This window comes from Magnolia sinica, chromosome 4, assembly GCF_029962835.1.
Source record: "Magnolia sinica isolate HGM2019 chromosome 4, MsV1, whole genome shotgun sequence".
Classification (NCBI taxonomy): Eukaryota; Viridiplantae; Streptophyta; class Magnoliopsida; order Magnoliales; family Magnoliaceae; genus Magnolia; species Magnolia sinica.
The window spans coordinates 35201756-35263068 of NC_080576.1; the positions used below are offsets into that span (position 1 = coordinate 35201756).

The window sequence follows — 61313 nt, forward strand, 5'->3', positions numbered from 1 at the left end:
CGACCCATTTATATACTTTTAGACTTGTACAAATATTTGAATTCTATTATTTCAGTAGACTAGATGTGATTGTGTTTCATATTCCAAGAAATTCCACGCTGCGCAATTAAACCTGCTTAAACGCAAATTAATAAAAATCAGTTATAAGTGATACCCGGGAACTTGGGAGTCGAGTGTTTGCATGACCCCAAATTTTCAGGGCATTATAAGATGGTATCAGAGCAATGGTTTGGAATTAATTGGACCGTGGACCATGAACTCACTAACGCGCCCGCTGATTTGAGAGGAAACGCAATAAAAAACACAAAAATGATAAGAACCACCCCAGTCCCTTAACCGACAGTATTAGATAGAAGGGAGACTTCCAAGGTGTTAGGGTTGGGTAGCGAGAGAGAGTAGCGACGCTAGGAAACAGGTCCAAGATACTTACAAACCTTAGCCCGATGATAGGAACGAATCGGAACTGAATGATTAGACGGTCAAGACCACCGTCTAAGTACAAATGAGCTTATACCAGACAAAAATTGATAGTTCTAACCCATTTGGAGATGAAGACATAGAGGTGAATGAAAATTTATCGAAATTAGTAAAACTATAGAAAAATTATATTTTGACTACTAACTGGAGGGAATCTCGCAAAACCAGTAGACTCATTGCGTAGATCGGCTTCTCCTACCCCAAATTCATATATGGTACCTCTAATAACTCATTCCAGTTGGCGAGATATGTGTGTCGAAAGAACTCAACAGCTCGGGGAGCCAGAGACCCGTGTGGCCCCCGCCGGCCCGCGTTGCCCCCGTCGAAATTTCTTACGAAATTAGGTCGACTTCAAAAATTCATATCTCCTTCGTTACAACTCCAATTTAGGTGATTCAAAATCCAGATTGAAGCTTTATGAGTCTAGTTTTATATAAAAATAAGAAAAAAATAGAAAATTTAATATAGTTAAAATTAAGATATTCTATCAACTATCTGAAATTTTTTAATTTCAGACAGCTGTTGCTCCTAGAATTTTAATAAATTATTTACAACTCCAATTGATATGAAATTTTGTGGGATGAATTGAAACTTAATGATAAATCATTGTAAAAATTTTAAAAATAATTTAGTTACTAAAAGTATAAGAAACGTTACAAGAATTAGATACGTTTTAGTATCTTATAGGAAATTGTTAGTTTCGAATAACTTATGCTTCTAAAATTTTTTATAATTTTTATGAAACTTGAAATAAATTGAAATTTTGTATAAAAAGGGTCAACTTAATGATAAATTACTAAAAAAATTATAAATTATAAATTATAAAAATTATCTAGTAATTAAAAGTGATAAATACTTTATGAACAAACGATGTGTTGAAACCGAAGACTCCTACAACTAAAAGTTGCCGATGGACCAGATGTATCTCTTTCATCGTAGCATTTTAGGATTCGAAGTTAAATTAGGAATTACTTTCAAAGATCCTAGGAATCATCCTGAGTGATTAAATTAAACCCTTATTCTTCCCCTCTCACTCCCCTCCATTGCTTTTAAACCCCTAGAGAGAGAGACCTCTCCCTCTCCCATCCTCAAACCCAAATCCCAAAAGTACATTCTTCTTCACATTTTCCATCTCTCTCACCCATCTCATCTTCCTCGTCTCCAAACCATATTCCCAAACCCTTTCTTAACCATTTTCTTTTTCTCGATCCCATTCTCAAGTTCACCCACAAAACCCATTTCAAACCCATCATCTTCTCCTTTACAAAACCATCACATCTCAACAACCACCCTTAAAATCTCACTCCATTCACTCATTCACTTCCACTTCCATTCACAAAACCCATTCACCAAAACTCACTCATAAAACCCAACATCATCCCTCTTTCTCAAATCCATTCCCACACCCATCCTTCCACATTCATTTCCAACCCATTTCCCCACGACTCATCCTTAACAAACCTTCCTCAAATACATTCCTAAACTCATTCTCTAGTCTTCTCAAAACCACCCCTAAAATCTTCCCTCCAACGACTCACCTACATTTCTCACAGCCAATTCATCCTAATCGAGGGATATGGTGTTCTTGGCAACTGTTACCTCTTTCTTCTCCATTCCAGTGATTCTTTCCCTCAAGGGGAAGAAGCACCCCCGTCCGCGTACGACCCAGAGGAATAGTAGCTTAACCTAACGAACAATTAGTAGTTTGTTCGAGTCAGTTAGAATTGCTTTCATGTGTTGAAGGATAGTTGTAACCTTTCCTGCTTTGATTAGGCTGTATTTCCCTTAAGTTTGCGGTATCTAGTGATACATGTAAATCCATACTGTATGATGTAACTGGCCATGCCAATGGCATTTTGAAATTCGACATGAATGTATGGTTTGAAATTCTCTTGTCACTTTGTGAATACTTACATGTATTGTTGCTAATAGACTAGTCATGTCTTTTCATATTAAAGTTTAACATTGGGTGTCTATTTAGGAATTATGTATAATCGTACTAGGAATCATCCCGTGATTAAGTTTGATATATATATATATATATATATTTGTTTAAGTTGTTTTGGTGCAATTAAGTTAGGATCCTTAAGTAGGATTGAGTTTCATAATTTAATACTCTGTAAGCTCATGTTAGAGGTGGACTACAGTAAAATATATTGAGTTTTCCCATTCTCTTATGGACTCAAGGTTCCAACAAAATCGAGAAGATGATATCCTTCATCTTTGCCTTCATGTGCCCTTACTAGCATTATTAGCACTCCAAACCTCCCAAATACCTTAGAACCTTGACTATTCATTTATTCTCGAAATTTATGAAACCAAAGTGTAGTTTGCGATTAACCCACTAGCCATAAGATTGAAATAGTAATTCATATAAAAATTTATGTCTTTAAAAACTTTTTAGTATAATCGTTGCCCATAGGCATGTTGAGAAAATTATTAAACCCTAAATTGGATATAAATTAAAACGAGAACTCTCGTAGACTAAGACCTAAAGGACAACCTTATAAATAGGAGATTTAAACTTTCTAACGATAGTCGTTCCCTAAACATTTAGATTGATCAAACTACGGAATTACGGAAGTATACGCCTGTGAAGCATTTGCGGCTTGACCCAATTCTCAATACTGGGCGACTACCAATGGACTCACTACTTTGACCAAGTAGAAGACCAGGATCCACCAGGATGAAGAAGGGCTACGATGAGCCTTCTACCCTAGTCAGGTAAATGATCGACGTATCGGGTTCAAGCCCACTACAAACGTCTCTCTGTATTGGTTTAACATTGAAAACAAATATTTTTACTCTAGATAGAGGAAAATCGTCATCATGAATCCAAATCTTGAAAAATAAATAGATAATTAAATAAATTGTAGTAAACCATCAGGGTGAAAAAGTTTTAAGAGGAGTAAACTAAAATGAGCCAAATTAGTATAGATAGTATACACCTTACCATACATATAAACTTGAAATCAATAAAACTTAGGCAAATGAAATAATAAAATCTTTGCTTATTACCCTTAGGTAATTTCGGGGATGAAATTGTTTTTAAGGGGGCTAGATTGTTACATCCTGGATTTTCATTGTTTTGAATTTTCAAAAAAATCCTTGAAATTTTTTCATGTAACTAACTTATAATATTACTTAATGACCATTAGCACTCAATGTTAGTATCTACAGGGGTGAAACCAGTAAAGAACTGCACAAGTTAAATTAATCAACCGTAGGAAGCCAACGAATCAGCCTAATCACTTGAACATCAGGTATAGCCTCATGATTTACTCACATAGGACCCAAATCTAACCAACCCATCACTAACTAATCAAGACAATCGTGACTAAATTAAAAGATCTAACCGGGGCTAAATCAGATAAGGCCCGGATCTTGACTAATAGACTAAATCAACCCTGTTACTCTTTTAGCCTAAAACCGACGGTTTACAGTAATTATGACTAAATCTCCACTTTCACTAATTATAAATAGGTCACACTATGAACATAGTTAATCCAAACTTTAATCATCGCCCACGAGAAATCTTAATACCTAATTCATTACAGAAATGTCCCGATTTTCTGAACAAACTCTAGACCGTTCGTTGGTGGGCCACTAGTTACAAAATTATAGCGTAATGTCCGTCTTACTGGGCTTGATGTCCAACGCGGGAGTCGGACTTGGGAACGGTCCAGAATCGCTCAACTTGAGCCAAAGCATGAGTGCATGAGAAGTGCAAATACCCTAAAAGAAGAAGATAAAACTTAAGTAAATTGGGTCGTCCACTCTTATGCAAACTTGAGAGTTTTAGACCATCATTTTGCGACCAAACTTCACACGTGGAGTAAGGATATTTTCCTGCTCATATCCGTATAGTCGCGGCCCCGATTGACCATCGGTGACCGTTAAATAGACTTTCAATCATATCCGTTGATTGACACATTCAAATGGCGGGCCAATCGTATCCATACATAGATCATCATTAGGGCTAACTATCCTATGGTGTATATCAACTTGTGCACCCCATAGTGGGCCCTAGAGGTTAGAAAAATCTTCCCATAGGGCTAGTATAGTAAAGACCCAACACTTGGGGCCATTTGCACCAAATCTGGCATTATAAACGGGGCTTCTTTTGGGCACCCCTCTCCACATACGATTTTGCCCTAGAAAAAGGAAAGAGAGAAGAGAGAAAATGGAGAAAGAAGAAAGGAAGAAGAGAGGAAGGGAGAGTGAAGAAGAGGGAAGGTAGGCCATAGTTCTAATGGGGCCCAAAGGAGACCGATTCTTGCAACTCCTTACCTCTTCCTCAACAAATCCTTTACCCATAACCGAAAGAGCCCCTCTCCACCGATTGAGTAGGTAAAACCCTCATCTCTAGAAACTCCTCATGTTGAGGGTGGATTCACATGAGATTCTAACATGCAAGTACATTGTCTTAGGATTCCGGCCAATCGACACCGAGTTCGGCATTCCTAAGTCGTTTTCCAAGTCTTCAACGATCCATAGGCGTGGACTATTATCCTTAGGTGGCCCAGCACCAATTTTATTATGAATCTAATGATTTTGATCGCTTGGATGATGTATTTGGAGAATCTAGAGAAAACCTAAGATTTGGATGTTTGTTTGGGGATTGTATGTTTTGTTTAGTTCTCATATGATGTTGTTCGTGCTTCTCACATGATTAGGTTACAATGAATGATTATATGTTCATGTCTTGTATGATTTTCTCATATGGTATTGCTTTGTAACATGTATGATTCATTAACCCTTGTGCATTTAATCTATGAGATGTAGGAAGTGCTTAACTTCCCCACTAACCCACACAACGCACATGCACCTTTGTTGATCATGATAATGTTAGCTTTGCTTGTTAAAGATTTGAATCATACGAGATGTAGGAAGTGCTTAACTTCCCCACTAACCCACACAACACACATGCACCTTTGTTGATCATGATAATGTTAGCTTTGCTTGTTAAAGATTTGAATCATATGTTTAGAAGTATGAAAACATGATATGGTTTATACTAGTTGATATGTTGATAGTTGACATATTATGGATCACCATCAAAACCCTTGAGTTGGTCAGGAATATGAGAAGAGCAAAGGTGGTCCCGTTGGTAGGACTATCCTGAGGCTAAACCCATGGATTTGGGTGGGTGCGTGTAGGCGGCAGTAGTTAGACTACATGGGTCGCTCATACCCAATGTCGTCTGTCACGTACTTGCCTGGACTCGTGCGGTCTAGCCTAGTGGCTGACCAACCTTGTTTGCTCACATATGTATGAAACCTGTAATACCCTACAACCACTGGGGCTGAACAATAACCAATTAAAGCTGATCCACCGACTCGTGAGCTGGGCATGATGGAATGGGATGCTGTGTCCGAGCTATCGGCCTATGCTAGGGCGACGAGCCTCCCCATAGTGACTGCAAGCGATCCCTTTTCTCAGCACTCCCCATATGCTTAAAGTCGGGGATGGAGAACCCGACGAGATCAAGGCTCATAGTGCACTGGCCTCGCACGTTGAGGGGCCCTGACATCGCAACTAGTTGAGAGCATTAATACGTAGGGTGTATCAGTTTCCCCAACCTGCTGGATGAATAGATTTAACTAAGAACTCGGCTAATTTTTCATCGCATCGCACTAGCTAAGTTGGCGACTCGACAGTTGAGGTCGCAATGAGGGAGTGTTGTTCATACGTGATCGTTAAATGGAGTCGCTTGAGAGAGTGTCGTGGCGAGGGCATGCATCATATCAGCTATCATGCATACGCATTAATAAGACTAGTTAGGTGTCTATGAATACTTACCTTTCATTAAATGCATAATATAATTGATGCATGTATAACTTAAGACTAATAGCACCCACTGAGTTGATCACTCACTCCCACTCTGGGACAGTATTTTAAAACACCAACCAGACTCTCCCGTAGTTACAGGTGACGAAGAGTACGAAGAGCTTGGCGACGCGAGCCTTAAGGAGGAGGACTAGCTATCCTACTTTCAGCTGATAAACGGTTCCCCATCGGCCTAGTAGATGGGATTTGGATCGCTGAGTAGTGGGCTCAGCTCTATTCTTTTGGACATGATTTTTGTGATTTTGGTCGGGCAACACCTTATGCGACCCATTTATATTCTTTTACACTTGTACAAATATTTGAATTCTGTCATTTCAGTAGACTAGATGTGATTGTGTTTCATGTTCCAAGGAATTCCATGCTGCGCAATTAAACCTGATTAAACGTAAATTAATAAAAAACAATTATAAGTGATACCCGGGAACTTGGGAGTCGAGTGTCTGCACGATCCCCAATTTCCAGGGCATTACAACTGTGGAGGCTATGGCCCTGATGTTGCTAAGGCACACAATGCAAGATGCATGAGTCATACAATCCAGTCATGCTTCAATCCTGCGCATACCGTGCGCTTATGTGAGACAATCTCCGCCTATTAGGGAGTCTCATAACAATCTGCCCAAATGACATATGCAATGGTCAACCACATCTCATAACAAACATGCAGATGATGCGTATGGGCATTTATCATGATGCTATGTTATCACATACTCATAATCGATATCAATAACCAGCATCAACAATTGACCTCGATAATGTGGACATTTAACCAACATTGCCCCCAATGAATGGCCTACATAGATCCTAACATATAGTGGACCCATGGCCTCACACAAGGGCCAAATATACAACACCATGGGCCTCACTCAAGAGCTTAATACACATCACGATGGGCCTTTCACATGAGCCTAACATACATCACAATGGGCTCCATCGCCTGGCCCTCAAATGCATTACAATAGGCCTCATCACATAGGCTTCATATATATCACATTGGGCCTTAAACACAGGCTGAATACACATCACAACTGGCCTCAAATATGGGCCGCATATACATTACATTAGGCCTCGACAATCAACCTCGACAATCAGAATCAAAATCGGCCTCAACAATCGGCCTTAACAATCAGAATCGGTAATCAATCTCGACGCAAGGCGGGGTCCATAAATGGACAACCGATGATGGACCAAGTAATATCAATGGGGCCCATTCGTTTAGGTTAACCCACTAGAGAAAGATGAAAATAGGACTAACTAGACCTAAGGAAATGTCACAATGTGGACATTTAACCATCACTGCCCATCAATGTGGACATTTAACCATCATTGCTCCCAAGGAGTGGCCCACATAGGGCCAAACATATAATGGGTCCATGGCCTCACACAAGAGCCTAATGTACATTACGATGGGCCTCACTTATGAGCCTCATATACACAACAGGCGGGCCCTACACATGGGCCTCAGATACATCATACGGGCCACAACCCATGGGCCTAATGCACATCATAATGGACCTCATTAAATGGGCTGGAAAATAAATCACAATGGGCCAAATGGGCTGGAAATACGTCACAATGGGCCACGACATATGCGCTGAGTATACATCTCATTGGGCTACGACCCATGGGCCGAGTATACATCAGAAGGGCTATGCGTCATGGGCCTAATACATATCACAATGGGCCTTGCCCATAGGCCTCAGATTCAAGCAGGTGGGCCCTATCATATGGCCGCACCAATGGGCTAATATGCATCAAGTGGGCTACATCAATGGGCTGCACAAGTGGGCCATATACACATCAAGTGGGCTGTACCAATGGGCCGCACAAGTGGACCATATACACATCAAGTGGCTATACCAATGGGCCGCACAAGTGGGCCATATACACATCAAGTGGGCTATACCAATGGGCCGCACAAGTGGGCCATATACACATTAAGTGGGCTATACCAATGGGCCGCACAAGTGGGCCATATACACATCAAGTGGCTATACCAATGGGTCGCACAAGTGGGCCATATACACATTAAGTGGGCTATACCAATGGGCCACACAAGTGGGCCATATACACATCAAGTGGGTTATACCAATGGGCCGCATAAGTGGGCCATATACACATCAAGTGGTCTACACCAATGGGCCGCACTACTTGGGCTGCACCATCTACACCGTTCATCTATTTTTAGAGATCATTATAGAGTATTAACCAAAAATGAATCATATCTAAGGATCATCTGGACCATACTATAAATAATAGTGGAGATAATGCTTTGCACCACTTAAAATTTCTAGGGCCCACCATAACGTTTATTTTCCACCCAATCTATTTCATAAGGTCACAAGGACCTAGATTAAGAGGAAAACAAATTTCATAATGATCCAGAACTCCTGTGACCCAAATGGGTTTCAATGGTGGACGTTCAATCCTTCACTGATCTACAGTGTGGTCCACTTGATAGATGGCGTAGGTAAAATACTCATACCATGGTGGGGTCCACTGCACAGACAGTGCAGATAAAATACTTATACCATGGTGGGGTCCACTACACAGATGGTGTAGATAAAATAGTTATACCATGGTGGGGTCCACTGCACAGATGGTGCAAATAAAATACTTATGCCATGGTGGGGTCCACTGCATGGATGTATGGCTTGGAATAAACCACAAATATCATGGTAGGCCCCACATAGCACCATAGATGCACTGAGTGGATACAACACTACATCCAGGTGGGCTTCACGCGCCCTGTGCAGATGGATAGCATGGATACAAGACGCATACATTAGAGGGGGGTCCCACATGGACAGTGTGTATAAGACACATACACTGCAGTGGAGTTCACATAATGTTATATGGACACTGTGGATATAAAATAAATGCATCAAGGTGGGTCCTATCTGCCAACACGTGTCACACGTGTGGGGCAGGTCCCATGTCCACAACAGGTGTACGGGGTGGCTATAAAACACATTCATTAAGGTGGATCCCACCCGTTCAAAATGTTGGACAGTCTAGATCAGACCCATACATCAAGTGCATCCCACTATTGGACGAACAATTGAGATATATACACATGCCTCATGTTTGGACCCACGGAACTTACTGACGTCAGTGGCAGCAATGGGTCCCACCATCTCCAAATGGGCAGACGGTGTGGATGCAAATGGATGAACGGTTGGATATCACGCATACCACATGTGGGTCCCATAGACCCTGTTGACTTCAATACAGGTGGGACCCATAGAACTTGTTGACCTCATGACAGCAGCTATATTACTGCTGTCAGCGCACCCCAACCAACCCGTTTCTAAACAAGGTGGGGTCCCACGTTGGGCCCACCTTATATATATAATATATAATATTATTATAATAGATTATTATTATTATACTATGTCCAGTCCAGCGTCCAGACGCTGGATGTTGGATGGATGGCGCTGATATAAACACATACATCATGCTGGATAGGCCCCACCGTTTGGACGGTCTGGAGAAAACATGTACATCACGTGGGGCCCGTGTACAAACGGTCTAGATAGACCACAAACATCATGGTGACTATTCAAAGCTCCTGCTTGTCCCAGCTAAGTGGAGGGACGGTGTGGTTAAATATATACAAAAGGTGGGTCCCTTGCTGCTATGACCCAAAAGGGGTTTCAATGGCAGACGTTCAATCAACACTGTTTCCTGCCGTATGGGCCACCTGAGTTATGTACACGGTTGATTTTTGGGGTGGCCCGCTACCTTAAGGGGGCCCACCAAATGCAAGGTGTTAATGTTCCACACAGATCACGGTGGGGCCCATGGTTAGGACCCATGTCCCTGGCCCCCTTTCACGTCCAGTGCAGCTAGTAGGACGCTGCGCGTCCTTTGGACAACAGTAGCGCCTGCTGCATCCCATCTATATTTTTAAAAAAAATTTGAATTTCCGTGGTTTTTCCCCAATAGGGCCCGCATCAGAAGAATCTATCCCGCCCATTGGATTCTACAGTTCATAACAGATCCATCAAGCCCAATATTGAGCATGTTTCGGTGTATAGAAACATCATAGTGGGTTTCAACGTTAGAAAACATTATTTTCTAAGAAATGGCCCGCCAGATAATCGAATTGGCTCCATTTTTTGGCTCAACGCCTAAAATGAGCTGGGGAATGGAATGGACGGCATGGATTAAATCCATACATCAAGGTGGGGCCTGCATGAGCGATCCACCCAAAATTTTGAACCAAGCCTGTTTCACTTTCCAACCTCCAGCATCCAGGGAGGTTAGACATTATCACCTCCAACGAGGTAGGCCCCACATGGCGCTGTGTAATTCACATTGAGGTGGGTCCACACACGTGGGACTCACCATCCTTAGGTAAAGCGGATATTTATGTATTTCCTCTAATTAGGTCCGCCTAAACGAACTGCTAGGTGGGCCCACTAGGTGGACGGCATGGATGTGAATCATATCACAAGGTGGGCCATAACATATGGGAAAGAGTGAGAGAGAGAGAGAGATGTAGCGGAGGGACCCCGCCACTATGGGCCCCTCTTTGATCATACATATACATCAAAATGGGTCCCATCATAAATGGGCCCTCAATTCATCGAATTCAAATAAAAATCACCCACCTTTGATCTTCTTGGACTTCTTCCGCCAACACGATCTAGAGCTCTAAGGAAATGATTCCGACGGTTGAGATGGACTCTAGAAAGTGGAGATGGGAAGTAGGAAGGTGAGCCACACATGGCATCTCATATGGAGGCTTGGACGTTGGAGTCTCATGGTTACTTGAAAAATGAAGAAAATGAGAGAGAGAGAGAGAGAGGATGGGATGGGTAAGTGAGGTGATGGGTGTACTTGTGTAAGGGAGAGAGTTGAATTTTAAGAGGGGTGGTTGTACTTGGGGATGGGTGTGAGTGATGGGAGTGATGTGTACTTGATTGATGTGATTGATGTGATATTTTCTAGGGATTACAACGTGCGGCATTCATCCTCGAACTGAACGCGGGCCCACATCTCCTGGTTTGGGTATCGCCTCGACGCGTAAAACCCGGCATCAGAACTACGGCGACGGCGCTGTCGCTAGGGTACAAGTCTCGGGTTGAGCCGACTCTGGAATACGGGACACGATTTAGGTTGCATGCAACTGCCAATAACAGATAGCGGGTCACCGAAATGACCACGGAAGTATACGAAATAGTACGGGCTAGGATACGGGTCTTACATCCATTGTCTGGCCCTCAAATGCACTACAATGGGCCTCATCATATAGGCCTCACATACATTACATAGGCCTCAAATGCATCAAGTCGAGGCTGAATACTCATCAGAATGGGCCTCAAATACGGGTCGCATATACATAACAATGGGCCTCGACAATTGCCTCGACAATCGGAGTCGGCCTCGATAATTAGAATCGACCTCAATAATCGGAATCGGTAATCGGTAATCGGAATCGGCCTCGACCCTTGATAATCAGAATCGGTAATCTACAATCGGAATCGGCCTCGACCCTCAATAATCAGCAATCGGAATCGGCCTTGACCCTCAATAATCAAAGTCGGTAATCGGCAATTGGAATCCACCTCGACCCCGATAATCGAAATCGGTAATCGACAATCAGAATCGGCCTTGACCCTGATAATCGAAATCGGTAATCGACAATCGGAATCGGCCTCAGCCCCGATAATCGAAATCGGTAATTGACAATCGGAATCGGTCTCGACCCCGATAATCGAAATCGGTAATTGGCAATCGAAATCAGCCTCGACCCTGATAATCGAAATCGGTAATCAGCCTCGACCCCGATAATCAAAATCTGCAATCGATATCAGCCTCGATAATCAGAATCTATGATCAGCATCGACAATCGGCACTGATAATTAGCATATAAACAGGGCGGGATCCATAAATGAACATTCGATCAACCATAATATAAAGATCGGCCCTCGGCCGTGGTTATATCAAATCCGATAGCGCAAAACCGTCCGTTTATGGCTAATGGGGCCCACTTATCTGGGTTAACTCACAAGAGAATTATGAGAATAGGCCTAACAAGGCCTAAGGAAAGGTTAAAATGTGGACATCCAACCAACATTGCTCCCAAGGAGTGGCCTACATATAGAGCCAAAACATATAATGAGGTCGTGGCCTCACGTAAGGGCCATATACACATCAAGTGGGCCTCATCACATGGGCCTCGAATACATCACAATGGGCCTCACTCATGGGCCTCGAATACATTACATTGGGCCTCACCCACGAGCCTTGAATACATCACGTTGTGCCTCGCCCACGGGCCTCGAATACATCACATTGTGCCTCGCCCACGGGCCTCGAATACATCACATTGGGCCTCGCCCACGAGCCTTGAATACATCACATTTAGCCCTATACAAAGACCCCACATATGTCTCATTGGGCCTCACTCGTGGTCCTTATATCCATCACATTGGACCTCAACCCATGGGCCATCAAATACATCAAGTGGATCACATCCACGAGCCGCACCAATGGGCCTCATATATATATCGAGTCGGCCATATCACATGGGTTGCACCAGTGGGCTTCATATACATCAATTGGGCTGCATCAATGGGCCGCACTAATGGGCCTAATATATATCACAATGGGCCTTGCCCATAGGCCATGAATACATCGCAATGGGCCTTTCCCATGGGCCTCAGATTCAAGCAGGTGGGCCTTATTATATGGGCCTTGTATACATCACATCGGGCCTCTCCATTTGGGCCGCAATTCCATCATAATGGGCCCTATCCTGTGGGCATCAAATACATTACAATGGGCCTCTCCATCTGGGCTGCAATTCCATCATAATGAGCCCTACCCCGTGGGCATCAAATACATCACAATGGGCTTCTCCATCTAGGCCTCATATACATCATGCTGAGTCACACAGCAAGTGGGCCCTACACAACCAACAGGTGGGCCTGCACCTCCCAAATGGGCCCACCAGATGAACAACATGGATGTACAACACATACATCAAGGTGGACCCCACCATAAGGTTTATTTTCCATCCAATCTGTTCACAAGGTCACAAAGACCTGAATAAAGAGGAAAACAAATTTCATACTTATCCATAACTTCTGTACTCCCAAAAGGGGGTTTCAATGGTAGGCATTCATTCCCCACTGTTTCTCCAGTGTGGTCCACCTGATATTTGGATCTGCCTCTTTGCCTCAAGCCTTAGATCGAGCTCACCAAGTGAATGGACGGTTTAGATATGACCAATACCTCATAGTGGGGTCCACACGTGGCCCACCAGAAAAAGACGAACGGTTTGGATCACAGAACTTGCTGATGGCTTTTCAGCAACTACATAGTTGGGCTGCTGGCCCCAACGAATGGATGGACAGTTAGGATGGATGCACCGCCCAGATGGCGGATGGCCTGGACATACAATGCATGCAAGGTGGGCCCTACGTCCTGGGGTGGACGGACGGCATGAATATAGGATACATGCGTCAAAAGGGGCCCACCGTCCCAGCCTACGGACGGTGTGAATATAAAATGCATCCAGGTGGGTCTCACCCACACGTGTGGGCTGGACGGACAGACAGTATAACACATACCTCATGATAAGACCCGCAGAACTTGCTGATGTTAATGGGCAGCAAAGGCTGCTGGACCCACCATCCTACACAAAGGACGGACAGTGTGGATCAAAAATGCATCAGAGGTGGGGGCCCCATGTCTCATACATCACGGTGGAGTCCACACGTGCATGGGTCCCACTGATCATGCGGATGCACAGTGTGGATAAAACACGTACCACATGATCAGACCCACTGATCATGCGGTCGTCAAAACAACAGCTATATAGCTACTGTAAGGTGCATTGGCCACGGTGGTGGGTCCCATGTAGAGCCACCAGATGTACATATATATATAATATATAGTATAATAAAATATATTATAATATAATATATACATATCTAAAGTGCCCACCGTCCAGACCCTCTGGATGGTAGGGATCTAGCGCATATATCATGGTGGGTCCACACGTGTGGCCCACCTCAACTTGTATAAGGCTGATATTTGTGTTATCTCTTCATCCGGGCCTGTCCAGACGGACGGGCAGCAATCTTGTCCGCTGGACAGTCCAATAAGGTGAACCCAATGCATGGACGACATGGATATGATATATACTTCAAGGTGGAGTCCATTCGGGTGGGTCACACGGCTTCATCATTACCACAAAAAAATGAAAGAGAGATGGAGAGAGAGAGAAAGAAAGATAGGAAGACATGAGTAGCGGAGGGACCCCGCCACTATGGGTCCCTTTTTAAACAATGCATACATCAAGATGGGTCCCACCAATGTGGGCCCTTAAATCACAAAAAGATAAATACAAGATCACCCAACTTTGATCTCATCTTCCTTCTTCCGCCAACGCGATCTAGAGCTCCAAAGGACAAACTTCAACGGTTGAGATTTTTTTAGAGGGTGGGGATGGGAGATAAGAAGTGGGCCACACAAAGCCTCTCATGGAGCTTACTTAGATGTAGGTTGTTCCCATGAGAGTCACTTGGAATGAGAGAGAAATGCGAGAGAGAGAGAGAGAGAGAAGTGGTGAGGTGGAGTGATGGGATGAGATGGCATGATGCTTGTTAACTTAGGATAAGAAATGAATGGGATGAGTATGGGTTGTGTAAGAGAGAGTTGACTTGGGGAATGGGAGAGGGATGGGCTAGGTAAGGTTGTGTACTTGACATTGATTGGTGGATTGATGTGATGTTTCCTAAAGATTCTCTCAGAATTGCAACGCGTAGTATTTTCCTCAAACTGAACGCGGGCCCACATCTCTTGGCCAGGGTATCGCTTTGGTGCGTAATACGCAGCGTCGGAACATTGACGACGGCGTAGTCGCAGGGGTACAAGTCTCGGGTCGAGCTGACTCTAGAATATAGGATGCAACTCAGGGTCGGGCGCAAATACCGATAACAGATCGTGGGTTGCCGAAATTCGACCGGGAGGATTGTGGAAGCCTACGAAACGGTACGGGCTAGGATATGGGTCTCACAATGTTCATCCCCATTATCGTTATCTCCTATAATAACCAATCAAGGAGAGTTACGTATGATCTGTACGGATACGCATGGTGTATTTAAAGATTTACAGATATGTACAGAGAAGATTTCTTAATAACCACAGCTGAAACGTATCAAACAATGTCGTGTAACACTGAAGCGGCCAATGAAGGAGCAATCGTATACGATCGGTTATAGGACACGTTACAAGAGGAGAAGTAGAAGTTCAAGTACTGTTGAATGGTTATGGGAATCGTCAGAACGTGAGAAGGATCCAGATAAACGAATTAAGGTTATAAATAGAGAATGAATGCAAAAAGGAAAATTGTCTTATACTAACCCAAACAAACTAAAATTTTCTTTTAATTTACCAGTCAATTTACATTCCATAGTGTAATCCTTTACTTTTTCTATCAAGCAAGTTACATTTCTTAGTGTAATCCTTATTTTCCAGCATGCTGTTTACATTCCGTAATGTAATTCGTAACAGTAATCAAGTAGTTAGTAATCTTTAGTTGTAATTCGGGTTTACGCTCATGCGCTGGATTCAATTTCTCAATCAGAAAGGTGTTTTGCAACTATTCTTTGTGACTGACTGTAAGAATCCCTTCCTCATTTTCCATTTCTGTATTGAAAAGTCCTTTCGTACAGAAGGCAATGGTGCAACCTATCATCAGAGGATGAACCCCACCCTCTGAACATCGCCTGATCCGATTTTACAAGATAAGTGAGTGGTTAAATAGGTGACGATGTCATCAGATCTCGGTCATACACTACATGTTTGCCTATCTTAACACTCGGGGTCATTGTTGTTCGGTTCAAATTGAAACCGCAATTTTAATTCTAGCATGCCCGCACACCCAATGTCGAAAATAGTAGCTAACAACTCCCATGTGAACTCAATTCAGACGACCCACATCAAGTACTACACAAACATGACCTATTAGAGGCGGATGCTTTTGGCAGGGGCTCTGGGAAGCCCACATTGATGTATGTGTTTTATCCATGCCATCTAGCCCTTTTAACATATTATTTTAGGGCTCTAGCACAAAAAGAGGCAAATTTAAGGTTAAGTTGACGGGAAAAAGTGGGGATGGAACACCTATGTTGTTGAAAACCTCATGAGCCATGGACGTCTTAGATCAACCCGATATTTATGTTTTTTGTTCATCTAGGTTTGTCTGACACTAAATAGATTGATGGCAAATAAATGAAGTGACGGCCCTAGGAAGGTTTCACGATGGGTGTCATTATTGTTATACTCGATATTTCATCTTCTTCTTTTATGAGCTCATTCACTAAAATGATCTGTCAAAATAGATGGATAATATAAATAAAATACATACATCACGATGGGCCCCATAAATTCCCTGTTAGGACCGTTGCCTCAATCAAGAGGTTGAATGGCATACACACAAGATGGTGGCCCTACACATCTAATAATAATAATAACATTTTATATGCTTTTATAGAATTGTGCATGGAAGTAATTCAAATTAAACGTCTAAATTATGGTCCTAGTTTGGATGTATTATGTGTTGAGAAAATTACAGATAAAATGATTTTCTGTAAAATTATGGAAACCGAAGGATCAAAATGATCTGATAAAAGGACAGGTTGAAGCACGTCTGGGATGCTGTCCTTAAAGCATTATTTGCCCTTTCTCAAGTAAATTGAGTATGCTGAAAGGTTACAAGCAAAATGCTTCTAGGATATGATGAGCCTGGTGTGGGTCTGCGTTCAGCAAACACGAAGACCCACTGATGGAACTCTATTACATAGTCTGGCAGAAATAAAAAGGAAAAAATCCCAGAAAATAGAGGAGAATTTGGAAATTAGACCACTGCGCTGGTCTGTTCTTCAGTTACTGGTTCAAATGAACCGTTCTTAGACCACACTGATGGTCTAATCTTCAGGCAATGCTTCAAATAAACCTTGCTGTATTGTTGTATTGCTGGATTCACTGGTCACCGATCTAATGGAGCAAAGAGGCTATGGTTTGTATGGTTATACTGGAGTAAGTTGAGATGGTTTGGAAACCCATCCAAGCTCTCTTATGTAGGCATTGGTGGCTAGGGGGTTATGGTTCAGGGACATAAATCTCATTTAAACATTTTCTAACTGCTGAGAAACTAGCTGTTATTGGTAGTTTCTGACTGTTGTGCATGAGACATAACAGCTGCTGCATGCTGACTGTTGTGAGACAGGACTAGCCGTTTCTAGTTGTTGGGCTAGCCACATTCAGCATAACACGATGCGGACGTGCAAAGTACAAAGTGCACCACTAGTGCCTCTACAGCCACACTGCCTCACATGCTCACGTCCTCGCACCGAGCCTGTGACCATGACCAAGACGGAGACCAAGCCCGTGCCCGTGCCCGAGCGCCCGCGCAAGTGATTCAATGCAATGCACTGAAGCACACAACCCCGATACTCCTCGGACTAGGTGGGTAAACAAAACTATACTCTGCCATTATCATTTATACCCAAAAAACTTCTTCTCATTTTCTAATGTAGGACTATTCCCAAAACCCATGAAAAAGCATTTTTTTCAAACTTTTTTCGATATATTATATATATTTTTTATTTTTAAAATATATTTAAAATCAATATATTTTATAACAATTCCCCACTAATTTTAAAATATAATTTTTGAAAAAAATATTTCTGCCAGAATAATCAGCTTATATGCATAAATAAAGATATCTTTTGATTTTAATCTTCCCTTAGTGTAAGTATCTTAAAACTCTATCAAAATGACTAGTAGCTATAGTGTTGAACCAGTTATTCCTAGATAACAGAGCCGGAGAAACCACACACATATTCGTTATATGTTAATTAGAGTTCCCACAATCTTAATCAGCATAATTAATAGTCATATGCTTACTCTATTTCGTGAACGATCCCGAAAGAAAACTCCAAGTCTCATGAGAAATGACACCATCTCTACGTTTATGTAGATGAAATCTTTCCAGTGTTTTCATTACTATAAAACACTCGTCCTTTAGACTGAATTTCATTAAGAGTTCTAAGACTCAATCCTCTTTCGTAACGCTCAGCACTTATCTATTAAGGATGAGATCTTATATAACTTAGTGCTGAAAACTTTTCACATATCAGTGACTTGTTTTTACCTATTAAACCCGAATTTAGAGATTTTTTACTTTAGGTTGGGTTACCATCATTGCTAGAACTTCAGTTAAAGAGTTTCAACCCCATCCCTCTAGATGTAGCCTTTACTACCTCTCTCGATAGAGGTTTATTAAAAGGGTCTGCTAGGTTATTGCTTAATTTTACATAGAAAATAGCAATGATTCCATCTCGAATCAACTGTCTGACATAATCATATCGAAGAATTATTTGTTTAGACTTACCATTATATGTGCCGCTATAAACTTTAGCTAATGTGAATTTACTATCACAATGTAGTAACACAACCGATATAGGCTTTACACAAAAAGGAATTTCTAATAAGAGATCCCTTAGCCACTCAACCTCTTTGTCTGTTACAACTAGGACTATGAATTCAGACTTCATAGTTGAGTGCGTTATTTAGGTCTGTTTCTTAGATCCCAAAGATACAGTTGCACCTCCTAGGGTGAATACCCACCCTGTAGTAGACTTGTTATCCTCTGCACTCAATATCCAGCTCGTATCGATATATCCTTCCAATACGACAAGAAACTCTGAATAAAATAGTCATAAGTCTTTGGATGCTTTTAAACAACCAAGGACTCTACTGATAGCATTCCAGTGTTCAGTACTGAGGTTACTAATAAACCTATTAAGTTTACTTATAGCATATACGATATCAGGTCAAGTGCATTGCATAGCATACATAAGACTTCCTATAGCACTCACATATTCCAATTGTGCAACTGTTCTTCCGTTATTCTCTTTTAGCTTGATACTTGGATCAAATGAGATTTTTGCTTCTTTTATATTTAGATGGTTAAACTTGTTTAGTATCTTCTCAATATAATGAGATTAACACAAAGCATAACCCCCACAATATTTTTAACTTTGATACCTAGGATGGTATCAAATTATCCAAGATCCTTCATTTTGAATATAGAAGATAAAAATCTCTTCGCTTTAGTCACACCTTCCATTTTATTACTTATTATTAATATGTCATCAATATACAGACAAATAATAATCATGCGGCTACCATCTACTATAGACTATATGCATTTATCAGCTACATTATACATAAAACTATGAGATAGTATTTTGGAATCAAACTTCTCATGTCATTGTTTTAGGGCTTATTTTAATTCATACAAAGATTTGATTAATCTACATACTTTATTTTCATTTCCTGGTAGAACGAATCATTCAAGTTGTTCCATGTATATCTTCTCATTGAGGTCACCATTCAAAAATGCGGTCTTAATATCCATTTAGTAGATGTGAAGATGATGTATAGAAGCTAGCGCAAATAATATCTTAACGGATGTTATCCTAGCTACAGGAGAGTATGTGTCAAAATAATTTATCCCTTCTTTTTGTCTAAAACCCTTAGCTACTAGTCAAGCTTTAAGGTTTGGATAATCCCATCAGTGTAATATTTATTCCTAAATACCCACTTGTAATCTATGGGTATAAAACCTGGAGGTAAGTTAACTAGTTCCCATGTTTGATTTGACATTATAGAATCAATTTCATTATTTACAGCTTTTTTCCAGAAAGCTGAGTCTCTAGAGGATGCAACCTCTTTATATGTTTTAGGATCATCTTTTATAGTCATTACTATAGGTATTTTTCTTATAACATTTTCTCTATCTCCTTCTACAAGATAGAAAAAGATGCGCTGAAAGTTTATATAATCATCTCCTAGACTCTTCTCTGTTCTTGTCCTTTGACTCCTACGAGGTTCAACAGGAGCTTCCACTATTTGTGAAGCTGAACTATCTAGTTCTCTATCAGGAGTTTGGACTTCATTATCCTTTGACTTTAAGGATAGTGAGTTTTCAAATAACTCAATGTCTTTTGATTCTATTATTGTATTAGACTCTAGATCTAGAAATATATAAGCTTTACTATTTTGTGCATACCCTACGAAGGCGTACTTAATAACTCTGAGTCCTAACTTAGTTTTTTTTAATCAGGGGTTCTGCAATACGCAAGACACCCCCACATTTTTAGATATCCTAAGTTAGGTTTTCTACCTTTCCATGTCTTATATGGAGATATTTTATATTTTTTAGACAAAATTCTGTTTAGTATATGATACGCTGCAAGCAGTGCCTCTCCCCATAGACTTAGTAGCAACTTTGCTCTTATTAGCATTGAGTTGACCATCTTTACTAATGTTCTATTATTCCTTTCAGCTATTCCATTTTGTTGAGGTATATATAGCATGGTACATTGATGTATTAGTCCATATTCTTCACAGAAGTTATCGAATTCATTAAAGAAGTATTCTCCTTCTCTATCGCTACGGAGAATTTTTATCTTCTTATTTAGTTGATTTTCTACTTCTACTTTATATATTTTAAAAATGTTCAATGCTTCATCTTTGCTCTTTAATAGGTACATATACACATATCTAAAGCAATAATCAATAAAGATTATGAAACACCTTTTACCTTCATGAGTAAGAATATTGTTTAACTCACAGATATCACTGTGCACAAGATCCAATACTTAAAACGATCTCTCAACACTTGGAAAAGGTTTCTTCGTCATTTTGGATTGTATGCACATTTCACATTTATTGGTTTCATTTCTGTGTATGAGATTAAACCATTCTTTGCCATGAACTTCAAGGTATTATACCCTATATGGGCTAGTCTATCATGCCACAGTCCAACAATTCAACATATACACAGAAGTGCTACTTTTATTTAGAGAAAATATGATCATACCGTTACAAGCATATCTCTTTCCGACAAAGTTCTCATTCTTTGAAAGAATTAGTTTTCCTAACTAAAATACCACCATTATTCCTGATTTATCCAGAAGATCCCCTGAAACTAAGTTTCACCTCATGTCTGGGACGTGCAGTACATTTGTCAGAATCACTTTCTTCCCAGAGGTGAATATCAATTCAATGGTTCCTTTGCCGACAACCTTCGATCGGACTTCATTACTTATTTGGACTTCTTGACCATCGGTCAATTCCTCATAGGTTTTAAAGGCTGATCTATCGTAGCACATATGTATGGTAGCAGCAGTATCATACCACCAACCGGGAACCTTTTTTGAATAGTATTCACCTCAGTGATCATAGCTACAATATCGCCTTCTTCAACTGCACTTGCTTCTTTTTTAGATTTGCGATATCTACATACTCAAGCATAGTGCCTGTTTTTCTCATAGAGATGACATGAGCCTTTGAACTTTCCGTTCTTCTTTTGGGTGTTTTTCTTGAATTTTCTTTTATTGGGTTTAAGGGAATCATCCTTATCGGAATTCTTATTATTGGTATTTTCTACTGCGTGCACTTTGAACGAGGAATTCCCATTGTTATTCTTTTTATCACGGTTATGAGATTCTTCCTCAATTCTTAGATGTTTCCGGATTTGTTCCAGTATGTAGTCCTCAGTCTTATGCAGCAACTTCTTTTTTATAGTCTTTCCACATCGGTGATAATTTAGCGATAATAGCCCCAACTTGGAATGATTCAGGAAGATCAATCTTAATGGCTTTGATTTTGTTAACTATTAGCTGGAGTTCTTGGATTTGGGCTAGCAACGGTTTGTTATCTACCATGTTATAGTCGAAATACCTGGCAATCAGAAACTTGTTAGTACCTTCTTGTTCAGCCTTATATTTAAACTCCAGAGCAGTCTAAATTTCTTTTGTTGATGACGTTTGTGTATAAATCGTACAATAAATCGGAGAGCGCATTCAAAATGTATCTATGACAGAAGAGTTCGTCTTCATCTCGTTTGGTGCAAGCAGCCACTTGTTCAGGTGTGTCTTTATCAGATGCTTCAGATAGTGGTTACAGAATTGGATCTAAAATGTAATAGATCTTCGATGCCGTTAGAAGAAACTTGAGTTTGTCTTGCCATCTTGTAAAGTTGGTTCCATCGAATCGATTAAGACGAATTAAGTCCTGATTCATCAACTTGATAGACGATATACTATCGGCTTCCATCAGTAAAATAATGCTTTAAGATTGTTGAGAAAATTATAGATAAAATGATTTTCTGTAAAATTATGAAAACCGAAGGATCAAAATGATCTGATAAAAGGACAGGCTGACGCACGTATGGGATGTTGTCCTTAAAGCGATATTTACTCCTACTCAAGTAAATTGAGTATGTTGCAAGGTTATAGGTAAAGTGCTTCTAGGATACGACGAGCCTGGTGTGGGTCTGTGTTCAGCAAACACGAAGACCCACTAATGAAACTCTATTACATAGTCTGGCAGAAATAAAAAGGAAAAATCCCAGAAAATAGAGAAGAGAATTTGGAAATTAGACCACTGCACTATCTGTTCTTCAGTTGTTGGTTCAGATGAACAGTTCTTAGACCACACTGATGGTCTGATTTTCAGGCAATGCTTCAGATAAACCTTGTTGTAGTGCTATATTGCTGGAGCCACTGGTCACTGGCCTAATGGAGCAGAGAGGCTATGGTTTGTATGGTTATTCTGGAGTGATTTGAGATGGTTTGAAAACCCATCCAGGCTCTCTTATATAGGCATTGATGGCTGGGGGTTTATGGTCCAGGGACATAAATCTCATTTAACCATTTTCTAGCTGTTGAGAAACTAGCCGTTATTAGCAGCTTCTGACTGTTATGCATGAGCTATAACAGCCGCTGCATGCTGACTATTGTGAGACAGGACTAGTCGTTTCTAGCTATTGGGGTAGCCACATGTAGCAGTTTTTGCATGGTCAACAATTAAGAGCATAACAGTTACACATCTCTGCAACAGCTCTATTTTTCAGCCTCTATATATACTAAGAGACATCTTTCTCAGTCTTCTAGTCTCTCTTCCAACTAGCTATTTGCCTTAGCCACTTAGTCGCACCGCGACTCGCACATATCTTGTGTAAGGTCGCGAAGTGCAAAGTGTGTCACTAGCGCCTCTATAGTCACACTGCCTCACATGCTCACGCCCTCACACCGAGCCCGTGACTGAGCGTGACACAACCCCGATACTCCTCGGACTAGGTGGGTAAACAAAATTATACTCCACTATTCTCATTTATACCTAAAAAAAACTTCTCATTTTCCAACGTGGTACTATTCCCAAAACCTACGAAAAAGCATTTTTACAAACTTTTTACTATATATTATATATATTTTTTATTATTAAAATATATTTAAAATCAATATATTTTATAACATTATGAACCAAAGATTATGTTTATTTTGATCATCTAACTATCGGAATGGGTGACACTAATTGGAGGATTAAAGCTGAAAAATATCCAATGGTTGTATTTCAACAAACAACTGTCCACAAATTAAAGGTTAGGATTGCCTAACCAATCAGATCTCTGACTTAGCTAATGCGAGTTTTGCAATTTGGTTAAGCGACTGGGATTGGGAACTGACCCGGATACTGGTCGGTGCTAGTCAGTGCTCTGTGGGCCTCACCATCATGCACGTGTTTTATCCACGCCCTCTATCCATTTTTCCAGCTCATTTTAGGGCGTGAACCAAAAAATGACTCAGATCCAAATCTCAGGTGGACCACACTACAAGAAATAGTGGTGATTGAACGCTCACCATTAAAAACTTCATGGGCCCACAAAAGTTTTGGATCAAGCTGGTATCCGTGTTTTCCCTTAATCCAGGTTTGTGTAAGATAATCAACAGGTTGGATGGAAAATAAACATTACAGTGGGCCCTACGAAGTTTTTAATGGTGGGTGTTCAATCACAACTGTTTCTTGAGGTGTGGTCACCTGAGATTTGGATCTACCTCATTTTCGGACTTATGCATTAAGAAGAGATGCCAAAACGGATGGAAGGCGTGGATAAAAAACATGCATCATGTTGGGGCGCACAGAGCACCGACCTAGGTACTGGAGGGGTAACTACCGAATCCCGGTCCAATTCAGGGTGCCTGCGTATCAAACCGCACAAGCTGACAGTGTATCAAATAACGGCCCTTCTCGTAAAGAAGAGCACTCATCTGGTTTGCTCCACGCACAAGAAATGCACCTTTAAAAAAATGGCAAAAAGGTTAATCAAACGCCTATTTGTTTCAATGGCCAGATATCTGAACAGTGGGGGGCCAACATAATGACCGGCTTGGATCTCTCCTCACTTTTGGTTTCGAGAATACACTTGCATACTGCAGTCGCGCGTGCGCATTTCAGAGTCCTGATGCATGGAACCCGAATTGTCTCCTGATGCGCCCATTTCGTACAATTAGGGTCCATGTTTCATTGATCCAGACCGTTGATGATATGTAACCCACTCCAAAGAAGAACGAAGAAGACCTCTTCCATATTTAAGGATTCTATCCATCAAACATGCAGTGGACAATTGATGTATTTCTTTTCAAACCGTCTATTTGTGGTATACTTATAAAAATTTCAGGAACCTGTGGTCTAGGATACTTCTTTTACTAGAAACCTTCCATCTAGAGTCTGGAACATGATCCCAACGGTCCTGATGACTGAAAATGGGCCCCATTGATATATGTAACTGTACACGCGGACAGTACTCCCGTTCTAATCCATCGGGACCTTAGACTTCTCCTGCAGTTGGTTTTCCATAGCCTCCACTGCTCTTTATCACCATCATCATTACCATCTTTTCCAATCTTCCTTCTAATTTTTAGGGTTTTCAATCTCTCCAAACCTCGCTTCAATGGACTGAATTCCCAGAGATTTTTCCCATCTTCGTTTGGTGATCGATGGCGGATTCTCTTACGGAGCAGGTCTTCAATCTCCTGAGGAGATTTGGGAAGCATTTCAATCGCAAGGTTTCGGAGATTGCCATTCTTCTAATCAATCACAAGGTTCGATTTCATCTCCTCTTTCTTTTCTTTATATTGTTTTCAAAGCTTCTTACACGAAGATCGGGCTTCGATTGCAATTCGGATTCCGAATTTTGTTTTTCGAGTTGGATTGTTATAAGAGTACGATGGCCGACTTGGGGTTGCTTAACCACTCATGTATTGTGATTGTGTTCACTTTGAAGTTGGACTTTAAACGGTAATAATTGAAGTAATGTGGGGAGAGGATTATGTACAATTTTGGGTGCATTCGGATGCTCGATCTAAATGAATTACAATAATTTCGAGAGGAGATTAATTTGCAATTTTTGTGTGTGTTTGGATGATCGTATCTAACTGAATTGCAATTATTTAATTTAAAGGAAGTGATGTGAGTGGGGTTCGCTTAATTGCAATTCCATTCGTTTCCAGTTCAAGTTAGACCTGAAATTATTTCAATTTCAATTTGGGGCAGTTCCCCATTGGGAATGGAGTGGAGTTAGCCCTATTTTGATCATTCCCACTTTATGGAATTGAATTGAGCAGCCAAACACAGCCTTAATTGTCAAAATCCATGTCAAATGTTGAGCTGGAGCCTCTACTTTTAGTGGCAAGTGCTTATATTGTATGTTAACCGGATTGCCCGACTGCATTGTTATAATTCCATCGGTCTTCGGATTTGTGAAAATAACTTTGCCTTGAGGTAGCCTAAGTTTTTACTTGGAAGTTATTTGGTTCTTTTACCTGATTTGTGATTTCTGATCTCCGATTGAGCTGCCGTGATATTTACAGTTGTTGCTATCACAAGAGGTTTGCTAGTCCCACATGCTATCACAAAGATGATCATTCACAACAATTGGGATGGTCCATTAATCAAACAGGCCGCGTGTTTATGTCAAATTTGGATTGCTAGCAACTTTTTTTTTTTTTAAAACAATCCATTCTTTTCTTATAGGTGTGACTCAACCATCTAGCATCCTGATTTTTGTGTATATTTTGTATTCATTATATATTCCACCTTATGCACCACTCAAATGTCTAACACACTTTCTAGGTTGGCATATCAGTTATTTGTAAAGGTGTGTGTGGTGTTAGCAAACCTCTCATAGTAGTATTTTCAATTTATTCATTCTATGTATTATATGCTTCAATCGCACTTCTCACCCCAAAATTACGAATTCAATGGGTGGAGGCTTTGATTAAATTAGTTGTTGTAAAATGATTCTGACAACTGTATTTTGTTGAAGTGCACAAAAAACTATATGGCATGGAATGCTATGAAATTTATGAGTGATATCTTTCTTGATTTCAGCATTGAAGGCCCTAACTTAATGGATTGTAGGGAATGCATTTGCCTTGTACAATCTTCAATTCATTAACCTTAAGAAAATATAGGATAATATGCAAGGGTCATTTTTATTTATTTTTAATCGTTTGGTCTTTTGCCCGTTGGGGAGAATGCGTACCAGTTGGGCTATAGGTCGATATTGGGTGGGACCATGTTTGCATGTCAGTGTTGTCAATGTGAACCTTTGACTGTTCAAGGTACGTATTTTTGATCCTAATTGGAATAGGGCCCTCTAGCCAGATGACTTTCCTCCGATCTTTTTTTTTTCTTCTTTTTTTTTCTTTTTTGCATTGTTAGGAAGTGATCAAAGATGATCTAATGGTTGTTTTGGCGGAATTTCACATGTGTGAAGAAGTCGGCAATCCATTTGCAGCATATTTCAATCCTCTAACCTCTAAGAAAGTGGTGGTCGATCTTCTCTGATTATCGACCAATCAGTCTTATAAGCAATATATACAAGATTGTTGCTAAGGTATTGGGTGCAAATAAGAAAGTTTATTAATGGTGTTATGTTTGCGTCTCAAAGTGCCTTCATTCTAAGGAGATGCAGTGGATGACTAGAGAAGAAAGGTTTCAATGGTTTCCTCTTCAAGATGGATTTTGTGAAAGCGTATGGCTGTGTTAACTACAATTGCTTGATTTTCCTTCTTAGTTGCATCGGGTTTAGAAGGAAATGGTAGAAGTACGTCACAACACGTACATTGTGTTTCTCAATTCTTTTGAATGGGTTTCCTAAGGGATACTTCAAGGGTGAATGCAACATCCATCAATGCAACCCTTTATCCACTACTCTCTTCTCCATGATTGGTGAAGCTTTGTCCATAATATTTTTTTATGGCAATTTTGAATGGGTTTCTCAAGGGGATGCATGCTGATGATGGGGAACAATCAAGGTGACTCATGTTCAATATGTGGATGATATAATTCTATTTGGTGATGGCTTGATTAGGGATGCTTGGTACCTCAAAGATATCCTCATATGCTTCTAATTGGTCTCTGGTTTGTGAGTCAACCTTTCTGAAAGCAATGTAGCAAGTGTTAATCTGATTCAATCACTTTATGTGATCGCGAGGGAGATTGGCTGTGGATTTCATCTTTCCCTTTTAACCATTTGGGTATTCCTCTTCTTAACAAGAGCCTTGGGATGGACTGATTGAAAAGTACATGTGGGAAACTTGTGTTGTGTAAAGGAAAAAAAGTGCTCTTCTTGGGAGGGAGAATTACTCTCATAAACTCTATCTTGACCTCATTGTGGATGCGCTTTCTATTCTCTGATGTCTTGTGAGGGTTGTGGCCCAAGTTGAGACTTTCTAGAAGAGTTTCTTGTGGAAAATGATGGTGATGAGTCTCTTAAATTCCATTCGGTGGCTTAAAGGTTGTTTGCAAATTTATGAGATTAGGGGGAATCAGTGTTGTCAAAAGCGATTGCATAATCGCATAATGCCATCCATATGACATGTGCGATGGTCACAGATGCCATATGGATGGTATTCAATCGCATATCGCATAAAGCGATCGCATATGCGATTATGCGATCGCATTCCTTCCATTTTTATTTTTTTTAAAAAAATTTCAAAAAAAAACTATGTGATCGCATAAGCAATCACACATGATCTCTTATGCCATTTGACAACATTGGGGGGAATGGGTCTTAGAACATGCAAGACAATAAAATTTAGGTTTCTAGGGAAGTGGTTGTGGAGGTTCGATAGCGGGGAGGTGTCTTTGTTTAGGGAGGTGCTTGTTGCGAAATGTGGGGAAGCCAATAGTGGGTGGGTGGGATATTAGTTCTGCGTCCCATACTGTTGGGTCAATAATTTGGAGAGGAATTTCTTGGGCAAATTACTTTTTTGTAACCATTTAATGCAGGATGCATGCATGTAGCTAGGTAATCAAGTGAGAGCAATCAACAAATTAACCTAAATAATTAAAATTCACAAATCATGCTAATTCATCACACACATCAAGATTCAAGCATATAATTACGAGAGATTCTGGCCACATATATCAAATTACGCGATGCATGGTGATTAAACACTAAAGGACAGGATCTTATGGATGTAGGAACATCCAATTAGCATAGGAATTGGTTTAATTTCAAAGGGGGAAGCTAATGCGATCTAGGGTTAGCTCAATTGGATTTTAGGTTAACCTAGGGTGTAAGGGATGCGGGGAAAAGTGAATTTAGGGCTTAGATTGTCTAATTGGTGAAGGGATTTTGGGGCTTTGGGTATTAATTGAAGGGAATTATGGATTTGAGTGGTTGTAGGTGTGGGATTTTAGGTTAATTAGGGAAATCAAGATTTTAGAGTTTGGGAGATTTGGGGAAAATTGAAAAGTAGGGAATCTAGGGTTTAGGTTAGGGTTACGAAGAGGGATCTAGGGGTTTTGATGTGGGACAAGAAGGAATCCAAAGGGGGAAAAGGGATGGACCGTACGGAAAAGGGAAAAGGGTTTTGATGTGGCTTCACACGTGTGGACATGTTGGGCTAGGCTTTGGGGCTTTCAAGGGTGGGGTTTGTGTAAGATGATAAAAAAGAGAGGGAGAAATGAATGAATTAATTTGGAAGGGTTAGGTAGAAAGAAAAGACGAAAGAAGTAAGTTTGGAAGGAAATACCTCTCTTGAAGGGGAAAAGGAAGAAGATGGATGATAAAGTGGAAGCCTCGCACCTCTATTGAGTAGGATTGGCCTCACACCTACCTATTCTCCAAGTCACATTGAGACTTGTTCACATCTCATGAAGGAAGAAGAAGAAACTTGAACTTTTCTTTTTGATAAACAATAGCATGAGAAGAACTCAACACCGCCCCCCCATTTGGCCTTATATGCTCAAATAATGAAAATTACAAAAGTAGCCCAACTTATTGTCAAATTTGTTAAAACACCCCTAAGCTAGAACAAAAACACAATATAAAGCTCATAAAAAGGTCCAACCATAAAATAAACTAGCAAATAAATCTTAAAACAAATCTGTGCCATCAAATGGCCTATGTGACGTCCATCAGGCCCCATGAATGGTCGCGATCTCGATCCAATTGTGATAATGGTCCCTGATCGCGATCCAACGGTCGAAATGGTGTGTTGAGGAAGATCAGCAGACCCCATGTATGGGTTATCTAGCCACATAAATACTTGTGCTAGTGCTCTCCTCCTCCTCGCGTACACCCAGATTGATGGTGATGCACGAATGTCCTCATCACTATTTTGTTTTAGAATGATAAATGGGTTGAACGTGTGCTTTGAGGAAGACATCTAACTGCAGACATTTCTCTGAGAGTTGCTATTTGATTACAGAGACCCTTGATAGAGTGGAATGGTCGAACAAGATTCTTGTAGCCAGCCCCAATTAGTTGGGATAAGGCTTAGACGATGATGATAGTGATATTTAATTGCAGAGAATAAATGGGCAATGGTCGATTAATTCTTCCCGTGTTTGAGTGGAAGATAATCTGGTTCAATTGTTGAGGCTTTTGATGACTCTTTCCTTCTAATAAAATTCTTATTACCCATCCCTCCCCCCCCCCAAAAAAAAATAAATAAATAAATAAATAAATAAAAATAAAAATGAGAATACTGCATGAGCTATTCCAGAGACCCAGTAATCTGTATCTTTTTTTGCTGTCACTAAAAAGGCTTTTCTTCTGTATCAGTCAATTATAGTCATAATCTGTTTGTTCTGTAGTGAAGAAAGGTCATTGAAAAGAAAACTTCTGTACAAATGCTTCAGATACATATATTTCCTAGGTGCCAGGTCAATTGATCAAATTTGCAACTTTCAGAATGCTGGTTCACTTGGAGCTCTTGCTGGATTTGCTATTGCTATAGCTTTTACCTGGAAGTTCTTGAGATCTCCCAGCAGACACCAAAGAAGTCAACGGAAAAGAATAGGCTCCGCATCGACAGGCAGTGATGGTACTCAAGCAAATGAAGCTGCTTCCAACTCTGAATTTCACCAGGCAGAACAACATCTAAATGATATAGATGCAGTTCATGAGGTCCATCATCCAGTGGAGGTAAAATATCATTTAATATTTTGATTTGCAGTGTTATTGCACCATCTATCATGCTTACATCAAGGGTGTTTCGCTGTTTGTAGCTCACTCTTGGGCAAATAGTGAGGAAGAAACTAAGCGGCGGGCGGAGGGTATGCACACATCTTTTCAAAATGAACTTTTCATAAACATACATGTATTTGTATGAAAAAGTACTGTTGTAGTTTCCAAGATTTCATGAACTTTACATTTTACAAGATTTCCAGTTGCGTGGTTCTTGCAAGTAGAACTGTAGAAAAGAGATGCTGATTTGTTGAAGTTCTTTAACATGATTTCTTTTTGCTACTCTGCCTAGGGCGCATACTTCTCACCTTTACTTCAGATTTGTTGCTTGTACTTCTTATGGTTATCAACTGCTATTTGAAAATTTTAAATGCATTGGTTCATGATTCGTATTCTTTTTCTATTATAATGGTATTATTTTATGATGTGGATATCTCATATCCTATATAAAATAAAAGAATCCCTTATTGGAGTGAGAAACATACACTCATGCAGCAAACATTTTACTTGATATGATCATACACCAAGTTCTGCCTTGTAGCAATTGCACATAATGGTAGCAATTGCACGTAATGGTAGCATTTGCACAAGGTAAAAGAGCTGATTGATTTCAATTAGGCCTATTGTTGTCAATTTTTTGCCAAGTAACCATAATAATGAATCTTGTTTCAAATATGATTGACGAAACATGATTCACAAAATTGAACCCCATTAGCTGGGATGGAGCTATGATAACGATGATGACGACGACGACGACAGTCAATATCAAAGTTGACAGAAATGAATCGGTGGACTGTGCAAGAAAGTAGTTACACAAATATGTGCAACAAACACATGAAAGGAATTATAGGCATATCTACAATATAAATTAGGAACCACAACGGATGTGTGACAGGGATTATACACATCTCTAAAATATTAATTGGGAACCAAATACCACAGACATACAGGGCGTGTTTTTGCATGCGTGCATGTCATTTAGGCATGCGGGTGGGTGTATGCATAAGCATGTGTGTGGGTGGCTGCATGTGCATTGCATGTGTGCGGGTGCGAGTCATCACAATAATCATTGTAGCCTTTCACCCAATTTTTTGGTGTTGGCTATTGTTGGTAAAAGTTCTACAATGAGCTGCCTATCAAACATCAATCTACTTTCTTTACCCGGGCTCTAGGAACCAGCCATGGCCAAGGCATTGAATAATGGTAACGGTGGCTGTATGGCCGTTACAATATGGGCTGTCATGGATGTAACGGCCCCTGAAGGCTGATACAGCCCCGTAAAGGTCCAAAAAATAAATAAATAAAAGAAGAAAAGGTATAGGCCTGTTACGGCCCTATATCATGTAATGGGTCCCCCTGTTTGTAACTGTTTTTTAATACAATGGCCCCAACAGAGGATGACATTGACACCACTCTCATGCCAACATTGCCCCACCCAATATTAAATCCCAATCCAACTTTTACACACATGACCCAAAAAGTGAGCAAGCAGAGTAGGGTCAAGAAAGGCAGTTTCCAGGCATACTGTAAGCACAAATCATCATTACCGTGTGTATATACTATATGAATGGATCTGAGATGACCCTTTTCGCACACAAATTCTCACAAATTGGGAATTATATACAGTCAATTAGGAAGGAATAGAAAGGAGTTATGAAAATCCTATAAATGATGCATGATGAAGGTACGAGATATACCGATTTATGAAAAATAATACTACAGAGTACAGAGTTAGGAATTCAGTTTTGCTTTCATTCGATGGGCATTGTATACCATATTGTATATGCTTAGCCATAGACTTTGTACAGTTTGTTCAAGTTTTCTTTTTGTACCATGTTGTTTACACCATTTCAATGAAGTTTCTACTGATTCAAACCTAATCCAGGATGTTAAGATTCCTTTTCATTTCCTAAGAGAATTTTCACGATGAGCATTTGTACAATTGTACTTGTATATGATGGAGAAACCAATGTCTTTCTGGAACCTTTACCAATAGTTCACTCCAGCTCACACTATTAAGTTCCATTCCTCCTTAGGTGCCTACGCTTGCTAACATTTTGAAATAGGAGCTTCCCTACCCCTGCTTCCCATGATAGTAACTAAGCTCCATAGATGAAATGAGGCTAAGAAGATTTTTTTTCAAAGAAAAAATAATTTCTTAGTCCGTTTTTGACACGGAATTAGAGGATGTTAGAAAAAAATATTTTATTTTTATGCCCCAAGAGTGGGAGCCGCTAAGATTGGTAGTAAACGGAGGACATTGAAAATCTACTAGAAATACAGATGCACGCACAACAGTTTCTTTTTGTGAAAGGTATCAAACTTTTATTAAAAGAAGACACCAAAGGAAAACCTAAGACAGAGAGCCATTACATCCCTAAAGCAGAAGATAAATTACAAACTTGACGGCCTTTAAATAGGGGTCCCACTCCACTATGTCTCGCTTCACCCTTATCACCACCTCTAGCACCAACTCACAAAGATTCCGGAAGCTTTGAATGTTCCTCATGCCCCAAATGGCCCACATAATTGCCATTGGGACTAGCCGCCACACCATCCAATCAACTTTTCCCACCACTCCATGCTAAGCCCAAAGGAGAACTTCAATTGACCCTGACATCACCCACAGAATGCAAAAGATTTCAAGAAATTTGTCGCACACACTTTGAGCAAAAGGACAATGGATGAAAAGGTGATTGACCAACTCCTCGTATTTCATGCACATTACAGACACGTTAGGAAGCAAACAGATGCAAATGTATATGTTAGAGAGAGAGAGAGAGAGAGAGAGAGAGAGAGAGAGAGAGAGGAGTCTGTTCAAAAGAAAGGCAAGTGGAGGGCTCGAGAGGGGTCTCCTAGTTTGAGCAGGTGATTGAGAGCTCGAGACTAGGTGAGATCTCGTGGGAGATCTGGAATCTGCGATTGGTTAAGAGATCCTTTTGTCCTTTCTGGTCGTAGAAGTGGTTTGTGCAACAACAAAAGTAAAGTTTGCAGGCCGTTGCAAGGAGCGGGAAGCCGACGGCTCGACGAGCTAGAGGTCGGAGCGTGTTGGAGGAAAGGAGGGTCCCTTTTAAAGGGAAAGGCATCATCGACTTACGACTAGACCCCCTTGTCCGAAATCGACCATGATGAGAACGGAGGGGTGTGGATCCTGACAGGCAAAGGGAGAAAAAGGGGGCAGAGGAGGAGAGTTTCAAAGGTAGACTCTTTGAAGGAACTCCCTGCCATCTATGTTGGTAGTTTCCTTGAGGAGTCGATAGAACTGAATTTCTCCCGAGTATTTAGGTAGTTTAGGTTGGTGAGTGAGGTGATAATACCTAGGGTAAGGGGGTCGATAACGATTCTAGGATTTGCTTTCGTTTGCATGAGCAATGTGCAGAGTTGTCCAAGGAGATTGAGGGATTAAAGGGGAGGAGATTCAACGGGAAGGAGATCTAGGTGCAAAAAGCTCACTATGGGTAGGTGGAGGTGAGAAAAATGGGAGGGCGTAGGCTCCATGGGGGTTTGATTGTCGGGGTAGCAAGGTTGGTGTGCCCCTAATTAGGTCGGAGGGTAGAGAAGGGAAGTAGAGTGGGGTGCCTTCATCTTTTAAGGGGGTTGTAGGGCTCAAGTAGGAATTCCTGATGTTGTTTATGTGGATCCTCTGGTTCTGGAGAAGGAGAGCCCTATGTGGGTAAAGAAGGCGGTCTCTCCGTAGGGGCCGGAGGTGAGGATTTATCTCCGAGTGGGCGATAAAGCTTGGAGGGCATTGTAGTGGAGTCTTGTGGTGTCCTTAAAGTCTAGAGCCCTGTGTGGATAAAGAAGGTGGTTTGTTTGCAGGGGTTGGAGGTGAGGATTCGTCCTCGAGTGGTTAATAAAGCGTGGAGGGCATTGCAATGGAGTCATGTGGCATCCTTAAAGCCGAGGGCCTTTGTCTCTGATCTAGTGTACTAGCTCGACTAGTGTTGAGTCTGGGTGAGGACTATTACCTCCTTCATCCGCTCAATGATTCAGAGTTCTGGGTCCCTTTATGACAACCGGAGAATGTGAACAAGTATGTCCTAGCCAATCAGGTATTTAAGGATGGTTTGGTAATCTCCTTCTGCAAATGGGCCGATTGGTTGAAGCTTGGCTGGATGGATACCCTAAATACTAAACCCTAAAGCCCTAAACCTCGGATGGTTTAGGCAGGGTTGGTTTAATGACATGTATGCTGTTTTTGGGTAGTGTCTTGCCAACGACAGGTTGGTGCATTAATGGCCATTTGGACAGTTGTCTGGTTGATATCCCATCAAGGAGAGACTTCGCCACGTGCCCCTCCAATAGCTATGCAGGGTGACGAGATGTAGTCGGATGACGTCATCAATATGATGGGATTCGGTATCTGGTGTGCTGGCACTGTCTCTAGGGTTGACGTGCCTCTTGGTTTTGGAGTCATCGGGCATGATGACTTTGTTAGCATCACGTGTTTGGCACGTTCTTTCTGGGGGTAGGCAGAGATGAGGTGGTGGAGGTTTCACCATGTCGTTGCATCTTGCTATCTTTGGATGTGGACCTCGGGTGGAATCCCCCTCCCCCCTCCCCCCTTGTGCAATTAACCAGGAGGATTTCTCTCGTGTGGGATTATTTTATTTTATTTTATTATAATAACTTTCCCATGTGTGTAAAATATAGGTAATAACCAAGTGGACTAGGTTGTCATCGCTATATAGGGCTTCACGTTTATGGAAATCCATGGCGTTAATAAAACATAAGAGTATGGGAAGGGGTTGGCTTTTTGTTGGGGAATGGGAAGAAAGATTTTAGGAGGATGGATGGGTGGGGGATCAAAAGCTTAGCGATCTCTTTTTATGTTTGGCAGGGATTTCAACTGAGGTAGGTTTGAGGGTAGCTAGTTGTTTCTCAATAGTAGGAGAGGAGGTAGTATGGGCCCCAACGTGTAGGCGGAATTTGGAAGATGAAGGGATTGTATAATTTAGTAGGTTGTTGGATTTGTTATCAAAGATGTCTCCGATAAGCTCAAAACCGGATTCTATTAAATGGCTAAAATACAAGTCTGACATTTTTTCAGTGAAATCATTCTGCATGCTAGTAAGTGGAATCAGTTCTGGTGGTGGGTTTTGTTCGACAATGTTCATTTGGTGCTATGGTGCTCCTCCAAAAGTGGTGGCACTTGTGTGGCTAGTGGAGAGGAAAGGTGCTTACAATAAATAATCTTCGCAAAAGAAGTTTATTCTTCTTAATGTTTGTATGATTTGCCTGTAAGATGAGGCATCAGTGCCTCACTGCTTCCTCCATTTTTCTTTTGCAAAAGGGTTATGGGATAGTTTTTTTGCCTTGTTAAGAGTCTTATGGGTCTTGCCAAAATCTATTGATAGCTTCTTTTTTATGTGGCATGGTGGGAGTATAAGGAAAACTGGGAGAAAAGTCTGGTGATTTTGTTTGCTAGCAGGCATATGGGTTCTATGGCTAGTAAGGAACAATCAATGCTTCAGAAATTGCAAGAGGCTGGCTTTTGAGGCTTTTAGCAGGTCAAATCTCTTATAATAGAATAAGCATTATCTTTGAAGCTTATTGCTTAGTTTTCAGATTATTGGGGGAGTAGTAAATTTTACTGTTTTTGTATATTTGTAAAGCTTGATCCTCAGCCCTTTAGAAATAATATTATCATCGTTTCAAAAAAGAAAAAATTCCCACGTGCTGCTCCCTGACTTCATCCCCCCCTCCCTCCTTCCCCTTCATACCCCTTGCTCCCCTTAGATGCTCATCCTCTAGTCGCCGGATGTCTTCGGTACCTTAGGAAATAGGGATTGGTTGTTGTCATAGAGCTCGGATGCCTCCCTTTTGCAAGCAGCCCCATGTCTGGGATTGGATTTTTGCTAGAAATTTTTGGCCTCTTGATTTCCACTCGAGTGTATGGAGGGTTTGTTTGTGGTTCTTAGGGAGAAGAGGTGGATCTAGCAGCCATTAGCCATGTGACATGTCTTTTTGGGGTGGTCTTTGGCAACTGGGATAAGGACTAAATTGCCTTGGTCAAAGAAAAAGGTCCATGGATTGCCTCGGTCGAGAACCATAGGTGGTCTTTGAAATTGTTCAAGGGATGCAAGGAGCCGGTTAACCTTGGGATTGGTCATTGTGGGAAGTTGAAGCCATTCCCAGAAGCGAAAGGAGGGGGAGAGAGGTTAGATTAGTTACCCGATGAAGATCCCCAGTTGGAAGGCTAGAGGGCTCTAGTGAGCTAGAAACGCACCCTGGTGAAGGATATCTGCAAGCGGTCCAAAGGTCTTCTCATTGTTATCCAAGAAACTAATCTCCATGAGATTGATTGAGGGATGGTTGAGTCAATTTGGGGGCATAAGGGTGTGGAGTGGGAGGCTCTCGATGCGGTTGGGTCGGCTGGTGGCATTTTAGTTCTTTGGGACTTGAGTATCTTGGTTAGAGGGGACAATTGCATTGGTTGGTTCTTTGTCTCTATGGTTCTCTGAGAGTCCTCCTTTGGCTTTAGGTGGGTCTTCTCGGGGGGTGTACGGCCCAAATTAATCAGTTCTCTGCCCACTCCTATGGTTGCTTGTAACTTTTTCATAGATGGCAGCTCCCCTGGTCTGTGGATGGAGACCTCAACGTGGTGTATTTCGTCCACGAGAAGCTCCTTGGAGTTGTGTTAGTTGGAACACGCAAGGATTTTTAGATTAGGTTTTCAAACATGAGCTAGTGGACCTCCCTTTGGCGAGTGTTAAGTTTACCTAATCTAACGAGTAGACAAAGCTAGCCATGTTGAAGTTGGATAGATTCTTGGTCTCTCCCAGGTGGGTGCAATATTTCCCTTAGTACGCTAAAGAGATCTCCCAAAATCAGTATCTAATCACTGTCCTATCCTTCTGGAGGCAGATGAAATTGACTAGGGTCCTTAGCCCTTTCAATTCGAGTTGGCTTTGCTCAAAGTGGAGGGTCTCTAGGCTATGGTTTTATATTGGTAGTCTTCCTTTGAGGTTGAAGCTCATTCAGGTTTCAAGCACTTTTAGAAGCTGAAGATGTTGAAGGAGCTCAATGTGTGGTAGATAGAAGTGTTCGGGCAAAAGGAGATCGAGATGGACTTCATTTTGTGTGAGATTCAAGCGTTGGATATCTAGGAAGAGGGTGGCCTACCATTTGACGTCGGTAAAGCTTCTAAAGATATGATCTCCTTCGACTATAGTTCTAGGCTTAAGGAGGAGATCAAGTGGTGTTAGCACTCACGGGCAACCTGGATAAGAATTTGTAAATTTTTTTCATAGGATAGCTAGTGCTAGAGCTCGGGCTAATTGGATCTCCTCGCTCTTGGTGGATTGGAAAAGGCTTGCGGACAAGAGTTAGATCTATGATGGTTAACTTCAACTTGAATGTGCTCTCGGGTGAGGATTGAGTGCGGCCCAACCTTGATAAGTTGGCCTTTGATTGCATCTCCCTGGAGGATGTAGATGTCCTTAAGATGCTTGCCGAAGTGGAGGAAGTCAAAGAAGTTGTTATGAATCCCGCCAAGGACAAAGCCCTAGGGTTGGACGGTTCCTTTCAGCCTTCTTCTAAATTTTCTAGGAGACGGTCAAGTTGGACTTGTTGGTCTTCATTAATTAATTTTTTAGCTCCGGCTGCATTCCGTCCAAGATAGGTTGCTCTTTCATAGCCCTACTTCTGAAGCTTGAAGGTGTTGAATGCTTTTTTAAGGACTTCAACCCCATCAGCATTATCATTAGCCCCTATAAAATTTAAGCCAAGATTTTGAGCTAGAAGCTCAGGACTTGTGCTTTGTAAAGTTATTTCTCAGTTTCAGAGTGGGTTCATCCCTGGTGGGTAGATCCTCGACATTATTCTTTTTGCCCATGAATGTCTTAATTCATGTCATAAGAGCTAGTAGGCAAGGAGTTCTCTGCAAGTTGGATATGGAAAAGACATACAACCACGTCGATTGATCCTTCCTAAATTATAAGTTGGCTCGAATCAGGTGTAAATTTAAGTGGAGGCGCTGGATTCAAGCACGTGTCTTGTCTACAAGGTTCTCTGTTCTTATTAATGGCTCTTCGTTTGGCTTTTTTAAAGCCTCAAGGGGCCTCCAATAGGGGGATTCCCTTTCTTCCTTTCTGTTTGTAGAAATCTCTAAAAGCCCTGGGTCGGATGTTTGTGCAATGGTTAGTCTATGGGTCTCTTCCAAGGCTTGGAAGTTGAAAATGTTCCCTAGCACGTTAGCCACCTTCAATTTGTTGACAACACCCTTATTTTCACGAGGCCAATGGGTCTATAGTGGACAATCTTAGGAAGATTATTAGATGTTTTATAGTTGTTTCAAGGCTCAGGGTTAACCTGGTTAATAGTGAGCTTCTTGGGAGTGTCTATGTAGGAGGTTTCTCGGTTGGTTGGTATTTTTTTTTGTCGAGCTAGGCCTCTCCCTTTTTATCTCAGCCCGCCTCTTTATGTCAGGAAACCCACAAAACATTTGTGGGATATGGTGATCGAGAGAATGGAGAGGAAGCTATCTCCTTGTCAAAGGATACTTCTGTCCCTTAGGGGCAAAATCACCTAAATTAAGGCTGCCCTATCGAATCTTCCTCTCTATTTCACGTCGCTGTTCTGGTGTCTTAAGACTATTATTGCTAGGATTGATAGGATTAGGATGGACTTTCTCTAGCAAGGCGGAGCCTTTAAAGGGTAAATTTCATTTGTTGAATTGAAGGGAGGTGTGTAGGTCGTACACCTTGCATTGAGCAATTTGATGAGATTTTGGAGATTTAGGGTGGAGGAGTGAACCATGTGGATGAGCATTATTGCTAGCAAATATGATACCTACCATTGGTTGGTGGACCGAGGATTTTTTTTCTTCATCAGGCGTCCTATCTCTAGTAGGTTGTTGCTTGGGTTGTGGGCAAAGTGTTTGCTAGTATGGATTTTGTTGTTGTGGATGGAGTTAGGGTCATATTTTGGGAAGATGTTTGGCATGGGGAGTCCTCGCTTTTCCCGGACTTCCCTAGACTGGCCAAGCTCTGTTTTGTTGATGGTGTTTTTGTCATCCATTGTTTATCAGCTTTTGGGGATGGGGTTGTGTGGGTTCCTCCATGTTGGAAGCATTTGTTTGATTTGGAGATCGTTGACATGGTGCGACTTCTTTCCCAGTTGTAGGGGATCTAGCCTTCTCAAGGTAAGAACAACTCGCTAATTTGGCTGAAAGATAAGTCAAGTCTATTCTCGGTGAGGTCACTGTATTCTCTCATCTCCTAGTCCGAGAGTCACTCCTATGGCGCCCCTCCTAAAATGTCTCGGCTTTTGCCTAGCTCGTTGGTAGGAATGGGATCCTTACAATAGACAATCTCTGCATAAGGGCTATGGTTTTACCTAACATCTACCTCCTTTGCTTCTAAGATGGGGAGTTGGTCAACCATATGCTCATCCATTGCCCCTTTGTGAGGGAAGTTTATAATACTATTATGCTCTCTTTTAGTGTGTCTTGGGTGATGCCAAGCTTGATTGAGGGTTTGTTTCTTGCTTGGCATGTCAGCGGGCGGTGTTGGAAGAAAGTGTAGGTCCAGGTTTGCTCCATTCACTATTCTCTAGTCTCTTTAGGGCATGGGGAATAGCCGTTGTTTTCGTAATAGAAGCGGTTCTCATCTTGAAGTTATCGGCCGAGCTAATTTGTGTATTAGAGATTGGGTGCCCTTGGTAGTAGTTTGTATTTCCTTGTTTTTGTTCTATTTTGTTTTCTTTTATTGGCTTGTTGGCCCATAATAAATTGCATCATCTTTCTTCTTTTCTTTGTTTTGAAGGGTAAAAAAGAGGAAAAAAGAAAAATGCCTTTCAAAGAGAGAGAGAGAGAGAGAGAGAGAGAGAGAGAAGAAAAAGAAAAAAAAAAAGAAAAAGAGAGAGAATAAATTGCACTATCTTTTCCTGTTTTCGTTCTATCCAATGTTTTGAATATCGATGATATCGACTGATATATCCCACAATATATCTTGTATCCCACCTGTGTGATACGAAATGCACAAATAGTGCCAATATATCCCACGGTATATCTTGTATCCCACCTGTGCAATACGAAACGCACAGATAGTGCCGATATATCCCACGATATATCTTGTATCCCGCTTGTGCGATACAAAATGCATAGATAGTGTCGATATGTCCCACGATTAGGGCTATACATGAGCCAAGCTGAGCGAACTTTGTTTGACTCAACTTGAACGACGACTCGACGCAAGCCAAGCTTCATATAACCTAGCTTGCTTTGAAAACGAGCCAAGTTCGATCATGGCTTGACTCGGCTCGAGCTTAAGCTCGACTCAACTCGAATCTTATATATATATATATATATATATATATATATATATATATATATATATATATATATATAAAGTTAAAACTTAAACCCTACACTGCCCATCTGTCCCTTTCTTGCCCTTTCACTTCCTTACCCAACTCGCCGCGCCCAAGCTCAACACTCTCTCTCTCTCTCTCTCTCTCTCTCTCTCTCTCTGCACCAACAACAAGATACCTTTATGGCTTTATCTAATATTATTATTAATTGAATATTTGATTTGGGAGGTGGGTCGGGTGCAGCCTGCGTCAGTTGGGTCGGGTTGCTAGGTTAAGTCGGGTGCAAGTTGGTTGTCGGGTTGGGTTTGGGTCGGGTCGGGTTGGGAGCAGGCTCGACTCAATTCAAGGTAAGCCCACCTCGACTCGGCTCGGCTCGATGTACAACCCTACCCACGATATATCTTGTATCCTGCCAGTGTGATACAAAACATGCAGATAGTGCCGATATATCCCACATGTTCGATCCGATGAGCATTTTCAATTTTTGATCCTTTGTTTTTTTGTTGAAATTATGTTAAATCAGAGTCAAATGGTTACAAATCCATTAGCTCTTCATGTTTTTCATGAAAAATCATGGAGGTTAAGGCTTTGATTTCAATAATCATTGGTTCTTCATGTTCTCCATTTTTTTCCTTGAAAATTTCCTTCGACCAGCTGTCGATTGAGACTAATTTTGAAGTATTTAGGAGTATTTGATGAAATGATCATCACATACACTTTAATTGCAAAATTTGAGTGTACATGGTCCAATTTGGGGAAATTTGGAAAAAAAAATCAAAAATTTCTCAATTTCTCCCAAATTGCTTACAATGTTTCATTCCAAACATGAAATCAAGCATGAACGAGGGCTGATCTATTGATTTGTCAAGTCCTTATCAATTTTCAAAAAATAAAAATCATTTTTAATTAAAAATAATAAAAAACTATTAAAAAATATATATTTTTTTTCAAAATTTCCCTTCAACCAGTTGTCAATTGAGACTAATTTGGAAGTATTTAGGAGTGTTTGATAAAATGATCATCACATACACTTTAAATGTTATGTATTCAATTTGAATATAGTTGCATTAGTTCAGTCGGACAACGCATAGCTTAGGACCCTATTCAAAAGAAACCTATTATGTGCACTTCTTTTTTGAGATGTCATGATTTAAAAGTGTGTATTATGGTCTTTTTTAACAATCCCTGAAGTTTCATTGAAAAATTCAATCATTTTCTCAATGTTTCCCCATGTTTCCCAAAAAGTGCGATAAATTGCTAGATACAAACGATATATCCCGTGCGATAACTGATACGTATCTGTTTCCCAAGGATGCAATACGTAACACGATACCGATATTTTGAAGACTGGTTCTATCTTGCATTTTCTTTCAAAAAAAGAAAAAGAAGAAGAAGAAAATTTTAGGAAGCACCATCCATCTTTGTTGGATGTTTATTGTAAGCACCCTTTTCCTCCTCATGAGCCATATAAATGCCCCAACCTTTTTGGGGGGTGCCATGGTTCCAAGTAGGGGATGTGTAATCACGTTGCCCTCTCAACGTGGATTCCCTAAGTAACTAAGAAATATCAAATCGAGAAATGACCCAACTTGTCTCAATTCCTCACCCTCACATTCGTTTCCCCCAAAGAAGGGGAACAAGAGTGAAGAGAATCCATAAGCTTAATAAAGTTAGTTGTTTCCTCATCCAACAAATAACCCAAACCACTGCTTCTCCACAAATAGAAAGCACTGAGCCACAAGAATATTTTTTAGCAGGGATAGCCGGGCGGTCTCTCACCTAACCACACATCCTCTCATAAACGAATCCATTCTCCATCACCTAACCGCACAACAGGTTGTGAAGTGGGCTTAGTCAATCTAACATGTCAAAAGGGAATTTCATGTCCTCTCTGGGCAGATGAAATGGTGTGCCTGTACAGTAAAAAACTGCCACTTGTCAGATTCTTCTATGGTATGGGATAGTGTTGGACGCTTAGGAGGCATCATGAGTGGAGGATGAGTGTTGTATGATGAGGATGTTGAGATAGATGTGCATAAAATTAAGAAATAGAGAATCAAACCAACTCTACAAAGCTTTATTAATGAAGCACAGAAAGCACAAAGAATACAAACCAACTATACAACTGCAACACAGAGGAGAGAATGGCAGGATCAGCTGCCTTTACAATAGAAGCCCAACCTGCAACATTGGACTTGATAAGATAAACAACCTCATTGATTGAAGATTTTCTATTTCTAAAACATCTTCTATTACACTCACCCCAAAAAATGACAGCTAGAAACAAAAGTTGCCAAATGGCTTTCCTATCCTCGCCCATCCCACCTCCTTGCCACACCCAAAACAAATCCGATATCAAACTTGGCATCACCCAAGCAGATAGGAAGACTTGAATAAAGGCATTCCAAACCTTCTGAGAAAACACACAGTGAATGAAAAGGTGATCAATCGATTCTGCGTCTTCCATGCACATCAAGCAGATATTAGGAAGGATAAGAGCTCTTCTTTGCTGATTGTCGATAGTTAAAATTCTTTTCCTCCCCACAAGCCATGCAAACACCAACCCTCTAGGAGGAGCACCATAAGACCAGAAGTAATACCGATACTGGAAATCAGGATGCCTTTGCTCGCCACACATGAGTTTATTTATTATAACTGTTATATAATTTTTAAATATAAATGGCAATTTTATGAGAATTTTATGAAATGCCTTTTTTCTCATCTGTTGTGTTAAATCGTAACTTCTGATTTTTGTCATGTTTTGAAAATGTTGCTTGTAGATGACTTGCCAACTGCTTGGTGTGATTCTCGAGGAGAGTAGTCCTGAAGAGCTTCAGGTTGTTGAGTAACTACACTTTGATCATCCTTGAAAATCTACCGAGATTATATCTGTAACCCTACTATCACTTTCTTGTAGAAGCATGCAACTGTGAAGCCCTCGGTAGTGGAAGTACTTCTGGAAATTTCTAAATCTTGCGATCTTTATCTGATGGAAAGAATTCTTGACGACGAAAGTGGGGTGAGCAGTAAATATTCTTTTCTTCTTATTATTATTATTTATTCCTCTTCTTTGTTTTACTCCTTATTTGGTTAATAGTCCATTCTTACAATGGGGTCACCTAGGGGGCGTTTGGATTGTAAGTTACTTTGGATAAGCTACTTATGCCACAAGTAGCTTATCTTGGTTTCTACTTAATCAGCAGATTAATATGTTTGGTAAACAACATGCTTATTATCCAAAAAGTAGAAAAGCATATTTGATTTCCAACATCATAAATAATTATCCCGAAAGTTTGTTTGGTCCCCCTCACATTCATTGTCCATCATGTGGGCCCCACCTTTGATGTGGATTGTTCATTGTTTAGGCCCCACCTTTGATGTGGACCGTCCATCATGCAGGGCCCAGCTTGGTTGTGGGCCATTCATCATTAGGGACCGACCTTTAATGTGCACAGTTCATTATGTAGGGCTCACCTTTGATGTGGACCGTCCATCATGTGGGTCCACCTCTGATGTGGGTTGTCCATCATGCAGGACCCGCCTTGGATATGGGCCACTCATCATTAGGCTAACCTTTGATGTGGACTGTACGTCATGTGGGGCCCACCTTGATGTGGATCACCCATCATGTGGGGTCCGCCATTATTAATTGCCCATCATGTGGAGTCCGCCTTTGATGTGGGTTGCCCATCATATGGGCCCCACCTTCAATGTGGGTTGCCCATCATACGGGACACGCATTGGATGTGGGCCATTCATCATTAGGGGCGGACCTTTGATGTGGATCCTCCATGTGGGGCCACCTCGATATGGGCTATCATCATGTGGGGCCCACTGGATCATCTACCCATTCATTGGATGATTTTCCAATTCACGGACTTAGAAGGGGTTCATGGCCACAGCAAGAATATTCCCTTAAATAATTTCCTAAGTTGTTGTGTCACCAATGAAAATGATGGAAATAATTTGCTTTTGGAAGTTGAAAAGCAATAAAAAATAAGTTACTTTTTCTAAAATGTTACTTATTTAAGTTTATAACCAAACTAACTTATTTTTTTAAAAAAGTAACTTATTAACTTATGTAAGTTAAAAAAGCTACTTATTTGGTATTATCCAAATGGCCCCCTAGAAACCCTTAATTATTGCTCGAGCTACAATAAAAAACTGTATTACTCTTGAATCAGAACAATCACCTTGAATCATGCAAATCTTGCATTAATAAATCTCTGGGTTGGACCCTTTTTTCTTGGACGCTTCTTGGTCCATTTTTGCTTCTACCTGCTCAATTTTGATTCAGAATCCTGTTAGCTTTAATTATCTGGATGACTTTATCCTCTCCATAATGACCTTAGATTATTTCAGTGCTGGTTTTTTTTTTTTGGTTCTTTTTGTTCTATTTACATCTTTTCTTTCTTTCCTTCTGTAGTTGTATAGTATAGAGTTACATGAATCTTCCACTTTTGATATTATTTAAATTGCCACTCCCTTTCCCCTTCTGGTAAATAAGGTTCATGGTCATAAACCAGAGGTCTGGATACTTCTGTTGAGTTCAAAATCATCACACGAAGATCATTTGGGCACCAAAAACTCTTCATTGAAGACATTAATATTCAGTAACTTCAGTTTATTGAAATGCATTGTGTAGCTTCTGTAACTCTAATTAAGATAAGTTATTCAATCCTTACTTGATTATGGATTTTGATGGCTTCCAAAGTTCAGTTGGAATTTATATATAAAAAAATTATGTTTAATGGTATCATTGATAGAGTTGAATGCGGAACTGGATTATTTTAGCTGGGACAATGCTTAGATTACAACTACGACTACTACATGGGAAAGTCTGATGTGTTACTTACCAGGGAAAAGCCAATTTTCACAGGAAAGAGCTCTCTCAGCTTTGGAGGATGCTGGCCTTTTCAGAACCAGCAGCTTGATCAAGGACAAAGTATGCTTTCTGATTGCATCTATCTCTGGTTTCTTTAAGTGCTTCAAGTATTTGGATTCTGACCTTGCATTTTCTTTCTTAACAATATATTCACCATTATCGAGTTTAACAATGCAGATTTGTAGTCAACGTTTTGTGCTATGGTTGTATTTCTCTGGCATTGCGTGAGTGGAAATCTGTGATTATTCTCTACCAATATAGATGCTCAGTGTTTTTGTTGTGGCATAGCACTGCACCATATGAACGATACCTGGATTTTGTTTTATATACTGATGCAACCAGGCTACCTTATAGTCTGATCAGGGGCCAGATATGGTCGATTGCTTCGTCAGGGGTCTAAATTATAGGTCAAATCTACCCTTGGAAAACCTGTATCATCCAACCATTCATATTGACAATGTAGACCACATCAAGGGTCTATATTGATCTGCTTGCCAATATTGGACCAGATCAATGGTCAGATTGGACTCTGGAGTCCAGAGCTCTAATCAATGAACTTGATTGATGGTTGGACTGTGGAGCCCAGTAGTATGACAGTACCCTTTTAAATGACCTCTATACAAACCATAGAGCCCTTTGTGGTGCTTGTACAATTCGTACAGTAATATATGCCATGAAGTTGTATATAGTCGTTAGTTTTAGCCAGTTTGGATATCTGGAGCAGTTCCTAATTTGATTATACTTTATTTCTTGCAAGCTAAACAGTTGTTATTTGTTTTGTTTTGGAAACAATATATGTGGACCAATAGGATTAGTACTTGGTTTTGCAATAATTATGTAACCAATAGGATTTTGTCCTTATCTTTTTTACTTTTTTAGAGATTCTTTTGTAAAGGCTATTAATAGATAGCCATACACATGACAAGAAGAAAATGATATTTTGTTTATATTTTATCGACTTCATGTTCTTTTTTAAGCATGAGTTGCTTCTAGCATGTGTTATTTCCATTCCCTATAGCATGTTTTACTTCTTTTTCCATAATGCTAGGTTACTGGAAATTCTATTGCACACCTCCCATTATTCAATTTGAAGCTTTTGTTGCTAGAGTCTACTAGTTGGCTGCTATGTAATCACGAACAGTCCATGATAATGGAGTTTTCTATCAATCCTATGGGGCAATGGAAGGAGATTGGAGCTCTGATTAGTATACATTCATCAATCTTGACTAAGTTCAGATTGCTTCTCAACCTTGCTGCATCATATATCATGCAATGGGATATCAGAAAGGACTGGCAATGTGGTTTTTCTGCAACACACCAGCTAATCTTTTTGTTAGATTGAGTGGCTATCTCACAAGATTGTTTAGTTCCTTTTTATTTTATATTTTGATGAAAATCCCTATTATTCAAATGGATGGTGAGATTGATGATGATGTTTCAATAGAACTAGAGCTGGGTGGATTAAGTGGAGATGTGCCTTTGGAGTGATCATGATTGCTACTTGCCCATGAAGCTTGAGGGGAATTTTTGTAGGACAGCTATTTGACCAGTTGTGATATATGAGGCAGTGCTGGGAAGTTAGAAAACAGCATGAGCAGAGATTGTCTCAGGGACAAGGATGTTCAGATGGATGTGGAAAGACTAGGAAGAGCAGAATCAAGACTGAGGTGATCAGAAGCAGCCTCGAAGTAGTTCCAATAGGAGATAAAATGATGGAGAGTAGATTGAGATGGTTTAGTCATTTGCAATTATGACTCGAATTGGCTCCAGTAAGGAGGGGGACATTGATTAGGGTTGAATGAACTAAAAAGATGATGAGAGGAAGGCATAAAAGGAATGGTGAGAAGCGGTATGAAGGCTTGTTCACTTGCCAAGGGTAGGGCCTTATATACGATTGACTGGAGGAACAAGATTCATAAAGCCGACCCCAAATAGTTAGCACAAAGCATTGATATTGATGATGGTATTTATAAAATGCAAACACAAACCCCATCCAAGCTGATTTCCCATCTTCTGCTCTCTTAGTTTATGCTGGTTCCATGAATATGTTAAGACACTGCCAGATCAGCTGTTCCTTGTTTTTTGGACATTCACTAATTCACATTCAATCTTGCATATCCAAGAATATAGGATTGTTTGGTCTAAACCGTTCGGAGGATTCTATTTGAGTTGATTAATACAAAAACCAAAGAGATCAGAAAACTGACTTGTCCATGCACTCAAATTGGGCCATGATGATAGTCTCATTTTATTTTTATAATTAACTATTTCTATTAAATTAAACCACAAATTTACAAAAGAAATAATACCAATTTAGTGGCCAAGAAGTCCTGATGTGAAATGACATTTTCACCACTCCTTTGGCAAGGTTGTTGGCCGTTACATATGCCTCTCTACATGTAAAAAGGAAATCAACCGAGGGTATTACTTGCTAAATTTCAGTAACAATGAATGAGAGCCTCCAACTATCTGAATCTTTCAAGGATGTGCACTTAATAACATTTTGAGAGTTGACCTCTCATCAGCGACCCTGAAAATGATGGATCAAAAGTTCCCAATCCTTCCTTTTACACTTTTTAAAAAAAAAAAAAAAAACGGCGGTTGGTCAAAATAACAGCCCCCCCCCCCCCCAAATTTAAAAAAAAAAAGAGCCCCACTTCACACGAGCCACCCTCCTCATACCGGTGGGGCCGGCCTCATACGGGCCACCCGCCCCGAGTGTGCCCCTGCATCCCACAAGCCACCTCACTCGAGCCCGGTGTAAAAATGCCTATGTATTAATCACTCCCGGCGAGGAGTCTCGAACACGAGACCTCCTGCTCCGATACCACTTTGACGCAAGACAACTAACCACTTGCTCTAAAAGCTCGAACTGATAGATCATGGTGAATCAATCACTTTCTCTCATAGGCCAGGCCCACATCTCATGGGTTAGGACTTCGGCTGAACCCCCCTCGTGTACCCCACTTCACATGGATTCCACTTTACACGAGCCACCCGCCTCACACAGGCCGCCCACCCCGAGTATGCCCCTACATCCCACAGGCCACCCCACTCGAGCCCGATGTGAAAATGCCCCTACATTAATATGCCTATTACTTCACAAACAGATAGACTAGATTTTTCTGTGCATCAAATGATTAAAAACAGATTGCAAGAAATAAACCTTTTCAATTCAAGAAGAAGAAGAAGTAGAAGTAAACCTAGTTCTTTCCAGATCTGACAAGAAAAATCATATCCTGTAGGTAGTCAAGGATTTTATTGGTAGAGCTCTCAAACCATAAGGTATTAGTTTGAAGCGCAGTTGTCGTAACATGCATGTAAGTGCGCAGGCTACTCTCATGCTATAACAGTTTAAGATATTTGGCGCAGTTGTCACTAAGTTGTGGGCCGCCTTCTTGGCATTCCCTTTGTATTTGTAGTTGTATCTTTTTCCTTTTTCTTAATAAAATTCAGTCATCCTTTACAGTTGCAGCAGCAGCAACAGTGCTCAAAGAAGAGCAGTTTTGACCTCAATTTGGTTCAATGCCCATCTTTTGATTTTGACAGTTCCAAATTCGGTCATGGGAAAAATCTAACTCAAGCCCCACAAGCCATTTTCTTTTCTGGTGTTGTGCATGACACATGGCAAATTGTCCATGATCCAGACCGTTAATGGGTGTGTTCCACCATGAATGTCCACTATCTTTTGTTTTCTGTTTTCCTTTGTTCTTGTTTTTTTTTCCTAGGTAAGATAAGTATGTTATTAAAAGCAAAAGAAAAAGATTAGAAGGGAAATTCTTACTCATGCTAAAGATCACCAAAGAGATGAAGCAAAAGACCAGAATAGTTTCAATCCCCAGGTAGAATACCCAGTGCATGACCCAAAGGCAACTATTAACAGTGCTGCTGAAAGAACTAGATAAGGATTGAAATGGAGGCGGCCACCCACCAGGACTTGATGATATGAATCGGCCAAAGATGGCCTGCTAACTCCTCAAAGTTAGATTGCTTCCTTTCAAAAGGAGCACCGTAAAAGACTATTTTGCAGTGAGAGCAAGGAAAAAGAGTATTCCTTTGCACCCTCTTGCTGTTAAGTGATGCAAGCCAGTATCAGTGAGATCTCGATATCCAAAATACAAGAATGGACAAGGAACACACCCACAAGAATATTGGATTAGAGAGGGATAAACAACTTTATCGAAATTGAAACTTGCTCCTTATAAGTAGTTAAATAAACCTTTAAAAAAACTCAGAAAATGTGATGCTTTCTATCTTCTAGAACAACCCCTTTTATGGACCCTAATAGACACCCTGAAATTCCTATGAATCATTGATTAAGATTCTCCAACTATTGGATAGTGTCCATTTTGGGCCTTGGGCCTACATCACTAAGCCACTCCATGCCAAGCGAATCACACAGTTCAGATTATTTGAGCTACCCAATTGTCTTTCCTTGCCCATTCAATATGAACATTGCCTATATTGTTTTCTAATGTCCATATGAAGGCCAACTGGAATTTTATGATCATCCAACCTGTGGGATATCTTTTATGTTGGCCTATCCTTAGTGGCACTCACCTAATGAGCCACAGGGACCATGGATGGTGTCCATTTTGAGTGAACTGCTCCATATATAGGGATCATGACTGTACTTATTGGTTTCCAATTTTGAGTGCACTGATCCATATAAGGAGATTAGTATGCTGTGCGCAGGCTGCAATATGCTTCACTCCTGCCATAAATGCAAGTAGAAAATTTTCACAAATTAAGTATTCAATTTGGTAACTACATTTGTTGTGAAATCTTTTACAATTAAATGCAGGCTGGATAGCACCTCTCTCTTTGGATTTCCCACATTTTTCACAACTAAGTCCCGAAAAATGCTCTGCAGGTTCTCTTTTGCAGCACTGAAAACGGGCGTATGTCTTTCGTTCGGCAATTAGAGCCAGACTGGCATGTTGATACAAATCTTGAGATAGTCTCTCAGCTAGCCGTATGTCTCTAGTGTGGCCCATCAATCTTATTTTACTTCATCATGCTTCCTTATGCATATCTTGTCAACTTCTGACTTTCTGCAATATGTGCTGCCACATCAGCGGTTCATCAGATTCCAACTTCACATCTGGCCCATTAGTTCCAGCAATGTGGCGTCTAACGTATTTAGTTCGACAAGTCTGGAGCAGTACTTTTCGTGCTTGGATCAATACTGAAGAACGATTTCAAGTTTTCACGGTCGGTGGATGTTTGTAACTGAACTAACTTGAAAGGCAGCTACTCTTTATGCCGCCCATTTGATTTGAATACAGTCATACACCTGTTCTCTATTTTGAGAATGGGAATTGTAAGATTCAAAAGGGTACTGTTACTATTTCAATTCCTAAATTGGAGAGTGGTGTGTGCAACAAATCAATCAGAGTGGTCCTGAAAAATAATTGTGGTTTAAATATGATGGATCCTTTGCCACATGGATGTGTACTATTCGAACAGCCGGCGGCCTCCCATGTCAATGAACATTGCTGTGATGCCCTTTTTTTTTTTTTCTTTTCTTCTTGTCTCATTTCTAAGACTGGTATTGTTATTCTTATTCCATTTCAAGCTCTACCAATTCAACAGAAGGATGATTTGCTGGGGAGATATGTGAGGCACAATGAATCAATGGGCCCACCAGATGAGCAGCCAGGTATGGATCACAGCGTACTGCAGGCTTGAGTAGAAATTCCTTTGTTGATGCTCTCATACATCTTTCTTTTAGGTTTTAGGTAAGACCAAAAATATATGAGATTCCAATGTTCTTTGATGGAAAGAAAAATAGTTTATGCTCTGGTATACTTCTCAAACATATTTATCGAAAACTATGATAAAAAGAACTGGAAAATCCATCTTCTTAAGAACATCTTCTTTAATTTGTGTGAGATAGTTGAAAGGCTTCCTCTGATTTGGGATATCTGAGATATCAGAAGAGTGGAATTATAGGCTCCTAGATGCAGTGTTTAAAAACTCGGCAAGACAATTCGGGAATTGGCCAATTCAGTGGAATTATAGGCTCCTAGATGTAGTGTTTAAAGACCAGGCATGACGAATCAGGAATTGGCCAACTCTCTCTCCCTAATGATCTTTGCTACTTTCATTACTGGGTTCTCAAGCAGTCACCTCCCTTTGGTGTCCTCATAATTGTAGCTGCATACCTTGTCCAAATACCAGTGATCCAAGTGGACAGATCCCTGCAATTATTCTGGCAAAGCTTGTGGAACCAGTATAAAAGCACTTTTATAACTTAGATCACACAATCCAACAAGGAAGATTTGCAAGCTCTGGGCCACTCACATAGGATGCATGTAATTCATGAATCAAATCATGTGAGATGCTAATCTGCTTGACTCAGAGATTTCAAGCAGGTTGAGTTTCTGAGTATTTAAACCCTGCTTTTGACCTAAGGTGATGCATGGTGTACTCTCTTTTTCAGTTTTATGAGTGGGCTGGCTCAAGCCCCACCCATTAGTAGATTCGTTGTGTCCAGCTCATTTCGACCCATACCCCTGCATTTTTTTTAAGGGAGTAAAAAATATGAATGGATAGACATTTAAAAATCCATATATTTTAGAAGGTAGGAAATTTTATTTATTTTTAATTTTTTGGAGAAAACATATTTGTTTTTTCAAGGAAAAAAGTGGGTTTTTTCAAAAAGAAAAGGAAAAAGAAACTTTGGGGGGTGATTTAAAGAAAGAGATCGGTGGTTGCCACTGGTCAACAGAATTGAGCAAAATGTGAATATGTTAGTAGAGAGATGGATCAATTCACCTGAGGATTACTTGAAAAGGAAGGATTTGAGAGGAAGAAAGAACAATATTCTCTTACCAATACATATTATTGCTTGTACGTCTAGAAATGCTAATTATTTTAATTGAAGGATTCTATTACACATGCGCCTACATATAGACATGTAGAGCCATTTTTTAACTCTACTTTCTACTCCAAACTGTATGAAACATGTACTTCTCATTCTCCAATTTTTTTGCATTTCCATTTCTTTGAATTTCTTACCGTCTTTTTAGCAATTGAGTTCGAATTAAACACAAACACTTCTTCTTCTTCTTCTTTGCTTTTTTCTTTTTTCTTTTTGCCCCATAATACGGCCAGATCTGCCCATATGTTAAAGAAGAAGTGTTGATGGGATTTTAATCCAAATTGTTTGAGTATTAATCATGTATATATGGGCTGTACTGATCCAGTAAGGCATTCATGGTCGACCATCATTTAAACAGGTTGTTTTTAACTGGAGCCCAAATCGAATTCCGATAACTCAACCCAAGCCCAGATTTTAAGCGGCTTGGGTTGGATGGTCCACGGGTCAAACCATCCCATTGTCAGCCGTGATACAACCGTGGATTGACTCTGTTCAGGAATCTACCAGACGAAAAATTGTAGTTTCCATATGTTGGTTCAATTTTCAGTTGGAGTGGTCGTTGCTGGATCTCTCTTCTTGACTGTCCGTTTGCAGGCCACAACTTGAGAAGTTGCATTTTGGAAGCATGGCCCACTCAGGTGGGGCCCAATGTATCAGGTCTGATCACTGAATCGTGGACCCCACCTGCACAAACTGAAGACCTGTGCGGGTGCAATGATTCTCGGTCAAACACCTTTCCCTTAATGTTTATGAAGTTGATCTCTTTTGCAAGGGAAGAGACTCGATGCTTTATATTTTGTACTCGATATGTGCTACATGCGTATGATGATCCTAGCCGTCCATCCTGTGGGCTGTCATTGATGGGACACCAAAAATTGATTTTCACCAAACTCTCCTTACCATCAAACAAGGTTTTACTTTTTGTTAGTGAATGTGAGTTGTTGCTGGATGTTAGGACGGCCTGAATTCTCTATTTTGGTCCATGGTCCATTCACTATTGGATCTACCAAACGAACGGTTTAGATCTCATCCAGTCATGCCACATGTCCAGGGCATACTAAATGAGTGGTTCCAATGTGGTCCAGTCATGCCACTAGCGCGTGGAGGAACTAAAGGGTTCTGCTCATCAACAAAACATGGTGTGCAGACGTACATGATTATGTGCATGTAGGACCCAGTTCGGTGCTCAAGGGCGTTGCGGCAACGGGAGGCGGATTTCCTACTGACACTGTCAGTAGCCAATAGCTACTGAACGGGAAACGGATTGGCTACTCCCCCGACACCAGCCCCGTGGCTGGTGGTCGGTGCTCTGTGGGCCCCATCATGATGTATGTGTTTCATCCATTTTTACAGATCATTTTAGGGCTTGATAACAAAAATGAGAGGGATATAAATCTCAGGTGGACCACACCACATGAAAACACTAGTGATTGGATATCCACCATTAAAATCCTCCTAAGGCCTAGTGTACTGTTTATTTGACATCCATTCTGTTGATTAGGTCATTCAGGCCCAATGAAGGGAAAAAGCAAAAATCAGCTTGATCTAAAACTTTTATGGCCCCCGGAATGTTTTTGATGGTCGACGCTCATTCAACACTCTTTCTTGTAATGTGGTCCACTTGAGATTGGGATATACCTCATTTTTGGTCTCATACTGTAAAATGATCTGCATGGATGAAACACATACATTATGTATGGTGGGGCCCACGTGGCACCGACCACCAGCCATTGTCTGGTGTCAGGGGGAGTAGCCAATCGGTTTCCTACTGAACGGTGCTTTGTGGGCACTGTGGTGATGTATTTGTTTCATCCATGCCTGTCGATCCATTTTTCTAGTTCATTTTAGGGCATGAGCCTAAAAAAGAGGCAGATCCAAATCTCATGTGGATCTCACCAAACAGGAAACAATGGTGATTGAACGCCCACCATCAAAAACTTTTTGGGGCCAACAAAAGTTTTTGATGAAGCTGATATCTTTGTTTTCCCTTCATCCAGGTCTGTGTGACGTAATCAACCGTTGGACGGAAAATAAACTTTACAGTGGGCCCTAGGAAGTTTTTAATGGTGGGTGTTCAATCACCACTGTTTTCTTGTGGTGTGGTCCACTTGAGATTTGGATCTGTCTCAATTTTGGGATCATGCATTAAAATGATCTGCAAAAATAGATGGATAGCGTGGATAAAACACATACCATAGTGGGTCCCACAGCACTGTCCACTGGCAGCGTCAGTGGGCAATCTGTGTACAGTTGCAATGGGTCTCATTTTGGTATGGGAATCACCCGATAGGACGATTACTGAAGGTTGAATTTGCCAGTCTGTAAGCTTTTCCAGTGATTCCCAATCCACAGCTGAGGACTATTAATCAACGGTTTTGATCACCCGTCTATGGTCCAAGACGTTCACCATTCAGCAGTTCAGCCGACGTTGCTTAGCTGTATGTTTGATGATGATGATCGAGGACCTATAATCCTTCCTACATGTGGACGTGGTTTTCATAAAATTAGGCGTGACCACTCATGAAGTGGTTAGAGAAATCACAGTGGTCCATATTCAATATGCAGTTGTGGCCTACCTGATTAATGAAGGAAAGACTCGTTTCTTGCTCAGGTAGTGTTCACGGTGGGCATGGATGGCCCAGGTATGGGAACAGGTTTGCGGTAATAGCATGAGCAACATATCAAGCAAGAAAATCCAGATTGGGTGAGTTCCTAGCATGGCAAGATTTTATTGGTGTAGTGTATCACTTTCAAAGATGCTTTGCATGACCTTATTTCTAACAAAGGTATACCATCTATCAAATGTTGCCATGTCATGTCAAGCATATAGATTACCTGCAGCTGGTTTCTGTTGTATTTTAAATTATTTTAAAATAATTTAGTGTTTCAAAATATCCTACGGATGTGTCTTTTCACTGAAAGGTTATATCCTTTCAAATCTTGTTTTGAAAAGTTGTGTCTTTTAAAGCCTAAGGGTCGCACCACTTGGGTTTAAACCCAATAGTCACAACCCTTTGTGAAAGGGTGTCTTCACAAAGTCTATAAATAGACTTCTAATTTTAAGTTTTTAAATGGATTAACAAAATCAGATTTCCTCTTAAAAATGTGTTCAAGTATTTTCTAGTTTGGGTTAAAACTATAAGTGGTTCGAGCCCGTGTACAGTGAGTGCACAGCTGGGACCGGGTCATAGTCGTTGTATCCTGGAGGTTGATTGTTCTGGAAACTTGTTGCACTTGGGACGCTGTCCAAAGGGAGCAAATTCGATTTCAAGCCGAGTGACTCATGTCACGCCTCGACTTATACAAATTGATAAGTTTTTTAACTTTTTTATTTTAATTTTATATAATTTAAATAATTTTCCAAAATTCAATTTTCAACAATCTTGAAATCGAATTTTAGTTTGGAAAATTATTTAAGAATTACGATTGCATTTATTTGGTTGGAATAGCCCAAAATGAAAACACACCAACCCGATTTGTGGGCCATGACTCATATAATCTAGAGTTGTCATATCTCACATAATAATCAAGATCATGTAGATACTTATTATGTAAGTTCTTTGGACCACATGTATAAAAGTGAACATATGCACCGACTAAGTAGGATATACACTGATCTTAACATCTCTGTACATTAAAGATCAACCCATATAATTTAGAACCATCATATACCATCTAATAGTTAGGATCTTATACATATTTGCTATATATATTTTTTGGACCACTTGTGCAAATCATCTAAAAGGCTTAAAGTTATGCACTGATGCTATAGCCTATTGATTGTTTTTATGTTTATGTCATTGACAATGCCAATCTATCACACACAACAAGATCAAGTCATATGTGGTGCCACACCAAGTAGGTATCCACTAATATTCACCATTTGTGTACAATGAGGATTGATCTGCGATGTATATAAAACTAGGATATTAGGGTAGGACACAAGTATTATAAACTTTTTCAACCACCATGCATGCATAAACAAAGGAGAGCCACTTTCACATAGAATCTTTAAAATATAAATGATGGGAACCATGTGAACCAATGATGGTACTATACACATGAACATTATTATACATGTGCAAACTAAAAGTAAAGAACATCATGATTATTTCATGTTATAACCTTGCTAGTCATCCTCCCTCAAGTCGTTGCTTGCTTATGCCAAACACACATGATGATTCAAACTGTTCATCTTGGGCTCGTTGTTGTTGTTGTTTGTATGTATAAATCCCGACCCGGATTCCGGATTTGTAACGTTGTGAGAATGGATGACAGTTGTGAATGTGAGGGGGATCTAATGGCTTCAAGGCCCTAAGATTTTAACGAGAAAATAAAAAACTTTCTCATTTCTGTTTTCATCTCCAAGGTTCTGTACGGTTAGGATTATTCTAATGTTTATCCTCTAGTTGTGTTTATTGTTGAACTTTTGCATGCACCAAAATTCTTGATGCTTAATATTTGTTACATACATCAAGTGCGTCCTTTGATGTCATGTTATGGGGTCAAAATATCATGTTTAGATCTCTGGTTACTATATAATAAGAAACGGTTCATGTAATAAAATAAAAATAAAAATAAAAGGTTTATCAATCGATGGCTGAGATTATTCTCTACTGTCCACCCATAAGAGTCCACTAGATGAACCATCTGGATCACTGGGGTGATGCTCCATCTTTATAATGTAATGCTGTCTTGATCAGGAAACGGTGTTGATTCTTGCTGAGACTGTATATTAGGCACAAAGTTTATTAAACTTTTATCCTAAGAATTTCCAAATAAGCGGTCACAATCATCTCTTGGTGGGCAGGAGTTAATCCTTTAAAAGCAATATCTCCAGTATTGTTGTTATAAACTACTACATGAGTAGTGCACATCGTGTTTAATTTAGCACAATTTAAGTTATGTTGATGTTAACATGCAGTTGGGTGATGTTACTCTCTAAAAGTTCTCATGTTAGTACGGTGCATGTGTGAGAGATGCCGACCATCTACCTGGTAGGGCTATAGATAAACAGGCTCTGTCTAAAAGCCAAACATGAACGCTGATAAGAAAGGCATTCTCTTACAAGTATATATGATAAGTGGATTGGCCAAATGGGACAGGGCATTGTCTATAATCAAATGCATATATTGCTTAGATCGAATCCCTCACACATGTGTTGCAAGTCATGTGAAGTAGGCATAACACTTCTCATTGCTGGAATAGTTTTCTGTCACATGATTTCATGCTTATTTGGAATTATAACTTTAGACCATCTTTATGTCATCTATGGTGCCTACTGCATGCATAGAATCCATGATTCAAAATATTAATCTTAATCATGTCATTTTCATATTGTATATGTAAGAATGAAAATATTATTTAGTGGGTTTTGCCTTTAATGGCCTAAATGGAGGGGTATTCATATCGGACACATGATACATGTAGATGATGCATCAATACTAGTCATTGATGGAAATAGCATCATGTGAAGGCAAAAGGTCAAAAGGTGAATAGTAAAAATAAAAATAAAAATATTCTTATGGTTTTCAACTAGGGGAATTGATTGAAAAGACCCACTAAATGCATAGTCTGAATTCACCGCTAAATGACAATTGGATTATAGTTACAATTCATTTTAAGATGTGGCTCATCATTGGTTGTTCTATAGAATGATGGTTCTCACATACTTTGATTGAAATGACTTCAATGGACATGATCAGATCGATAATTGAGTCAATTAAACCATCGGACTAGTTATAATTATATTTTTATATAAATACTCACATTTTCTTCTTGTACGAATAAATTCGTTTGTAATCACATCCATCATCAACATCGTTCTGTGGTAGGATTCAATACTTTTTAAGAAAATATTATTTTCATCCAATCATATGCCAATATAGGACACATGTGTTAGATCTAATCAATTCATATGATAGTTCGTATGAAATTTTCAACTCAAAATTTTGTTAATAGGTTTATCGGGTAAGCCTTAGATATATTTATCAAGGCTAAATCTGAAATTGTGAGGGTGCACTTAGATGCATTTAGAGAAACCACTTAACCCATGAAGTATAAATTTAGTCAATAAGTATTTGATAAATGGATTGACATAAAATTGAAGATTTGCACTAAGGAAATTATATGTTGAATGTTATGGATCAATATACACATATTTTACGTTAATGTGTAGGTCTTTGAGACAAGGTGTCTGGAATTAAACATATTGCATATTTTAATAATCAAATTGGTAGCCATCAAATGAATGGTAAAAAGAATATTGGTAGCAGTCTGAATTCATAAGATGATTGTTGGATCAATAAGATTTTTAGGTTATATTTTATTCTTATTGAAGGCTAGATTTGGACATTTGAGATTGGTATTCATATAAAACTATAAGTTTATATAATGAATTGTGTTATTTTACCATCAACGAATGTATCTAATAGCCAAACTTATTCACATATGGAGCTCATTGTTCAATCCATCGATCAAGATACTTGATAATGAACTTGGACATTTCTCATACATATTCAGTTGCCAAATATCTATTGATTATAATGAATTCTAATCACCAATTGATAAATTGACTAACCTTTCATGTGTTAGGGAACATGTGATAACATGATAATATTGTAATATGATTACATGAAGGTTATACTCTATTTTAGTTGTCATATATCTATGTATGATAGATTACTCCAGCCTCTTTGTATCGCAGATACAATAAGGTCGATTGACTTTACCACTAGTTAGTTGACTGATGGGCTAGTGAAGTTGTTTGAATTGTAAGAGTACATTCAAGGCTAAGAAAGTTGGTTATATTTAGAACCGGTGATACAACAATTATCATAATAAAAGTGATGATCAATATCTATTACTTGATGGAGTCATAATTGTTGACTCTTTGAGGTTGGAAATGAGTTCAGTATGCTTTGACTTAAGATATGAATAATCAAAGAGGCTGCAACTGACTGTCAAAGACTTGATTGATGAGCAAAAGGAGGAATCAGCCTAGGCAGAGGCTCATTTATGAGTAGCTAGTTGGTGAGGCAATAGCTTGCCAATACGATGATCCTTAGTTGATCTGAAAGGATGATTAGCTACAATGGGACTAAGACATGACCAAACTCGTATGAGAAGGAAGCCTAATGGAACAATGACAGGCGGAAGTAAAAGGCCTACGGGTCATAAATCCTCTGACCAAGTGACTATCTAAAATATTAGTCAATGATACATCGAAGGGAATGGGGCTGAGCCTAATATATGAGCTACCAGTATTGGCAATCCAACCTATACGAGTAGAGATCCTATTAGATAGGTTCAATGGGTAAACAATAAGACACGGAGTAGACGATTGCACTGATGTAAATGAGCCCCTTCTATGGTATACAGTGCGAGCAGCAACGCAGAATGATGAGTTTTTAGAACTCTTAATGAATCCATAGTCATATATTTGGTGGTGTATACAGTTGCTGCATACACTTGATGGAATTCACCTATATGGGTGTGGAGGTGGAGGCAGCTTCTTATGAGAATCTAGATGAATTCTCTAGAGCACTTATGAAATCCAGGTAATGGTGCATGGTTGAAACGCACCGAACTGCAGAATCACTTGTAGTGGACAAGTTGTGTGAGTGGCATGTACTTGCTATTTACATCAAAAGGAATCAGGTTCAAGACTATGGTGTCACCTGATTCCTGTAGACCTGTCATGTTTACTCTAATATCGGTTCAAGTCTGTGGTGACACCGGCACCATTGCACAACTCTTCCATCTTAACCTAAAATGTCAAAAATTTTGAAACATGTGGGGGATTGTTGTATTTTAAATTATTTTAAAATAATTTAGTGTTTCAAAATATCCTACGGATGTGTCTTTTCACTGAAAGGTTATATCCTTTCAAATTTTATTTTGAAAAGTTGTGTCTTTTGAAGCCTAAGGGTCGCACCACTTGGGTTTAAACCCAATAGTCACAACCCTTTGTGAAAGGGTGTCTTCACAAAGTCTATAAATAGACTTCTAATTTTAAGTTTTTAAATGGATTAGCAAAATCAGATTTCCTCTTAAAAATGTGTTCAAGTATTTTCTAGTTTGGGTTAAGACTACAAGTGGTTTGAGCCCGTGTACAGTGAGTGCACCGCTGGGACCGGGTCATAGTCGTTGTATCCTGGAGGTCGATTGTTCTGGAAACCTGTTGCACTTGGGATGCTGTCCAAGGGGAGTAAATTCGATTTCAAGCCGAGTGACTCATGTCATGCCTCGACTTATACAAATTGATAAGTTTTTTAACTTTCTTATTTTGATTTTATATAATTTAAATAGTTTTCCAAAATTCAATTTCCAACAGTTTCACCCCATGAAAATTTCCCACGTGGATAAGAAGAAAAGTTTCCAGGGGGCGAAATGATGTTTCGTACGCAGCACACTTTCCCTTATGCTGGTGATTTTCTTGAGTTGTATGTTGACCTGAGGATGGTGTGATTAGACTTGAAAACACTATTAGTAGATGGTCTTATAGTCTGCAGTTGACTAGGCTTTGCAGGGCTCACACGGGACTG

At 40.1% G+C, this 61313-nt stretch overlaps 1 protein-coding gene across 4 annotated transcripts; it reads left to right on the forward strand.

The window, feature by feature from the left end:
- Positions 1-25052: 25052 nt before the first annotated feature.
- LOC131243004 (peroxisome biogenesis protein 22-like) lies at positions 25053-54220 on the forward strand. Of its 4 annotated transcripts, none has more exons than XR_009169804.1 (10): positions 25053-25301; positions 30407-30640; positions 30724-30771; positions 43777-43833; positions 43914-44015; positions 45876-45941; positions 50755-50856; positions 50960-51095; positions 51460-51543; positions 53362-54220. XR_009169804.1 is itself a non-coding variant. In XM_058242047.1 (9 exons), exons 1-8 carry the CDS (start codon positions 25197-25199, stop codon positions 51071-51073), a joined length of 828 nt encoding a protein of 275 aa, XP_058098030.1. In that variant the 5' UTR covers positions 25053-25196; the 3' UTR covers positions 51074-51095; positions 51460-51756. The 4 variants fall into 4 exon arrangements, 2 of the variants coding, with proteins under 2 accessions (XP_058098030.1, XP_058098031.1); XR_009169805.1 differs by having other exon boundaries at positions 51477-51543; XM_058242047.1 differs by lacking the exon at positions 53362-54220 and having other exon boundaries at positions 51460-51756.
- Positions 54221-61313: the final 7093 nt, after the last annotated feature.

Bases quoted from the DNA above. Each gene is read 5' to 3' on its own strand.
- LOC131243004 (XM_058242047.1), top strand. From the start codon at position 25,197: ATGGCGGATTCTCTTACGGAGCAGGTCTTCAATCTCCTGAGGAGATTT. The intron at 25,302-30,406 runs GTTCGATTTCAT...TGCAACTTTCAG, and splicing joins TTCTTCTAATCAATCACAAG to AATGCTGGTTCACTTGGAGC. The intron at 30,641-30,723 runs GTAAAATATCAT...CGCTGTTTGTAG, and splicing joins AGGTCCATCATCCAGTGGAG to CTCACTCTTGGGCAAATAGT.